The following is a 72,089-nucleotide window of genomic DNA, read 5'->3' on the forward strand; positions in this document are numbered from 1 at the left end:
TAGGACAAAAAATGTCATGCAAGTTCTTTTCCATAAGCACGTATGACTATATTCGGCATACATGCCTACATTACATTGATGAATTGGAGCTAGTTCTGTGTCACCCTCTGTTATGACTGTTACATGATGAACCACATCCGGCATAATTCTCCATCACCGATCCAATGACTACGAGCTTTCCATATATTGTTCTTTGCTTATTTACTTTTTTTGCTATTGTTACAATCACTATAAAACACCAAAAAATTACTTACTATCATATTACTTTGCTACTAAATACCTTGCTGCAGATATTAAGTTATCCAGGTGTGGTTGAATTGACAACTCAGCTGCTAATACTTGAGAATATTCTTTGGCTCCCCTTGTGTCGAATCAATAAATTTGGGTTGAATACTCTACCCTCGAAAACACTTGCGATCCCCTATACTTGTGGGTTATCAAGGACGAGCAGGAATTAAGCTTGGGGATGCTGATACGTCTCCAACGTATCTATAATTTATGAAGTATTCATGTTATAATATTATATGTTTTGGATGTTTATGGGATTTACTAAACACTTTTGTATTATTTTTGGGACTAACCTATTAACCGAAGGCCCAGCCCAAATTGTTGTTTTCTTGCCTATTTCAGTGTTTTGAAGAAAATGAATATCAAACAGAGTCCAAACGGAATGAAACCTTCGGGAGAGTTATTTTTGGAATGGAAGCAATCCAGGAAACTTGGAGTAGACGTCAGGGAAGCTTCGAGGAAGCCACGAGGCAGGGAGGCGCTGAAGGAAATATGCCCTAGAGGCAATAATAAAGTTATTATTTATTTCCTTATTTCATGATAAATGTTTATTATTCATGCTAGAATTGTATTAACCGGAAACATAATACATGTGTGAATACATAGACAAACAGAGTGTCACTAGTATGCCTCTACTTGACTACCTCATTGATCAAAGATGGTTATGTTTCCTAACCATAGACATGAGTTGTCATTTGATTAACGGGGTCACATCATTAGGAGAATGATGTGATTGACTTGACCCATTCCATTAGCTTAGCACTTGATCGTTTAGTTTGTTGCTATTGCTTTCTTCATGACTTATACATATTCCTATGACTATGAGATTATGCAACTCCCGTTTACCGGAGGAACACTTTGTGTGCCACCAAACATCACAACGTAACTGGGTGATTATAAAGGCGCTCTACAGGTGTCTCCAAAGGTACTTGTTGGGTTGGCGTATTTCAAGATTAGGATTTGTCACTCTGATTGTCGGAGAGGTATCTCTGGGCCCACTCGGTAATGCACATCACTATAAGCCTTGCAAGCATTGCAACTAATGAGTTAGTTGTGGGATGATGTATTACGGAACGAGTAAAAAGACTTGCCGGTAACGAGATTGAACTAGGTATTGAGATACCGATGATCGAATCTCGGGCAAGTAACATACTGATGATAAAAAGGGAACAATGTATGTTGTTATGCGGTCTGACCGATAAAGATCTTCGTAGAATATGTAGGAGCCAATATGGGCATCCAAGTCCCGCTATTGGTTATCGACCAGAGAGGTGTCTCGGTCATGTCTACATAGTTCTCGAACCCGTAGGGTCCGCATGCTTAATGTCCGTTGACGATATAGTACTATATGAGTTATGTATGTTGATGACCGAATGTTACTCGGAGTCCGGGATGAGATCACGGACATGACGAGGAACTCCGGAATGGTCTGGAGACAAAGTTTGATATATGGGATAGTAGTGTTTGATCTCCGGAAGGGTTCCGGAATTCACTGGAAGGGGTTCCGGATGTTTCCCGAAATGTTTGGGCACGAGAACACTTTATCTGGGCCAAAGGGGAAAGCCCACGAGGCTTTTGGAAAGTGCAAAAGGAAGTTTTGCGGAGACCAGAGGCTAGACACCAGGAACCCTGGCGTCTAGGGGGTAGACGCCGGGAACCCTGGCGTCTAGCCCTGGAGTCCGAGAAGGACTCTTGCCTTTCGGGTGAAACCGACTTTGATGAGGCTTTTACTCCAAGTTTCGACCCCAGGGCTCAACATATAAATAGAGGGGTAGGGCTAGCACCAAAGACACATCAAGAAACACCAAGCCGTGTGCCGGCAACCCCGTCCCCTCTAGTTTATCCTCCGTCATAGTTTTCATAGTGCTTAGGCGAAGCCCTGCGGAGATTGTTCTTCACCAACACAGTAACCACGCTGTCGTGCTGCCGGAACTCATCTACTACTTCGCCCCTCTTGCTGGATCGAGAAGGCGAGGACGTCACCGAGCCGAACGTGTGCAGAACTCGGAGGTGTCGTGCTTTCGGTACTTGGATCGGTCGGACGTGAAGACGTACGACTACATCAACCGCGTTGATATAACGCTTGCGCGAACGGTCTATGAGGGTATGTAGACAACACTCTCCCCTCTCGTTGCTATGCATCACCATGATCTTGCGTGTGCGTAGGAATTTTTTTGAAATTACTACGTTCCCCAACAGTGGTATTAGAGCCTAGGTTTTATGCGTTGATGTTGTGCATGAGTAGAACACAAGTGAGTTGTGGGTGATATAAGTCATACTGCTTACCAGCATGTCATACTTTGGTTCGGCGGTATTGTTGGATGAAGCGGCCCGGACCGACATTACGCGTACGCTTACGCGAGACTGGTTCTACCGACGTGCTTTGCACACAGGTGGCTGGCGGGTGTCAGTTTCTCCAACTTTAGTTGAATCGAGTGTGGCTACGCCCAGACCTTGTGAAGGTTAAAACAGCACCAACTTGACAAACTATCGTTGTGGTTTTGATGCGTAGGTAAGAACGGTTCTTGCTAAGCCCGTAGCAGCCACGTAAAACTTGCAACAACAAAGTAGAGGACGTCTAACTTGTTTTTGCAGGGCATGTTGTGATGTGATATGGTCAAGACATGATGCTAAATTTTATTGTATGAGATGACCATATTTTGTAACCGAGTTGTCGGCAACTGGCAGGAGCCATATGGTTGTCGCTTTATTGTATGCAATGCAATTGCGTAGTAATGCTTTACTTTATCACTAAGCGGTAGCGATAGTCGTGGAAGCATAATATTGGCGAGACAACAACGATGCTACGATGGAGATCAATGTGTCGCGCCGGTGAAGATGGTGATCACGACGGTGCTTCGGAGATGGAGATCACAAGCACAAGATGATGATGGCCATATCATATCACTTATATTGGTTGCATGTGATGTTTATCTTTTATGCATCTTATCTTGCTTTGATTGATGGTAGCATTATAAGATGATCTCTCACTAAATTTCAAGATAAAAGTGTTCTCCCTGAGTATGCACCGTTGCCAAAGTTCGTCGTGCCCAGACACCACGTGATGATCGGGTGTGATAAGCTCTACGTCCATCTACAACGGGTGCAAGCCAGTTTTTGCACACGCAGAATACTCAGGTTAAACTTCACGAGCCTAGCATATGCAGATATGGCCTTGGAACACTGAGACCGAAAGGTCGAGCATGAATCATATAGTAGATATGATCAACATATTGATGTTCACCATTGAAAGCTACTCCATTTCACGTGATAATCGGTTATGGTTTAGTTGATTTGGATCACGTGATCACTTAGAAGATTAGAGGGATGTCTTTCTAAGTGGGAGTTCTTAAGTAATATGATTAATTAAACTTAAATTTATCATGAACTTAGTACCTGGTGGTATTAGCATATCTATGTTGTAGATCAATAGCTCGCGATGTTGCTGCTAGTTTATTGTGTTCCTAGATAAAAATTATGTTGAAAAATGTTAGTAGCAATGATGCGGATTGGATCCGTGATCTGAGGATTATCCTCATTGCTGCACAGAAGTATTATGTCCTTGATGCACCGCTAGGTGACAGACCTATTACAGGAGCAGATGCAAATGTTCTGAACGTTTGGCTAGCTCAATATGATGACTACTTGATAGTTTAGTGCACCATGCTTAACGGCTTAGAATCGGGACTTCAAAGATGTTTTGAACGTCATGGAACATATGAGATGTTCCAGGAGTTGAAGTTAATATTTCAAGCAAATACCCGAGTTGAGAGATATGAAGTCTCCAACAAGTTACATAGCTAAAAGATGGAGGAGAATAGCTCAAGCAGTGAGTGTGTGCTCAGATTGTCTGGGTACTACAATCGCTTGTATCAAGTGGGAGCTAATCTTCCAGATAAAATAGTCATGTATCAAGTGGGTACTACATGACGAGGAACTCCGGAATGGTCCGGAGACAAAGTTTGATATATGGGATACTAGTGTTTGATCTCCGGAAGGGGTTCCGGATGTTTCCCAAAATGTTTGGGCATGAGAACACTTTATCTGGGCCAAAGGGGAAAGCTCATGAGGCTTTTGGAAAGTGCAAAAGGAAGTTTTGCGGAGACTAGAGGCTAGACGCCAGGAACCCTGGCGTTTAGGGGGTAGACGCCGGGAACCCTGGCGTCTAGCCCTGGAGTCCGAGAAGGACTCTTGCCTTTCGGGTGAAACCGACTTTGATGAGGCTTTTACTCCAAGTTTCGACACCAGGGCTCAACATATAAATAGAGGGGTAGGGCTCGCACCAAAGACACATCAAGAAACACCAAGCCGTGTGCCGGTAACCCCGTCCCATCTAGTTTATCCTCCGTCAAAGTTTTCGTAGTGCTTAGGCGAAGCCCTGCGGAGATTGTTCTTCACCAACACCGTCACCATGCCGTCGTGCTGCCGGAACTCATCTACTACTTCGCCCCTCTTGCTGGATTGAGAAGGCGAGGACGTCACCGAGCCGAACGTGTGCGGAACTCGGAGGTGTCGTGCATTCGGTACTTGGATCGGTCGGACGTGAAGACGTATGACTACATCAACCGCGTTGATATAACGCTTCCACAAACGGACTACGAGGGTACGTAGACAACACTCTCCCCTCTCGTTGCTATGCATCACCATGATCTTGCGTGTGCGTAGGAAATTTTTTGAAATTACTACGTTCCCCAACAGGCGCCCCCCCCCCACCCTCGTGGGCCCCTCGTGGCTCCCCTAACCAACTTCTTTCGCCTATATATGTCCATATACCCTAAAAACATCGGGGAGCAGAATAGATTGGGAGTTCCGCCGCCGCGAGCCTCTGTAGCCACCGAAAACCAATCTAGACCCATTCCGGCACCCTGCCGGAGGGTGGAATCCCTCTCCGGTGGCCATCTTCATCATCCCGACGCTCTCCATGATGAGGAGGGAGTAGTCCACCCTCGGGGCTGAGGGTATGTACCAATAGCTATGTGTTTGATCTCTCTCTCTCTCTCATGTTCTTGAGGTGGTACGATCTTGATGTATCGCGAGCTTTGCTATTAAAGTTGGATCTTATGATGTTTCTCCCCCTCTACTCTCTTGTAATGGATTGAGTTTTCCCTTTGAAGTTATCTTATCGGATTGAGTCTTTAAGGATTTGAGAACACTTAATGTATGTCTTGCATGTGCTTATATGTGGTGACAATGGGATATCACGTGATCAACTTGATGTATGTTTTGGTGATCAACTTGCGAGTTCCGTGAACTTATGCATAGGGGTTGGCACATATTTTCGTCTTGACTCTCCGGTAGAAACTTTGGGGCACTCTTTGAAGTTCTTTGTGTTGGTTGAGTAGATGAATCTGAGATTGTGTGATGCATATCATATAATCATACCCACGAATACTTGAGGTGATATTGAAGTATCTAGGTGACATTAGGGTTTTGGTTGATTTGTATCTTAAGGTGTTATTCTAGTACGAACTCTATGATAGATCGAACGGAAAGAATAGCTTCATGTTATTTTACTACGGACTTTTGAATAGATCGATCAGAAAAGATAACTTTGAGGTGGTTTCGTACCCTACCATAATCTCTTCGTTTGTTCTCTGCTATTAGTGACTTTGGAGTGACTCTTTGTTGCATGTTGAGGAATAGTTATATGATCCAATTGTTATTATTGTTGAGAGAACTTGCACTAGTGAAAGTATGAACCCTAGGCCTTGTTTCCACGCATTGCAGTACCGTTTTTGCTCACTTTTATCATTAGTTACCTTGCTGTTTTTATATTTTCAGATTACAAAAACCATTATCTACTATCCATATTGCACTTGTATCACCATATCTTCGCCAAACTAGTTCACCTATACAATTTACCATTGTATTGGGTGTGTTGGGGACACAAGAGACTCTTTGTTATTTGGTTGCAGGGTTGCTTGAGAGAGACCATCTTCATCCTACGCCTCCCACGGATTGATAAACCTTAGGTCATCCATTTGAGGGAAATTTGCTACTGTCCTACAAACCTCTGCACTTGGAGGCCCAATAACGTCTACAATAAGAAGGTTGTGTAGTAGACATCAATACCCATATGTTTATGTCTCCTTCTTCGGGGGTGGAGGAGATGGTGAGGATGATGACAATTGTGCCTTCTGCTTTTTCATGTTGTAATTGAGAAGAGCGATCTCCTCCTTTAAATCACCGACCTCCAAATCCAGCTTCAAAATCTTGTCACATAAATCTCCTTTGCTTTTCTACCGAAAACGAGAAGGAATAGATCGGTTGTTAGACAGTTTAGCCCTCTTGGGGAGACTAGACTTCTTGAACTTCACGTGCATATCCCCAGGTTGAGGTAGAGGGACATCCTCCTCCTCCGAACTTGAGTCATTGATCATCCTCAAGTGAGCATCCTCCTCATCATCTGTAGTTCGACCACAAGGAGATAGGTCCCCGTAGGTCTTTGGGTCAGCAATGAGATGTGCGACATAGCTCTCTCCGTTGGAGTCTTGAAAGGACATCTTAATCTTAAATCTGCAGCAGAACAGCTCGAAACAAAAACAGAGGATCTTTGCATGGTACGGTGGTCAAAACCTTCGGGAGATTATTTCATGAATTTTTACTGACCAAAAGAAGTATCGTGCAAGAAATTGGAGTCCGAGGAGCACACGAGGTGCCCACGAGGTAGGGGGCGCGCCCAGGGGGGTAGGGCGCGCCCTCCACCCTCGTGGATGCCTCGTGTCCTTTCCGGACTTCTTCTTATTTTCCTATTTTCTTAAATATTCCAAAATGGAGAAAAATTGTTATTAGAACTGTTTTGGAGCTGGTTTACTTACCGTACCACATACCTCTTCCTTTTCGGAGTCTGAAACGTTCTGGAAAGTGTCCCTTATATATTCCTCCGGGGTTATGGTTTCAATAACATTAGTTTCAACATTTACGGGATTACCTGAGATATAATGTTTGGTTCTTTGACCGTTCACCACCCTCTGATTTGTGCCTTCGTAGTTGTTGATTTTTATGGCACCGGAACGATGGACCTCCTCGATGACGTAAGGACCTTCCCATTTAGAGAGGAGTTTTCCTGCAAAAAATCTTAAACGAGAGTTGTATAACAATACATAATCACCTACATTAATCTCTCATTTTCGTATCCTTTTGTCATGCCATCTTTTAACCTTTTCTTTAAACAGTTTGGCATTCTCATAGGCATGGGTTCTCCATTCATCAAGGGAGCTAATGTCAAAAAGCCTCTTCTCACTGGCAAGTTTGAAGTCATAGTTGAGCTCTTTAATGGCCCAATATGCCTTATGTTCTAGTTCGAGAGGTAAGTGACAGGCTTTTCCATAAACCATTTTATACGGAGACATACCCATAGGATTTTTATATGCAGTTCTATAACCCATAATGCATCATCAAGTTTCTTGGACCAATTCTTTCTAGATCTGTTAACAGTCTTTTGTAGAATTAATTTAAGCTCTCTATTACTCAATTCTACTTGACCACTAGACTATGGATGATATGGAGATGCAATTCTATGATTAACATCATACTTAGCAAGCATTTTACGAAAAGCACCATAAATAAAATGTGCACCACCATCAGTCATTAAATATATAGGGACTCCAAACCTCGAAAAAATAACTTATTTAAGCATCTTAATAGAGGTGTTATGATCAGCACTACTAGTTGGAATAGCTTCTACCCACTTAGTAACGTAATCAACAGCAACTAAAATATGTGTATACCCATTAGAGGAAGGAAACGGTCCCATATAATCAAAGCCCGAAACATCAAATGGTTCAATAACAAGTGAATAATTCATAGGCATTTCTTGACGTCTACCAATATTACCAATCCTTTGACATTCATCACAAGACAAGACAAACTTACGGGCATCCTTGAAGAGAGTAGGCCAATAAAAACCCGATTGCAATACCTTATGTGCAGTTCTATCTCCAGCATGGTGTCCTCCATAAGCCTCAGAGTGACACTTGCGTAGGATCTGTTCCTGTTCATGCTCAGGTACACAACGTCTAATAACACCATCTACTCCTTCTTTATAAAGGTGTGGGTCATCCCAAAAGTAATGTCTTAAATCATAGAAGAACTTTTTATTTTGATGGTATGTGACACTAGGCGGTATAAATTTAGCAACTATGTAATTAGCATAATCAGCATACCATGGAGCAGTACGAGAAGCATTTATGACAACTAGTTATTCATCAGGAAAGCTATCAACAATAGGTAGTGGGTCATCAAGAACACTCTCTAACCTATACAAGTTGTCTGCAACGGGGTTCTCAGCTCCCTTTCTATCAATAATATGCAAATCAAATTCTTGTACCAAGAGAACCCATCTAATAAGTCTAGGTTTAGCATCTTTCTTTTCCATAAGATATTTAATAGCAGCATGACCAGTGTGAACAGTTACTTTAGAATCAACAATATAAGGTCTGAACTTATCACAAGCAAATACAACTGCTAAAAATTCCTTTTCAGTAGTAGCATAATTTCGTTGGGCACTGTCTAGAGTTTTACTAGCATATTGGATAACATTTAATTTCTTATCAACCCTTTGTTCTAAAACAACACCTACATCATAATCACTAGCATCACACATAATTTCAAAGGGTAAATTCCAATCAAGAGGCTGAACAATAGGTGCAGAAATCAGAGCTTTCTTAAGTATTTCAAATGCTTCTACACAATCATCATCAAAGACAAAAGGAACATCTTTTTGTAAGAGATTGGTCAGAGGCCTGGAAATTTTAGAAAAGTCCTTAATGAACCTCCTATAAAAACCGGCATGACCAAGGAAACTTCTTATACCTTTAATGTCCTTAGGACACGACATCTTTTCAATAGCATCAACTTTAGCTTTATCAACTTCAATACCTCTTTCAGAAATTTTATGGCCCAAGACAATACCTTCATTAACCATAAAGTGGCACTTCTCCCAATCCAAGACAAGATTAGTTTCTTCACATATCTGCAAAACTCGATCAAGGTTGCTTAAGCAATCATCAAAAGAAGTTCCATATACAGAGAAATCATCCATGAAAACCTCAACAATCTTTTCACAAAAGTCAGAGAATATAGCAGTCATACATCTTTGAAAGGTAGTAGGTGCATTGCATAAACCAAAAGGCATACGTCTATAAGAAAAGGTACCGAAAGGGCAAGTTAAAGTTGTCTTTTCTTGATCTTATTTTGACATAGGTATTTGAGAAAAACTAGAATAACCATCTAGAAAGCAAAAATGTGTATGTTTGGATAATCTTTCTAGCATTTGATCAATAAAAGGTAAAGGGTAATGATCCTTTTTAGTAGCTTTATTTAATTTGCGGAAATCAATTACCATTCTATAACATGTAACAATTCTTTGCGGGATCAATTCATCTTTATCATTAGGAACAACAATGATACCTCCCTTCTTAGGGACACAATGGACAGGACTTACCCACTGACTATCAGCAACGGGATAGATTATACCTGCTTCCAGAAGCTTTAGTATTTCTTTTCTTACCACTTCTTTCATCTTAGGATTTAACCGTCGTTGGTGATCAACAACCGGTTTCGCGTCTTTCTCCAATTTTATTTTGTGCTGGCATAGAGTGGGACTAATGCCCTTAAGATCATCGAGAGTATATCCAATAGCATCACGATGCTTCTTCAGAGTTTTCAATAATTTCTTTTCTTCATGCTCTGAAGGGTTAGCACTAATAATAACATGATATATCTTTTTCTCATCAAGATAAGCATATTTAAGAGTATCAGGTAATGGTTTAAGCTCAAACACGGGATCACCATTGGGTAGAGGAGGATCCCCTAGAATTTCAACAGGCAAGTTGTGTTTCAAAATAGGTCCCTGTTTAAAGAATACTTCATCTATTTCCCTTCTTTCATTCATAAACATATCATTTTCATGGTCAAGCAAATATTGTTCTAAAGGATCATTAGGAGACACGACAATAGAAGCAAGACCAATAATTTCATCTTTACTAGGCAATTCTTTATCATGGGGTTGTCTACGAAATTTAGCAAAATTAAACTCATGAGACATATTGAAAGGATCGAGATGGACCTAGAGGGGGGTGAATAGGTACAATTACAAATTTTAATTCTTACTTCGCAATTTTAGGCAATAATGCGGAATATGAAGGTGAGCCTAACAATTGCAAGTGGGAAGCTAAGAGCTAAGCAAGATAAACAAGTGACACAAGTATGTAAGTAAGCAAGCACAATATGATATAAGTAGGTGCTAAGAGACAAGTAACCACAAGTAGAGAGTTAGGGTTATGAATAACCGCAACTTCGGGAGACGAGGATGTATGCCGATGTTCACTTCCTTAGAGGGAAGCTACGTCACCGTTAGAGAGGTGGATGTTACCACGAAGGCACACCAACGCCACGAAGGCTCACCCTATTCTCCCTTTGAGACAACACCACGAAGGCATTTCTCAACCACTAGTGGTAGACCTTGGGGTGGTCTCCAAACCCTCACAAACTTTTCCGGGGGTAATCACAAATGTTGATTCCTCTCCGAAAGACTCCTAGCGCCTAGGAGTCTCCAACCTCCAACAGTAACAAGAACAATGGGAAAAGCTCAAGACTTGCTCAAATCATGAATTCTTTTGGTGAGAAGAAGGGGAAGGAGTGGATCTATCACTTGATTTTAGAACTTCTCTCAAATGTTCCCAAATCACTTGGGGATCTAGGATTTGGTGTAGAGGATTGAGAGAGAGAATGAAAAGTGTTCTTGGCAAGCTCAAAGTGAATGGTCAACCCCATCCCGTGGGGAGGAGAAGGCTATATATAGTGGGAGTGAAAGTAACAGTTTGAGCAACTTAAGTGCATAGGAGATGTCGGACATCCGTACAGGACCGGACGTCCGGTGGCACAGATAGGTCCGGATGTCCAACAGACATCGGTCGTCCGGATGCTGGAGAACCACAAGCCATGAACCAGCACACAGCCAACGGACGTCCGAGAAGTTTTGGTCGTCCGGTGACCGATCGTCCATAGAAGACCGGAAATCTGTAAAAAGTGTTCTGTAGATGAAGTGTCGGACCTTCAGAGGAAAACAGACATCCAGCGACCGAACATCCGGAGAAGCACGGACATCCGTGAATATCATTATGTTAAAGAAACACCGGTCGACCGTGGAGAGCCGAACATCCGGACAGCTGAGAGGGATCGCACGTCCGTAGAGTACCGGACGTCCTTAGAGTACCGGACGTCCGGTGAAAAGCTGGAGTTGGTGGGTTTTGAGCAAGTCTTTCACTAGATCCAGTGATCCCCTCTTAATAGTGTGGGATCCCTATACTCAAGAACATACCGTAAACAAAGCCAACGCTATTGTGTTGTATCTCCGATCTTGAGTAATATGCATTTGTCCCTAGTCATGATCCACACACGGCATTTGAGACATAATCCTGAGATATACTTTATAAACACGATTAGTCCCATACATGCATGTTGTCATCAACATCAAAATAAGATTAAGGGCATGATTGCACTTCCAATCTCCCCCTTTTTGGTAGTTGATGACAACATACATGTACTTCTTAAAATAAAAATTTGAGTATGGAAGGGATTTGTTGCGGAGATCCCCTTAACAATGTGCACAAAGAACAATAAGCATGAGAGGAGCTCCCCCTGAGGGTGATACCAACACATTCAAATCACAAGTTGCACATGATAACATTCAAATAGATTCATCACTCACATCATAGAACCTAAAGTAACAATGATCGTAACAAGGTTCATGGTATGATACATATCATAGTGCAATACAAGTTAATATCACATATTACAGTACTCAATGGATACTACTACCCCCCCTTGGTGGCAAGTACCCAAAAAGGGGGCCAAGAGGAGCAACCAGAACATCATCATCATCATTAGAAACCCCGCCTCATCATCATCATCATCATGAGCACCACTACCACCGGCTTCGTCAAAGAAGTCAGACCACTCAGGACCCGAAGGAAAGCCAAAGTCAGAAGGGGGCTCATCAGGAAAACGGTCATCATCACTCACATCGAACACTCCGGAGTCTCTCAGACGAGCCTTCAGAGCATTTTTGGAGGTGATAAGGCGCGTGACAACATTGTGATTTTGGGAGCAGTTAAAAGTAATAGCCTTCATCAAGGCAGAGTGGGCCTTCCCAAGAAAGTGAGCAATGCGACCAAAGGGTGCAGATCCGGAGGGAGCAGGACGAGGAGTGCTAGCAACAGTTCAGCGCGGATGAGCAGAAGAGGAAGAATCCTTGGGAACATAGTCATCGGCCATGTGTGCGGGAATGACCCATCGCTCATGCAAATGGGTGCGGACAATAGGAAACGGAGCCAGACTTTCGATAAATGCCTGAAGAAAGGGAGCATGAGGAAAGGCCCGCTTGTGCTGGGAATAAGCGAGGCGAATCTCATGCGAAAATGAGGCACATTGATCTTCCCTTTCGGAGACGCATAGAAGCGATGCATGAGATCGATGCAATAGCTACTGCAAGATCCCTTGTCATCCATCTTAGGATAAATGGTGCGAATGACACATTGATAGATAATGAAGAAAGGAGCACGCCAAATGGACACTTGGTTAAAGCCCTTATGTTTCTCCTCATCAGTCAGGTCTGCTATGGGTTTGATAAGATCAGCACATACATCAGTGCCCTTGGGTCTATGTTCGGGGTCATCATTGTGAATTTTGAACCCGGTGTCAGGAAAACCAAGGGCAGCAACAAATTGAGAATAGGAAGCCAAGAGCTTTGTGTCAGAGGTCATCCAAGTAACAGTGTTATTTGGACCGAAGAAACATGTGGCATAGAATTGATGAATGGCGGCTTGGTTAAAGTCATGTTGAAATGCAAATGGAGCAGCAAGATTGGACGACTTAATGAGCTCAATAGCCCCGGAATACTTTTCTGGATGAGTATGAATATGCTCTAAATCAATGCACAAATGCAGAGAAAGACCCTTAGGAATGATGACAGTGGTAAAAATTTCAGCTTGGACATTAGTGCGAAAACGATTGTCCTGAGAGTTACGAGCAACCGTAAATTGATCAACATCATGATGCAACTTAAGATAGGAAGCAATGGGAACCTCGTTGAACCGCTTAGCGTGGCGGTCAAGAGATAAAGGAGGTCCAAGAGAGATATGACGAGCATCACCGTGAGGTTGCACCGGAGGAGGAGGAGGCCTGAAGGTGGGACGACGAGTACCCGGCTTGGGTGCGGAGGTGCGAACAGCGACAAACTCGGGCTGCTCCAAATCATCATACATCTCATCCTCGTAGTTGGAGTCCTCCGAAGAGGAGTTGCTAGTCGAGCTGAGAGGGCGGGCGGCATGCTTCTGAGGACGAGCCCGCTCCTATGAGTCATCGGAGCCACCATGATGAGACATCCGAGATGGCCCACCGGTGACCTGCTTGCGCACGAAGTGCTTGGTCTTGGGCATCTCGACCTAGAGGAGGAGGAAGACCCAAATCAGCAACCCCCACCATAGATTGAAGCATCGATGGATGAGGGAAGAAGAGATAGGTGCTACCTCAGAGTGAAGAACGCGGAGGAAGACGACGACTGGAGAGGACAGGGGACGACCCTAGCGGTGCGGCATCGGCGACGGGCCCAGGCGGCGAGGAGCTGTGAGGCAGGGGCGGCGGCGGTGGAGAACAGAGAAGGGGAGCGAAGGGAATAGGGAAAAATGACTCGAACCGCATCCCGCACTATATATATGTGCTCGAGACAAGCCCGGACGACCAGGGTTCTACGGACGACCGAAGACTGGGCTAGGAAAAAGCTAACGGATGACCGGATAGACCGGACGTCCGGACTGAGTGTACCAGAAGGCTTTTTACGGACGACCGGGGTTTTACGGATGTCCGAAGCCTGGGCCAGGGAAAAAATTATCAGAAGACCGGATAGGCCGGACGACCGGCCGGAGGTCAACATAAGACTTTTTACGGATGACCGGAGTCCTACGGACGTCCCGTGCCTAGGCCAGGAAAATAGAATTAACGGACGACCGGATAGACCAGACGTCCGGAGTAGGGCAACAGAAGGGATTTTACGGTCGTCCGGATACCACCGGACAACCGACACACAGAAATTTGTCTGAAACAGACAGTAGGAGTATTATTGTCAATGACAAAGAGAGGAGACGATGACAATGATGATCTAACCCATGAGTAAGGGTACCAATGATGAATTTCAGTATGTAGTAAGAAGAATTAGCCTAATGTCATGAAGTGAGTCTTCTAGGTTAAAAACAACAATAACAACACTAGATCACACTGATCAAACCCATGTTTGAGTATATGTGACATGTCACTGCAAAAATTTGAACTTTGGGTGCATACTCACTACTCCATCATGTTAAAGCACCATAGTTAGAATAACATGGTAGCTTTGAGAGTGTTTGTTATTTTTATGCATTTCATAGGGTGAGAGTACTCATGAGTTGAGTGTCTCCCCCTAAATATATGCCTACATCGAGACAAGACATTATGACAATGCACGCATGGATACTAGTTTTCACATAATGTTGTCAAGCTCCAAGATATCAAGTTCACGCCTGAGTTGACAAAACCTTGCTCCATCCAATGGCTTTGTGAAAATATCTGCAAGTTGCATATATGTGCCAACATGAGCAATGTCAATATCACCCTTCTCCACATGATCTCTCAAGAAGTGATACCTAATATCAATGTGCTTGGTGCGGGTATGATCTTTGGGGTTCTCGGCAATATTGATGGCACTTTCATTATCACATAGAAGAGGCACATGTCTATAGGTGATACCGTAATCCTTCAAAGTTTGCCTCATCCATAGTAATTGAGTTGCACAACTGGCGGTTGCAATGTATTCAGCTTTGGCGGTGGAGAGGGCAACACAATTTTGTTTCTTCGAGGACCAACTTACCAAGGAGCGTCCAAGAAATTGACATGCACCGGAGGTGGACTTACGATCCACTTTGTCTCCAGCCCAATCCGCATCCGTGTACCCAATGAGATCAAACTTAGCATCCTTGTGGTACCATAGACCCAATTTTGGGGTGTGAACAAGGTATCTAAGAATATGCTTAACCGCCTTATGATGACTTTCCCTAGGGGAAGCTTGAAATCTAGCACACATGCATACACTAAACATGATGTCTGACCTAGATGCACAAAGATAAAGCAATGAACCAATCATAGAGCGGTAAAATAGATGGGTCGAAAGGAGTACCATTTGTGTCTTCACTGAGTGCAATTTTGGTTGGCATGGGTGTCTTACATGGACTAGCATCAGACATGCCAAACTTCTCTAGGATATCCTTGAGGTATTTTGCTTGGGACAAGAAGATTCCTTCTTGAAATTGTTGAATTTGAAATCCAAGGAAGAACTTCAAATCCGCATTGAGTGACATTTCAAAGTTCTTGGTCATTGAAGCCGCAAACTTCTTGCACAAATGAATGTTAGGAGAACCAAAAATGATATCATCTACATAGATTTGGCATAAGATCAAATCACCCTTGTCCCTCTTAGTAAAAAGAGTGGGATCGATCACCCCTCTCACAAAACCATCATTGAGTAAACACTTCTTAAGATGATCATACCAAGCACGAGGTGCTTGTTTGAGGCCATACAAAGCATTATGAAGTTTATACACATAGTCTTTGTGATCGGGATCAACAAACCCAGGTGGTTGTGATACATATACTTCTTCTTGTAGAGGACCGTTAAGGAAAGCACTCTTCACATCCATTTGATGTAATGTAGAACCGTTGAAAGCAGCATAAGCAAGTAAGATACAAATGAATTCAAGACGGGCAACGAGGGCAAAGGTCTCACCAAAGTCCAAACCTTCAACTTGTGAGAACCCTTGTGCCACTAACCTTGCCTTGTTACGGATGATGACACCATTCTCATCTTGCTTGTTCTTGAAAATCCATTTTGTTCCAATGACGTTGTGCTCAGTAGTTGGCCTCTTGACTAAGGACCGCACTTGGTTGCGTTCAAAACTGTTTAACTCTTCTTGCATAGCAACGAGCCAATCGTTGTCCATCAATGCATCCTGTACCTTGAGAGGCTCAACACTAGACACAAACGAGAAGTGAGCACAAAAGTTTGTCAAATGTTTACGAGTGACTCTACCTTCTGATATGCCGGTGAGAATTTTGTCAACATTAACACGCCCGGCCACTCGAGGCATGATGGAGGTAATAGTTTCACGAGGTTCAACTTCATGTCCATCATCCACATCCTCGACATATGGATCATTAATGTGTGGTGGAAGATCTTCTTCTTCATTTTGCATTTGTTGGGGTTCATCGTCAATGATTGTGCTTTCTTGATCTTGCCCTTGAGGATGATCTTGTTCTTGATGATTATTATGAAGAGGAACTTGATCATCATCTTGTACTTGGTCTATGGGCATTGGTTGAGCACTAGGAGCTTGTGGTGGTATGGGTGTTGAAGTAGTTTGATGATGCGTGAAGCTTCCATCTTCTTCTTCATCATCATGAGGTTCTTGTTCCATTGGAATAAGTGCACCAACACCCATGGTCAAGATATCTTGAGAAGAATCTTCTTCACCTACATCACTTAGATCAACTTGCTCCCCATGGGAGCCATTAAATTCATCAAACACCACATCACAAGTTTCTACAACACATCCATTTGATTTTTTGTAGACTCTATAGGCATGAGAGTTTGATCCATAGCCAACAAATATGCCCTCAATGGTTTTGGATTGAAATTTTTCTAACCGTTCTCTTTTGTTGAGGATGAAACATTTGCACCCAAATACACGAAAGTACTTTACATTCGGCTTGTTCCCAGTTAGAAGCTCATATGGAGTCTTTTCCAATATAGTGCGGAGGAAGAGCCGGTTTGATGCATGGCATGTGGTGTTGTCAGCCTCGGCCCAAAAACTATGTGGCGACTTGTATTCATCCAACATGGACCTTGCCATCTCCACAAGTGTGCGGTTCTTCCTTTCTGCTACACCATTTTGTTGGGGAGTGTATGGAGCTAAATATTGATGTTAAATCCCTTCATCACTAATAAATTCTTCCAAGGTGTAGTTCTTGAACTCAGACCCATTAACACTTCTTATTGCCAAGATTTCTTTGTCAAACTTGCATTGTGCTTGCTTGGCAAAATCAATGAAGGTGATCTTCGTCTCGTCTTTGGAATTGAGGAAGAAGACCCATGTATATCTCAAGTAATCATCAACAATGACAAGCCCATACTTTTTCCCACCAAGACTATCCCATTAAGGAGGCCCAAAAAGATCCACATGAAGGAGCTCCAAAGGCCTTGAAGTAGACACAATATTCTTGGGTGGGTGCTTTGATTGATGTTGCTTCCCGGCTATGCATGCACTACACACACGATCTTTCTCAAAAGAGACATTGGTTAGTCCAAGGATGTGATTACCCTTTAAGAGATCTTGAATATTTCTCATGCCGACATGGGCTAGCCGGCGATGCCATAGCCACCCCTTGTCAGCCTTGGCCATCAGACAAGTTGCATGTAATGTGCTCTCTTTCGAGAAATCAACCGTGTAAAGGTTGCCATCCAACTCTCCAACAAAGGCCACCTCGAGAGTATCTCTCTTAAAGACTTTCACATCCGTTAGTCCAAAGAGTGTATCATAACCAACAAAAGCCAATTGACGAACAGAAAGTAAATGGTATTTAAGGGATTGGACAAGCATGACATTTGCAAGAGACATGTCATTTGTGATAGCCACCTTGCCCAACCCGAGTACCTATCCTTTTGATCCTCCACCAAACATAATGCTCATAAATGGTTGAATAGCTTCCATGAAATCGTAGAGCAATTTGCTATCTCCGGGTCATATGATTGGTACATCCACTGTCAATCACCCATTTTAGTCCACCGGAGAAACAAACCTACACACAATTATGACTTGGTTAGAGGCACCCATTTTGCAATGGGACCTCTTAAGTTAGTCACAAGGGTCTTAGGGACCCAAATAGCATAAAACTGAAATGCATTTCGAGGACCAACAAACTTAGCATAAACTTCTCCATCCTTAGTCTTACGAAGTACATAGGATGGAGGCATGAATTATTTTGGCTTGCTGAGAGTGAGCATGCCCCTTGTGGCCTTCCCATTAACAACCTTACCTTTCTCCTTGTGCTCTTCTTGAACAAATGTTTCTTTTAGAGGAGTGGTGCACTTTTGAGAGGACACCTTCTTCTTGCTTGTGCTTGGGTCAAACCCGAATCCCTCTTTAGCAAACACCTCATTGTGTTGGCTCAATACCTCATTAAGGTTCTTTTGCCCTTAAGCACTTGTCATGAGACCTTACTCGATTTGAGCCTTAAGAAAGCGATTCTCCTCAAGAATAGATGCTAAATCACTACTAGAATTAGTAGTACAAACATCAACATTGATAATAGGAGGAGAGTAAGCCTTGGCTAGAGTTTCAAGATGAGTAAGCTTGAGAGTCTCAAAACTCTTTGTAAGAAGGGTGAGCTCTTATTCCTTAGTCTTGAGGGACATGGATAGGAGCTCACAATCCTTAGAGAGAGAAGCATTAGACTTCACAAGCTTACTTTTATCATTCATTAACTCTTCGCAAGAGTCAATAGCCTTTTTCAAGGAGGCAAAATCTTTAGTATGATCATCAATGTTTATACCAATTTTCAAGCATAGTTCATCATTTCGTGCTTCCTCATATTGGACTTTCCGCTCAAGGATTTTGTATTTTCCCTTTTCCTCGGTGACGAGGGTTTCGAGCTCCTTAATGGTGATGGTGTGCTTACTCACCATCTCCATAAGCATACGAAACATAGTGAGCTTCTTTCCTTTGAGGGGGCACATGAACTTATTTAGTTTAGCAAGCATGGGATCATCTATATCATCATCCTCATGACAATCCTCCGCATCAAGATACTCATCACCAGGAGTAGGAGGAGTGAAAAGAGGAGGATTTGATCGTGGAGTTACCTTGACCTTGTCGAGAAAGCTTTGGTCCTTTCCATCTTCTACCACGTCCTTTTCCATTAGGCACTTGTGAGTGTTGCCCTTGTAGTCCTTCATATAGTTGTAGGTGACAACATCACCACTCTTGTTGACTAGCCTCAACGTGTTTTGAGAATCTTGAGCAACTCCAGCAACACCACTAACATCATCCGGATCGGATTCTTCTTGAGCAACTATTGCTTTCCCATCTCTCTTCTTGAGCTTGGAGTTCAAAGTATTTGGCAACTTCTTCTTGGGAAAGGTCTTGCGAAACCTTGGTTTACCTTCTCTCTTCTCATAAGGACACTCGTTGGAGAAGCGATTGGTTTCTTCACAGTTATAGCATTTTCTCACTTTCTTCTTCTAGAATCTTCCTTTGAATTTACCTACACTAAACTTCTTGAAAAAAGAGCCATGTCTTCATATGAAGGGGCCTCATCAGATTCAATATCATCACCATCTTCATCATCTTCTTCTTCTTCTTCTTCTTCACTTTTCTCTTCTTCACATACATGCTTGGCCTTCAATGCAAGATTTATTTTTGATGTTGAGGTACCATGCATGGCAAGATGTTTTGTAGCATTTTCCTTTGACTCTTCAAATAGTTGGAAGGTGGATATGATGTCATCCGGAGACATTTCCTTGAATCCATGGTGTTGTCTTATGTCCCACACCATTTGATGATGATACGGAGCAAGAGTGTGAAGCAACTTATCCACGAGAAATCTCTTAGTCAAGTTGAATCCATCTTGTGTCTTGTCACATTCACATGACTCGATGTCAGCGGTGAGAGTCATGAGACGTTCAAGAAGTTGCTTGGGAGTTTCACCTTTATCCATACAAAAGTTTTGCAATTGCCCCTTGGCAATTTCATATTGAGGAAGCCGGAGAGTGGAGGTACCGGTCTTGGTTCTCACAATGGTATCCCATAATTCCTTAGCACTTGTAACGCCCTCGATGCGGTTATATCTCCCACGTGTCAAAGCACGACTTAGAGGCATAACCGCATTGAAAGCAATGTCGCAAGTGAGGTAATCTTCGCAAACAACCCATGTAATACATTAAGGGAAAAGAGATACATAGTTGGCTTACAATCGCCACGTCACACAAATACAGGAATAAAGCATTACATCAACCAGATACAATCAAGGTCCGACTACGGAACCAAAATAAAAGAAGAACCCCAAATGCGACAAAGGTCCCCGATCGACCCCAACTGGGCTCCACTACTGATCAACTAGAACGAAACAACACAAAGGACAAGATCTTCATCGAGCTCCTCCTGAGCTTGGTTGCGTCATCTGCACGGACTCATCGGCACCTGCAAGCTGGTTTTGGAAGTATCTGTGAGCCACAGGGACTCAGCAATCTCGCACCCTCGCGATCAAGACTATTTAAGCTTATGGGTAAGGTAAAGGTATGACGTGGAGCTGCAGCAAGCGACTAGCATATATGGTGACTAACATACGCAAATGAGAGCGAGAAGAGAAGGCAAAGCACGGTCGAGAAATCTATGATCAAGAAGTGATCCTATAGCAACCTACGTCAAGAATAACTCCAACACCGTGTTCACTTCCCGGACTCCGCCAAGAAGAGGCCATCACGGTAACACACGCGGTTGATGTATTTTAATTAAGTTAAGGTTCAAGTTATCTACAACCGGACATTAACAAATTCCCATCTGCCCATAACCGCGGGCACGGCTTTCGAAAGTTCAAATCCCTGCAGGGGTGTCCCAACTTAGCCCATCACAAGCTCTCACGGTCAATGAAGGAATAGACCTCCTCCCGAGACATTCCGATCAGACTCGGTATCCCGGTACAACAAGACATTTCGACAGGGTAAAACTAAACCAGCAACACTGCCCAAATGTGCCGACAAATCCCGATAGGAGCTGCACATATCTCTTTCTCAGGGCACACTCAGATTGTCCTAGGTACGGGTAAGCCAGCCCAGAGTTGCCCCTGGTGGCTACCGGCAGCTGACAGGTGGACCAACACTCAGAGGAGCACTGGCCCGAGGGGGCTAAAATAATGATGACCCTTGAGTCCGCGAAACCCAAGGGAAAAAGAGGCTAGGTGGCGAATGGTAAAACCAATGTTGGGCATTGCTGGAGGAGTTTTACTCAAGGCGAACTGTCAAGGGGTTCCCATTATAGCCCAACCGCGTAAGGAACGCAAAAATCCGGGAACATAACACCGATATGACGGAAACTAGGGCGACAAGAGTGGAACAAAACACCAGGCATAAGGCCGAGCCTTCCACCCTTTACCAAGTATATAGATGCATTAATTAAATAAGATATATTGTGATATCCCAACAAGTAAACATGTTCCAACAAGGAACAACATCTCCATGTTCCAACAAGGAACAAACTTCAATCTTCACCTGCAACTAACAACGCTATAATAGGGGTTGAACAAAGCGGTAACATAGCCAATCAACGGTTTGCTAGGACAAGGTGGGTTAGAGGCTTGGTTCAACAATATGGGAGGCATGACAAGCAAGTGGTAGGTATCGCAGCACAGGCATAGCAAAAGAGCGAGCAACTAGCAAGCAAAGATAGAAGTGATTTCGAGGGTATGGTCATCTTTCCTGAGATCCCGCAAGGAAGAAGAACGAGTCCATGAAGAAGACAAACGGGCGTAGTCGAACGGGTCCTCACAAACACGACGTTATCGGAACCAACCCGAAGAAGCAACACCGGAAAGAAGCAAACAACATAGTAAACAATCACCACATAAGCATGGCACGATGCGCAAACAAGTATGATGCATGTCCGGTTTAATGAAGCATGACATGGCAAAGTGCACAAACAATCCTACAAATTAAGTGGAGCTCAATATGCATCGAGATGCATATTGACAAAACACCACATCAATTATTTAGTTCTCTCTCGTTTATGTACCCCAACAAAATTAAATGTTGATTAACATGGCAAGAGGTGAAGCATGACGAAACTACCTACTCTAGGCAAGTTTAAATGAGGCCGGAACAACAACCAACAAGTCCGGAAACTCCTCATGTGCATATTATAAGGTTTGGTACTGTTCTGCCCTAAACACAATTTTAGAGTTGTTAAACATGCAAGAAGAAAGCACCATGTTAAACTAGGCATTTTCTACCCCATTTACATATAAAGATTATTTAAATCGGAGCTACGGTTATTTAGTTATGAATTAAAGCATTTTAACATGGCATAGGAGCAAAAATTAAACAAACATCATTTTAGACATTTCAAACATAGATGGAAGTTGGATATTATTAATCTACACAAAATTCTGAGCAAGTTTCATATATAAAACATTTTAATCCGATGCACGGTTAGTGAGTTATTAAATGCATGAACTAGGGGGACTATTCTGCAAAACTGGCAATCTCTGGATAAATGGGCAAAATCGTTCTGCAGAAAAAAAACATGAATCGGGCCGAATCTGGCTGCCCGATAGGTAAAAAAACAAGAGGGGGCGCTGGGGTGTGGGCTCACCCATGGGCTTGGCTCGGAGAGGAGGAAGTGAGGCAGGCCGGCGAGGAGGTGGGCCACCAGAGCTGGGTTGGGCCCACATGACGAAGGAGGCAGCCCGAGCGGGTGTTCGTCCTCCTCCTGCTCGAGCAGGGGAGGCGGCCATGGCAGGACGGCACCGGCACCGGCCGGAAGGGAGGCGAGGAGAAGACCAAAGCAAGGCGGGAACGGGCAGATCCGGCCGGGAACCGATGGATCCGGCCATCGGCGGCGGCGGGCGGGGTACTAGGCGACCCGAGGCTCCATGGCGGTGGTTGCCCTGCGAAGGAGAGAGACGGCATGAGAGAGAGCACGGGGAGGAAGGGAAGAAGGCCAGGCGGTGAGGGGCTCGCCTGAGAGATCACCGGCGGCGGCACAGCGGGCCCCGGCGACGAGCTGCAGCCTCGAGGGGCTCCTCCCCTCGAGCGGGAAACTGGAACGGGCGCGGTGGCGGGGATCCGGGCCTGCGCGGGCCGGCCGTGGGCTCACGGTCCCGTGCGGCTGCGGGGAAGCTGGCGAGGTGGAGCAGGACACGTGGCGCGATGCCACTGGCTTGGAGCGGCGGCTCTGCTGAGGTGGCGGCGCGCGATTGGCTGGGGTGAGGTGGAGTCTGGACGCGTCCGGCGGGCGCGGACATGTCCGGCGGCGGAGTGGGAAGAAGCTAGGGTTTGGACTGCGCGAAAAATCGGGGAGAGCCACATATTTATAGGTAGAGGGAGCTAGGAGAGTCCAAACGAGGTGTGGTTTTCGGCCATGCGATCGTGATCGAACGCTCTAAATGATGGAACAGAGTTAGGTGGGTTTTGGGCCAAATTGGAGGGGTGTTGGGCTGCAACACACACGAGGCCTTTTCGGTCCCTCGGTTAACCGTTGGAGTATCGAACGGAGTCCAAATGGTACGAAACTTGACAGGCGGTCTACCGGTAGTAAACCAAGGCCGCTTGGCAAGTCTCGGTCCAATCCGGAAGTGTTTAATCCCCACACAAGAAAGAAAGGTAGAAACGACCACCGGAGGAGAATGAAGCGCCGGAATGCAAAACGGACAACGGGAAAAATGCTCGGATGCATGAGACGAACATGTATGCAAAAGAAATGCACATGATGACATGATATGCAATGCATGACACGCAAGCAAAGACAAGGCAACAACAGCGAATAACTGAACGACACCTGGCACATCGGTCTTGGGGCGTTACAGCACTTGTGATATGTATGTATGGTCTCCTTTGCTTGTCGGCCATACCTCTTCTTATGCACATGGTTGCTGTGTCGTTGAGATTCTTGTCATACACCTCTCTTGGTGTGAGATTCTTCGGGCCAACAGCTTGGTAGACATACTCCAAGATCTCCAACATCTCATCATTTCCATATCAAAGATGGTCCTGCATAGCAACTCTCCACAAAGCAAAATTGGTAGTTTCATCAAGTAAAGGAGGTTTGCCTTGAGGATTATACTTAGGTTTCTCTATATGAGGTCTTGCATAAAGCCAAGGAACACTAGAGTGTTCATTGCTAAGAGGTTGTTGGCGAAGTGAAGGAATAGGCACAGCTGGCCTCGAGGCCGCATCATCAGAGGATGGTGCAAGCGTCAAGGTTAGTGAGGCTATCCTCATTTGGACCAAGGCCTCAAGAGAATCATCATGATCCTCCTTTTGCTTAGTGAGAGCTCGTTCTAGATCCTCTGAAGTGAAGGTCTTGGCTTCCGTGGAAGCCGCGCCCGCATTCTTCGGATCTGCAACAAGGGGGTCCCATCGGGGTTCATCTCGCTCTAGGGCGGTTAAGCCACAAGAAAAGAGCATGAGGCTCTGATACCAATTGAAAAGATCGAGATGGACCTAGAGGGGGTGAATAGGTACAATTACAAATTTTAATTATTACTTAGCAATTTTAGGTAATAATGCAGAATATGAAGGTGAGCCTAACAATTGCAAGTGTGAAGCTAAGAGCTAAGCAAGATAAACAAGTGACACAATTATGTAAGTAAGCAAGCACAATATGATATAAGTAAGTGCTAAGAGACAAGTAACCACAAGTAGAGAGTTAGGTTAGGAATAACCGCAACTTCGGGAGACGAGGATGTATGCCGATGTTCACTTCCTTGGAGGGAAGCTACGTCACCGTTAGAGAGGTGGATGTTACCACGAAGGCACACCAACGCCATGAAGCCTCACCCTATTCTCCCTTTGAGACAACACCACGAAGGCGTTTGTCAACCACTAGTGGTAGACCTTGGGGTGGTCTCCAAACCCTCACAAACTTTTCCGGGGGTAATCACAAATGTTGATTCCTCTCCGAAAGACTCCTACCGCCTAGGAGTCTCCAACCTCCAAGAGGGACAAGAACGATGGGAAAAGCTCAAGAATTTCTCAAATCACGAATTCCTTTGGTGGGAAGAAGGGGAAGGAGTGGATCTATCACTTGATTGTGGAACTTCTCTCAAATGTTCTCAAATCACTTGGGGATCTAGGATTTGGTGTAGAGGATTGAGAGAGAGAATGAAAAGTGTTCTTGGCAAGCTCAAAGTGAATGGTCAACCCCATCCCATGGGGAGGAGAAGGATATATATAGTGGGAGTGGAAAGTAACCATTTGAGCAACTTAAGTGCACAGGAGACGTCGGACATCCGGACAGGACCGAACGTCCGGTGGCACAGATAGGTCCGGACGTCCGACAGACATCGGTCGTCCGGACGCTGGAGAACCACAAGCCACGAACCACCACACATCCAATGGACGTCCAAGAAGTTTCGGTCGTCTGGTGACCGGTCGTCCGTAGAAGACCGGAAATCCGTAAAAAGTGTTCTGTAGAGGAAGTGTCGTACCTCCGGATGAAAAACGGACATCCGGCGACCGGACGTCCGGAGAAGCACATACATCTGTGAATATCGTTCTGTTGAAGAGAGCCGGACGTCTGGACAGCTGAGAGGGATCGGACGTCCATAGAGTACTGGACGTCCGGTGAAAAGCTGGAGTTTGTGGGTTTTGAGCAAGTCTTTCACTAGATCCAACGATCCCCTCTTAATAGTATGGGATCCCTATACTCAAGAACAAACCGTAAACAAAGCCAATGCTATTATCCTGTATCTCTGATCTTGAGTAATATGCATTTGTCCCTAGTCATGGTCCACACACGGCATTTGAGACATAATCCTGAGATATACTTGATAAACATGATTAGTGCCATACATGCATGTTGTCATCAACATCAAAATAAGATTAAGGGCATGATTGCACTTTCACATATCCCCCAAACAAATAGTAACAACATCCTTTTTGCAATCTATCCTAGCATTAGCAGTATTCAAGAAGGGTCTACCAAATATAATGGGACAAAAGTCATCTTGTGGGGAACCAAGAACAAGAAAATCAGCAGGTTATTTAACTTTCCCACACAAGACTTCAACATCTCTAACAATCCCAACTGGTGAAATAGTGTCTGTATTGGGAAGCTTAATTGTAACATCAATTTCCTCTATCTCAGCAGGTGCAATATCATGCATAATTTCTTTGTATAAGGAATGAGGTATTGCACTTGTGCTAGCACCCATATCACATAAGCCATGATAGCAATGATCTCCTATTTTAACAGAAATAACAGGCATGCCTACAACAGGTCTATGTTTATTTTTAGTACCAGGTCTAGCAATTCTAGCAGCTTCATCACAGAAGTAAATAACATGCCCATCAATATTATCGGCCAAGAGATCTTTAACCATAGCAATACTAGGTTCAACTTTGATTTGCTCAGGGGGTGTAGGTGTTCTAGTATTACTCTTACGAACCACAGTTGAAGCTTTAGCATGATACTTTATTATAACAGGGAAAGGTGGTTTCTCAATATAAGCAGTAGGAACAACAGGATCAACATTATAAGTGATAGTCTTTTCTTCAACTTTATAGGTGCAACTACTTTTACTTCAATGGGACGATTATATTTAAACCACTTATCCTTAGGGAAATCAACATGAGTAGCAAAGGATTCACAGAAAGTGGCTACTATCTCAGAGTCAAGTCCATATTTAGTGCTAAATTCACAAAAAGCATTGGTATCCATAAGATTTAACACAATCAAACTTGGGTGTTATACCTGACTCCTTACCTTCATCAAGATCCCAATCATTAGAGTTGCTTTTAATTCTTTCCAATAAATCCCATTTGAATTCAATAGTCTTCATCATAAAAGAACCGGTACAAGAAGTATCAAGCATGGAGCGATTATTAAGAGAAAGCCGAGCATAAAATTTTTGAATAATAATTTCTCTTGAGAGCTCATGATTGGGGCATGAATATAGCACTGACTTAAGCCTCACCCAAGATTGAGCGATGCTTTCTCCTTCGCGAGGCCAAAAATTATATATATAATTACGATCACGATGAACCAGATGCATAGGATAAAACTTCTGATGAAATTCTAATTTCAATCGGTTGTAGTTCCATGATCCCATATCATCACATAGCCTACACCATGTCAATGCCTTTCCTTTCAAAGATAAAGGAAAGACCTTCTTCTTGATAACATCCTCGGGCATACCTGCAAGCTTAAATAATCCACAAATTTCATCCACATAGATTAAGTGCAAGTCAGGATGCAATGTTCCATCTCCTTTAAAAGGATTAGCTAGCAGTTTCTCTATCATACCCAAAGGAATTTCAAAGTAAACATTTTCAGTAGGTTCAGTAGGTTGAGGAGCAACTCTTTGCTCTACTGGTGGGGGTGAAGATACCCCGAACAAGCCCCTCAAAGGATTATGTTCCATAGTAACAAGTGACAGTAAATTTCAGCACACTATATAAATTTTTCCTTACCAAAGGCGCTTCACTCCCCGGCAACGGCACCAGAAAAGAGTCTTGATGACCCACAAGTATAGGTGGTCTATCATAGTCCTTTCGATAAGTAAGAGTGTCGAACCCAACAAGGAGCACAAGGAAATGATAAGCAGTTTTCAGTTAGGTATTCTCCGCAAGCACTGAAATTATCGGTAACAGATAGTTTTGTGATAAGATAATTTGTAACGGGTAACAAGTAATAAAAGTAAATAAGGTGCAACAAGATGGCCCAATCCTTTTTGTAGCAAAGGACAAGCCTGGACAAACTCTTATATAAAGGAAAGCGCTGCCGAGGACACATGGGAATTATCGTCAAGCTAGTTTTCATCACGTTCATATGATTCACGTTCGGTACTTTAATAATTTGATATGTGGATGGACCGGTGCTTGGGTATTGCCCCTCCTTGGACAAGCATCACACTTATTATTAACCCCTCTCGCAAGCATCCACAACTACAAAAGAAGTATTAAGGTAAACCTAACCATAGCATGAAACATATGGATCCAAATCAACCCCTTACGAAGCAACTCATAAACTAAGGTTTAAGCTTCTGTCACTCTAGCAACCCATCATCTACTTATTACTTCCCAATGCCTTCCCCTCGGCCCAAACAATGGTGAAGTGTCATGTAGTCGATGTTCACATGACACCACTAGAGGTAAGACAACATACATCTAATCTAAATATCGAACGAATACCAAATTCACATGAATACTTATAGCAAGACTTCTCCCGTGTCCTCAGGAACAAACGTAACTACTCACAAATCATATTCATGTTTAAAATCAGAGGGGTATTAATATGCATAAAGGATCTGAGGTTCAACCAAGTAAACCAACTAGCATCAACTACAAGGAGTAATCAACACTACTAGCAACCCACAGGTACCAATCTGAGGTTTTGAGACAAAGATTGGATACAAAAGATGAACTAGGGTTTGAGATGAGATGGTGCTGGTGAAGATGTTGATGGAGATTGACCCCCTCCCGATGAGAGGATCGATGGTGATGACGATGGTGATGATTTCCCCCTCCCGGAGGGATGTTTCCCCGGCAGAACAGCTCCGCCGGAGCCCTAGATTGGTTCCGCCAAGGTTCCGCCTCGTGGCGGCGGAGTTTCGTCCCGTAAGCTTGCTTATGATTTTTTTCTCGGACGGAAGACCTCATATAGCAGAAGGTGGGCATCGGAGGCCTTCCAGGGGGCCCACGAGATAGGGGGTGTGCCCCCACCCTCATGGCCAGGGTGTGGGCCCCCTCTAGTAAACTCTTTCGCCAGTATTTTTTATATATTCCAAAACGTGCTCCCGTGAAGTTTCAAGACTTTTGGAGTTCTGCAGAATAGGTCTCTAATATTTGCTCCTTTTCCAGCTGTCGGCATTCTCCCTCTTCATGTAAACCTTGTAAAATAAGAGAGAATATGCATAAGTATTGTGACATAATGTGTAATAACAGCCCATAATGCAATAAATATCGATATAAAAGCATGATGCAAAATGGACGTATTAGTGCTCACAGGAAGCACACCACCGTCGCCATCTCCCTCTCGCCACCGTCGTGACCATCTCACCACAATGGCCTCTGGCTCGAGCTCGTTAGCCAAAGGAGAAGGTAGGTTCGCCAGAATCACTAGCCTACATCGATCCAGAGGATCTATCAATGGTATCAGGCCATGCTAGGCTAAGTTTTTCGGTACAAAGAATAAATAGAGAAATAAAAAAGATCCCCTCCCAAGAACCCTAATCAAATGGCAAAGGAAAAGATTACCGGTAGAGGGCCTCGTGCCTCGCCGGCAAAGTGCACCGCCACTCCGGCCGCGCCTGTTCCTCTCGATCCCCACACGCATCGGCAAGCCGATGTACGGGGATGAAGAACAACCCTTCGGGGCAAAGAGCACCACCACCAAGCCGTTCGACGATGGTGCGTTCACCCTCATGGTGCTCGCACACGCCGACAAAGGTGTCAGCGGGGGCGCTGCGTCTGATGGCGCCATACCTCTCGTGTCTCTCTCTCTATTGTGGTAGAGATGGATAAAGAAAACAAAGGTGGAAGATGGAACGGAGGGCCGCGCGCGCGGTGCGGTGGCTTCAGGTCGCCGGCGACCAGACCTAGCTCGCCGGTGGCCTCGGGCCTCGGCCACGGAGACAGATCGGAGGACGGGCCTCCTCTCTCTCTGCCATAGGAGCACGCAAAGAGGAAAAAAGTGGGGAGGGATAAGAGCTCGTGGGGGAGCGGTGACTATCAGCCCCGTCTCCGGCGGCCGGCGTGGTCACGCCACGGCGCAGTTCGGGAGACAAGGAGGCGAAGAGCAAGAGGAAGGGAGCGGCGAACGGGAGGGAAAGTTACTAGGGTTTTCCCCCGATGGCTGGAGCCCTCGATTTTGATCGGGCTAGATGCACGCTGGACCGTCAGATTGAATCCGACGGCCAAGATGCAAATCCTAGCTCAGCGCGGGCCACTGGGCCGAAAGGGAAGAGGCCGGCTCCCCGTACGCTGGGCTACTGGTGCTCGCGCACTTCTGGGCCAGCTGAGGCCAGCGGCCCAGGCCAAGGCCGCAGCCGCGGGCGCTGGGCCAAGGCTGGGCTGCACAACAGTTCTGTCCAGTTTATTTTTTCACACAAAAGTCACACAATTTATTTAATATAGTTTTTCTATGCAATTTTTTCCAACGAAAATATTGTTTAAGAAAATAGAAAAGTAAACAGAAAAAGTTTCTGAAAATGAAAATAGAAAATTTTCAGAAAAGGAAATGTTCATGAATTTTATAAAGAATCAAAGAAAAGTTTCTGTAAAGAATTAAAAAGTTCATGAATTTTATTCATGTTTTTCCGTTGCGTAAATAACTAAGAGTACTCTTTTACAAAGAACATAAAAGTTTAGATATAATTAAGGTTTTAAGAGCATGTTAAAGTGATTATTAAAATGAATATGATTACATTATTTTTTATGACCAACATTGTTAATAACATGATCATGTTTTATTATTGAAATTAAAGGTGCATTTATTTCTAATATTTTGCCCAACGGTAATATAGATTTAATTGCATAGACAATTATATGTTTAATTTGACCAACATTAGATTAATGCATATGATTGTTATACTGATCTCACTTAAATTGTGATTTGAGGAGGCTTTCACTTGATGAGTTGCCTAAAAGATGTTCCGACACTCAGAGGTGACAATTACACTAAGTGGAGGAAGAAAGTAGAACTAGCATTTGTCTGTGCTGAGCTAGACTGGGTTGTGGACACTCCACAGCCGGTCAGACATACAGAGCCAGCAAGAGCGGCCACTGATGATGATGATGTGTGGGATAAAAAGAGGGGGGATTATGCTCCTTTGGAGATGTCATACTCCATAGAAAATCAAAAGCGGGTTAATGCAAACAAAAAGTGCATGGCATTTATAAATAATACAATTGAGAGCACCATTGTGGGCTCCATTGCAGAGTGCACTTCCGTAGGGGAGTTGCTAACAAAGATAAAGAGCCAGTTCACTGGCTCTTCAAAGATATATTCCACACAGGTGTTAAAGCAACTGGTGACAGAACACTACACAGGTGGTAGTCATGGAATAAGAGAGCACATCCTTAGGATGAGCAATATGGCAGCAAAGCTCAAGCCCATGGATGAGGATCTGGAGATCAAACCAAAGCTCATTGTTCATCTGGTCATGGCTTCACTGCCAAAGGAGTTTGAAACTTTTGTTGTAAACTACAATATGTCACTTGGAACATGGGACATTGAAAAGACAATAGCAATGTGTATCCAAGAAGAGGACAGACTCAAAGCCTCACATGGTGGTCCACTCAACTATGTGAAGGATCAGAAGAAAGATAATTACAAGCAAAATAGCAAAAGTCCCCCCTCAAAGCCACATGGTAAAGCTCCCTATCAACATCAACAGAAGCCTTTCTCAGTGGACAAAGACACATGTCTCCACTGTAAGAAGACCGGGAATTACAAGATCGACTGCCCTAATTGGCTAAAGTCAATCATGGAAAAAAGAGTTAACAATATAGTTTCATTTGTAAATGAATCCCTGTACACACGGTTTTCAAAATCCACTTGGTGGATTGACTCAGGAGCAACTGTTCATGTTGCAAATTCTTTACAGGGATTCCATTCAACGCGGACTACGCAAAGAAGCGAAATACGCACTGAAGTGCCAGACGGAGTTGAAGCTGTCGGTGACATCTCCTTGGAGTTAGCTGATGGATTCGATCTTCTACTTAGAGATGTTTTATTTGTTCCATCATGTCATAGAAACTTAATTAGTGTTTCTTGTTTGGACAAAGATAATTATGAATGTTATTTTGGACATGGCAAGTGTGCCATATGGTTAAATAATGCTTATGTGCGTGATGCTTTACTACACAATGAGCTTTATTTGTTATCACTTCATGAAAAAGTTTATTCTATATGAAATGAGAAAGAACATGTTTCTGCGTCGAATAAAGAACAAAAGAAAAGAAATAGAACATTCGACTCATCGAAATTATGGCACTGTCGCTTGGGCCATATTTCCAAGGGGAGAATAGAAAGATTAGTCAAAAGTGAAATTCTTCCTCTGTTAGAATTCTCAGACTTAGAACAATGCATAGATTGCATTAAAGGAAAGTATATAAAACAAATCAAAAAGGGTGCAATCCATAGCACGGGCACACTATAGAAATCATTCACACTGATATTTGTGGACCACTTCCGATGAAAGTGTGGATGGATATGACTCGTTCATAACATTCACAGATGATTACTCTCGCTATGGTTATATTTATCCAATAAAAGAAAGATCGGAAGCGTTGGATAAATTTAAAATATTCAAAGCTGAAGTTGAAAATCAGCATGATAAAAGAATAAAGATAGCAAGGTCCGACCGTGGGGGAGAGTACTATGGTCGGCACACTCCATATGGCCAAGTCCCTGGACCTTTTGCAAAGTTCTTGCAGGAGACTGGCATAGTAGCCCAGTATTCAATGTCGGGCGAGCCTCAACAAAATGGAGTAGCTGAAAGGCGCAACCGTACACTTACAGATATGGTGCGCAGCATGATGAGTTACTCCACTTTGCCATTGGGATTATGGATGGAGGCGCTTAAAACTGCTGTTCACATTCTCAATAGAGCACCAAGCAAGTCGGTGCCCAAAACACCGTACGAGCTGTGGACAGGAAGAGTGCCCTCCCTACAACACTTCAGGGTGTGGGGGTGCCCTGCTGAGGCGAAAATGTTTAATCCAAACATTGCAAAGTTAGATCCCAAAACAGTGAGCTGCCATTTCATTGGCTATCCAAACATATCAAAGGGTTTCATTTCTACTGCCCAGACAGATATACAAAGTTTGTAGAAACAAGACATGCAATCTTCTTAGAGGACGAAATGATGAGGGGGAGCTTGGTAGCTCAGAAAATTGATCTTGAGGAGAAGAGGGTGCATGCACCAAATCCGATGATTCAGGAGCCATTTTTCTCAGTAGCAGTTGCAACTCCACCCATGACAACTATGGGGCTTGTAAGTGCATCTAGTGCCCCTTAGTGATTTTGCTGTATTGAAGACTTATAGGTTAAGGGACTAATGCGTTTGTGAGTGTAAATAGGTCTATAAGTCTATGAGGAGTTTGATATTTACATAGAAAGTCGACCCCTAAAAGTGAAGTTCTTTTACTGAAGACTTTGGATTTCTGAAGACTTTGAAAGTGAAGAAATTGGTGTGACCTTGAAGACTTGGTATTCATTCGAGGAACATGAAGCGTGAAGACTTTTGTTTTAGTAGTTTCATTTTCTCTTTCTTGAGTCATAGGAAACACCGTACTGTTAAAGGGAGTCGAGGAAATACTAAGGAAAAATTTCCATGTGATGCTCAACTCAAATCCTACACCTACCAATCCCTTCGAGTGAAGCCATAGGAAATCTCATACAGTTCAGTCATATTCTTTAGTGACAGAGACCAAGTTCTTCTGGTCTCTGAGGAATTTGTTCTGACTGAGGAGTTAGGAATTCGCTAGTGCGGATTGCCTACACAGTGAGAAACATGATAGCCCTGCGGATTTCACCACTCAAAATTCCGATCGTTGTTGTGCCATGCGCCAGTAGTCCCAAAATATCTATCCACCTAACGGTCTTATCATTGAAGGGCACTTATGTCTTATCATGTCGGGCTGCTCCCTAGGCTATAAATAGCCGCCCCCTACAACCACTAGCTGGTTGGCTGCTCCAAGAGAAACTGACACTTGTCATTTGAGAGCAACCCATCCTCCGAGGAATTTGAGCGAAAATCATCAAGTGAGGAAAACCCAAACCCAAACACCTACAAACCCCAAGTGATTGAGCATCACTGAAGAGATTGATCCTGCGTGGATCCAACACTTGTCACCTTTGAAGATTGTGCTTCTTCCAGACGGTTAGGCGTCATGGTCTAGAGCATCCAAGAGGAATTGTGGATCACCGAGTGACCAAGTTTGTGAAGGTTCGGAAGTCACCTGAAGACTTCCCACGAGTGATTGGGCGAGGTCTGCGTGACCTTAGCTCAAGGGGAATACGGTGAGGACTGAGTGTCTTGAGATGTGTGTTCAGGACTAGGTGTCCAGGACTGTGTGTCCTTAGGTTTAAATACCTAGCCGCCCTAACCAGACGTACAACTGAGACAGCAGTTGGAAATGGTCTACCAAATCATTGTCTTCACCAAGCTTACTGGTTCTATTTCCTCAACTCTTTCATTTCCTCATAACTATGTTGTGTGCTTGTTCATATCTGTGCTTGAAGACTTTGACTGAAGATTTTCTCAATTTCCTCAGTTCATTTTCTTCAGTCTGTTTGTCTTCATCCTATGCTTACGCTTTCTGTACTCTGTGCCTGTCTTCATTTCATCATGATGATTATGCTTGTGTTCTGTTATGTTTACTTTTGAGTACTTATTCCGCTGCTAGTAGTTCTTCACTAAGGAATTTCCTCACCTGCAAATTTCTTAGTGAAGAATTCATAAAAATCGCCTATTCACCCCCCCCCCCTAGTCGATATAACGCACTTTCAATTGGTACCAGAGCAAGGTACTCCCTTGTTCTGTGTGATTTTGGTTTAACCGCCTGGAGTTTTAGTTATGTCGACCGCAGGTATGATCAAGGTCTCTGCTGGGTGTCCTACCTTCGATGGGACGGATTACCCCTACTGGAAGAATAATATGTTAATGCATCTTGAGGCAATTGATAACGATCTCTGGTATGTTGTGGAAAATGGTGTTCCCTTAGTCACACCTTCTCTGAATGTTGCTGATATGAAGAGATTCAAGCAACTCGATTCTCAAGAGAATAATATCATATGTGGCCATCTGAGCAAAGGACAGTATGGAAGAGTGAGTGCTTTGGAAACTGCTAAGCTTATCTGGGATAGACTGTCCAAAGTGAATGAAGGAGTCTCAACACAGCATGACTCTCAAGTTGATGTTCTTCGTAATCTCTTCAATGCTTCAAAAGACTCGACAATGAAAATGTTCAACAAACCTTCGATCGCCTCACTGACATCTCAAATGAGCTTCAAGCACTTGGTTCCACTGACATCACCGACCATGAGGTGGTGAAGAAATTGCTGAGATCGCTTGATTCCTCATTTTACACTCTGGCATTGATTATACAAGAACTTGTTGATTACAAGTCATTTGATCCTGCTAATATTCTCGAGAGGCTAAATACTCATGAGTTCCAACTTGCTGAAAAAAGAGATCTCTATGGTTCGAGCTATGGCAGATCACATGCACTGAAGGCCAAGGCAGTATCTGAGTCCGAAGATGAAGACTTTGGTAGCAGCCTTGGTGATCCTGAAGAACTAAGCCATGAGCTAGCACTGCTCGTGAAGAAGTTCCAAAAGTTCTCAAGACGTGGTCGCTTTGGAAGACCCTCAAGGAGCAATGATTCCTCATCCAGTGACTACAAGAGGAGGCTCTGTCACAAATGCAAGAAACCTGGACATTACATTCAAGATTGTCCTCAGTGGGAAAAGGAATCGAAGAAGAAGATATACAAGGATTACAGTTCTGATGATGTGAAGAAAAAGAAGAAATCCTCAAAATCTTCATCATCAAAATCCTCAAAATCCTCATCTCACAAGAAGAGCAGCTCCAAGAAGGCTAGGGCATTCATTGGCAAGGAAATGGACTCTAAGGCTGAATCTGAAGAAAATGAGGAAGAGGAGGCATCTGAGGAGTCCGAATCCGGAGTGGCGAGCCTAGCCCTCGCTACTGCATTCGTCAGCAAGTCTATCTTCAACACTGAAGAAAATGACCTCACCAACAAGGCTGATGAAGGCAATGATGACTACGCTCCCACCTATTGCTTCATGGCAAAGGGTGCCAAGGTACTCAAATATACCTCCTCTGAATCAAGTGAGAATGAATCTGATGAAAACCTTAAGCCCAGCTATTCTAAACTTGCTAAGATTACTGTAAAACAACAAAGGGTTTTTGAAAAGGTTCAAAACATGCTAGACAAAAGTGATGATATGTTGGGTGAAGAAATGGATCGCACTAAAGCCTTGACTGAAAACCTTTAGAGACTTCAGACTAGGTTTGACAACCTTCAAGGTCATCATAACACTATCTTATCTGATCATGAGAAGCTTTCTTATGAATTTCCTCGAAGACAGCAAGACCTTGAGAAGCTAAGAGTGAGTTATGAAGATCTTCAGAAGGAGCGCGATTCATTACTTGCTCAACAAATCAGCGCTTCTCAGGAAGAATTTGTTCCTCCTTGTTTGAAATGCATTAAACGTGAATCTGATAATTCTTCACCTGAATGTTCAAATTCTTCTAATGCTACAAATTCTTCACCTGCCTCTGCTATCACTAATTCCTCATCTGAGGACACTTCTAGTATCACTGACGATGCAGGGCTGAAGGAATTGTACATGACATGCATGTACAAAAGCCTCAAAGGGCATCAAACTCTTTGTGATGTGCTGAAAAAGCAAATCCTCAACAGGAACCCTAGGAAAGAGGGTATTGCCTTTGAGAGGAAACTCAATGCTGATGGTACATATTGGAAGCCTGAGTAGTACCCCAAAACTACATGGGTTGCTGCAAAGGGACCTCCAGTTGATCCATCTAACTTATCTGGATTTGCATGTGAATCTCCTCGTTCTGATGATGAGTCATTTGACTCCAACTATAAACTGTTCAAAAATCAGAATGGTGAAGTATTTGCTAGATATGTTGGCACTAACTATAGGAATGGTTCCCCTATGAAAAAAATCTGGGTTCCCAAAAGGTGCCTTGAAAGTCTTCAGGTGAATGTCCTCAGGACACCACCTGTGAAGAATAGGAACCCCAGAGCAAATTCTTCATATGGACCAAATTCTTCATATGGATCCAAGTCCTCATATGAATATCATCGTGCTAACAACTCTGTTTCGCAGGGAAGAGCTAAGGGCTATGAATATGAGCATTATTCTTCTAATCATCATGTTCATAAGTCCTTGAAGAATTTCTCTGCTAATTCATATGCTTATCCTAACTCCTCTTATGTGAAACGAAATGGACTGGCTTCTATGCCACCTTTCTCGTATGGAGCTCGCAGAGTGATGAACTCTTTGCCACCCCTTCAGATGTGGGTGGTGAAGAAAAAGAACTAATCTCTTCTGCAGGTTCAGGTCTCCAAACGTACGTAATCGTCTGAAGAATCTGCTGGAGACCTGAGTATGCCTGAAAGGACGCAGGCTAATCATGAAGAAATGAACTTTCATTTCTCATGTCCTCATACTGATTTATTTATTCTTTTGCTTGATGAAATTGATCTGATGAATTGATGTTATATTCTTCACTGATGAAGTATATGAGTTCGTAAGTTGCACTAATTCATCTGCGGGATGATCAACCCAAAGCCACTAAGTGGGTCCTTGATAGTGGATGTACAAATGACATGACTGGTGACAAGAATCTATTGATGGATGCTCCATTATCTCTGTCGCATCTGAAGCATATCATCTTTGCCGACAAAGGCAAAAGTCGGGTATTGGGTCTAGGTAAGGTTGCGATCACAAAGGATCGACACATGGACAAAGTCATGTTTGTCGAGTCCTTAGGATACAACCTCATGTCTGTCTCAATGCTTTGCGATCTTGATATGGTTGTTGTCTTTGGCAAGTACCGTTGTGTTGTGGTTATGGAAGCTGACAATTCCAAAGTCTTCGAAGGCTTTAGGAGAGGAGACCTGTATATTGTTGATTTCTCTACACGACCACAACCAGCCGTGTGCCTACTTGCAGAAGCTTCAGAAGGCTGGCTCTGGCATCGACGACTTGGTCATGTAGGCATGAGTAATTTACACACGCTTGCAAAGAAGAAGCATGTCATTGGCATCGAGAATGTCAAATTCCTCAAGGATCACCTATGCGGAGCCTGTGAAGCTGGGAAGATGACAAAGGCTAAGCATCCAACGAAGACTATCATGACCACTACTCGTCCATTTGAATTGCTTCACATGGATCTCTTCGGTCCTAATCATTATTCTGCTGTTACAAATTATGCATCTCTATATGGCTTTGTTATTGTTGATGATTACTCTCTTTACACATGGGTACACATTGTTACTTACAAACATGAAGTGCATGAAGTCTTCAAACGATTTTCCTCGAGGGCTTCCACCAACTTTGTGTGAACATCAAGCACATCAGAAGTGACAATGGAACCGAGTTCAAGAATTCTGGTCTAGATGACTATCTTGATGAACTTGGTATTACTCATGAGTTATCTCCTCCTTATACTCCTCAGCAGAACGACATCGTGGAGCGCAAGAACAGGACTCTTGCTAAGATGGCTCGCACTATGCTTGATGAATACAAAACGCCTCATCGTTTCTGGATTGAGGTAATTGATACTGTGTGCCACATCATCAACAGAGTATATCTTCACAAATTCTTCAAGAAGACTGCCTATGAACTCCTCACTGATAAGAAACCCAATGTAAGTTATTTCAAAGTCTTCGGTGCTAAATGTTGGATTAGAGATCCTCATCACAACTCAAAATTTGCACCGAAAGCACATGAAGGTTTTATGCTTGGTTACGGAAAGGACTCGCACACCTACAGAGTCTTCAACAACGTTCTTCACAAGGTTGTTGAAACTGTAGATGTGTGGTTCAATGAAACTAATGGCTCACAAAGAGAGCACCTACCTACTGTGATAGATGAACCAGCACCTGAGGAAACTATCAAGTTCAAGGCTACTGAGGATGTCATTCCTACTGAAGAATCTGCTGAAGAATTCATTCCAGAACATGAAGAACGTCAAGCTAATGCACCTGAAGAAAATGGTGCTGAAGAGAATGCTGATCAAATTCCTCAACGACAACCAGCTCATCCTCGCATTGCAAAATAAGTGCAAGTTGAAAAGATCATCAATGACATCAAAGCGCCAGGTCCTCTCACACGCTCAAAAGCTTCACATTTATCTAACTTTTGTGGGCACTATGCTTTTGTCTCTATCATAGAGCCCACTAAGGTAGATGAAGCATTTCTGGAACCTGAGTGGATTCAGACCATGCAAGAAGAATTACATTAGTTTGAGCTCAACAATGTCTGGGAACTGGTCAAACATCCAGATCCTCGCAAGCACAATATCATTGGCACAAAGTGGATCTACCGCAACAAGCAAGATGAAAATGGCCTTGTGGTGAGGAATAAGGCACGGCTCGTAGCTCAAGGCTACACACAGGTTGAAGGAATTGATTTTGATGAAACTTTTGCACCTGTTGCTAGACTTGAGGCTATTCGCATATTACTTGCTTATGCTAACCATCATGATATCACTTTATATCAAATCGATGTGAAAAGTGCATTCCTCAATGGTAAGCTTGAGGAAGAAGTATATGTTTCTCAACCCCCAGGTTTTGAAGATCCAAAGAATCCTGACAAAGTCTTCAGACTCAACAAGGCCCTCTATAGCCTCAAGCAGGCCTCACGGGCATGGTATGATACCTTGAAGGAATTATTCATGAAGAAAGGCTTCAAACCCGGTTCACTCGACCCTACTCTTTTCACTAAATCTTATGATGGTGAATTGTTTGTGTGCCAAGTATATGTTGATGATATTATCTTTGGCTGTACTGACCAACGTTATAGTAATGAATTTGCCTACATGATGAGTGAAGAATATGAAATGTCCATGATGAGAGAATTAAAATTCTTCTTAGGTCTTCAAATTCGTCAACAACGCAATGGCATATTCATATCTCAGGAGAAATACCTCAAGGATGTACTGAGAAAATTCAGCATGCAAGATTGCAAAGGCGTCAAAATTCCTATGCCCACAAATGGCCATCTATGCACTGATGAAAATGGTATTGACTTTGATCATAAGGCATACCGCTCCATGATTGGTTCTTTATTGTACTTATGTGCATCTAGGCCAGATATAATGCTTAGTGTTTGCATGTGTGCCTGATTTCAAGATACACCGAAGGAATCACACCATAAGGCTGTGAAGCATATTCTTCGATATCTAGCTCTCACACCAACACTTGGATTATGGTACCCCAAGGGCTCTGCTTTTGATCTCATTGGATATTCTGACTCTAACTATGCTGGTGATCTTGTGCACCACAAGTCAACATCTGGTACATGTCATTTCCTCGGACAATCTTTGGTCTGTTGGTCCTCGAAGAAACAGAACTGTGTACCACTATCTACTGCTGAAGCCGAGTATATTGCCGCTGGTTCTTGTTGTGCTCAATTGCTATGGATGAAACAAACTCTCAAGGACTACGGCGTCAACATGAAGAATGTGCCTCTCTTCTATGACAATGAGAGTGCCATCAAAATTGCTCACAACTCAGTTCAGCACTCGAAGACTAAGCACATTCAGATTCGTCATCATTTTCTTCGTGATCATGTGTTGAAGGGTGACATTTCTATTGAGCATGTGAAGACTGAAGAATAGCTAGCAGATATCTTCACAAAGCCCTTAGATGAGAAGAGATTTAGCAAGTTGTGATGTGAGCTAAATATCCTAGAATCTTCGAATGTTCTTTGAAAAGGACACTCATCCTAACACTTATACAAAATTGATGACTTAGATGTGTAACACATGAAGAAAGTTTTTCTTCTATCAATGAAGAATAACACTCTAAGTGTGAAGAAATTAACGAAGAATTTGATTCTCAGAACCCTACGATAATTGTATGCGGTGTCTAAAATCATCATTCTTATACGGTGGGTCATGCCACCACCAAAAGTTGAAATTCCTCAGTTGTTCAAATTCTTCAACTTTGCATGGTCTTCACTGTTTCCGTTGTTTTTCTTTACAACCCAATATGTTCACAAATTCTTCATGTGCGTTCTATTTGAAACTCGTTCAAAATCTTCACTGTGTCCTTGTCAGCTGAAGAAATTGCGAACGGAACTTTTAACTTATCTTATCCAATTTTTTGGCGTTTCCGCTCAAACCGTTCCGCATCCCAGGACATACTTATCCACTCACCCATGATCTAACACGATCTCCACTTCTCAGTACATGGGTGACACATGTCATGCGAATGAGAAGGGCCAGGGGCACGTTCGTCCAAATTCTTCGGGCGAACGGTTTTTACCATGGCTATAAATACCCCTCTCCCCTTCCTCACTTCTTTTACTCCGCTCGACCTCTCTCCAGCTCGAGCTTCTCAAACCCTAGCGCCACCGCTACTTCATCGTCGCCGGTGAGGAAGAGCTTCACTGCCTCGACCTCGTCACCGCCGTACTCGCGCCGGCCGCGGAAATCTTCACTCCGCCGCCGCCGTAGTTGTCTTCCTCTGCCAAGTTAGGGCATGGAAGATCCGCACTGACGAAATTCACATCTCCTCACTCCAGTTCGTCGTGTTCTTCGTTCAGGGTAATTAAAAGTTACTTTTACTGCCCTCGTTGATTCAAATGATTATCTACAAAATCTTCAAAGGTGTTTTTATTCATATCTTCACACACTCAAACACCTATCATATCATTTGTTCTTGATTCATTTCTCTAAGCTGTGAATTTCTCTTCAAGATTCCTCAATTGTGCGGATTTCTGATCTGTACAACTCTGGAACCTAGGAATAAGAACGCTTAGTGAAATTCCTCAAGACTTATCTGGTCAAATTCCTCAAACTTGTTCTTCATAAAACCTTCTGAGAACGCATATGACCTCTCCAAATTCCTCGCAACTATACTCCATTCACAGGTACTCATGTCAGCTGCTGAATCACTAGGTTCTCATCAACCAACTCATTTGCAGCGTTCCTCGAAGAAAAGTTGCATACTTCTTTAGATAATTCAATTGTTCAAATTTCTCAACTGAAGAAAATGGCTGACGGTAAGAAGCCACAGAAAGGAGGAAAGAGGACTGAGGTCAACACAGCATTTGAGATCTCTGATGATATATATGCTGGGTATTGCACGCCTCCTGAGGAAGACAAAAATCAACGTAAGGTGCGCATTCAGAAGATAGAGAGGTGATGGGCTAGAGAGTGGAGGGAGTACAGATATGTCACTCCCAAATACATGAAGAAATTTGCACTCAATCCTCCAAGCCCAAGACCTCCATTGGCACCTGGCCAAATAGCTGATCCCACCAGCCTCAAGCGTGGTGAGGATTATCCTGATGAATGGGCCAAGCGCCAAGCCAAGTTGGCTAAACAAGCCAAAGAAGCTGTGAGGAAATTCAACGAAGACTCTGCTGCTGCTGCTGCCGCTGAGGCCTCTATCAAGCCTAAGAAGGCCATGTCAAAGAAGCTTGCGCACAAACCAAGTGCTTCACCTTCAGTGGTTTCAAGGCCAAGTTCCTCAGCAATGCACTCATGGCCAGAATCTTCAAAGCCCTCAAGGCCAACTTTTCATGTTGCTCCCGTTCCTCCCAAATCCTCAGTTCCTCACAAGTCCTCAGCTGCTCCGACAATGTCCTCTGCACCTATGCATCTCGCCACATGTCAAAGGACCACATGTGTCTCAATTGCCTCAGGAGCTTCAGCTAGTTCCTCAGCTGTACCAACTTCTTCAACGGGACCCTCTCTACTGAAGACAAAGGCCATTGCTGGACAAGGTCCTCGCCCTAGTCCTCAGAAGAAGCAGGTCACCTTCCAAGTCTTGTCTGAAGAAGATGAAGTTGATGATGATGAACTTGCTGAAATCATCAGAGATAGGCAAGTCAGGGCCGCTAGAGCCAAGGGAACAGATGTGCCACTACTTTTGGATCCAAAGTTGATCCTTGAATACATTGATGTTTGGCACAAGGACCCCAACACTCCCATGCCCGACTTCAAGCTGGCTCCTGGCCAAAGTCACATGCTGGCCCACTTCATACAAGAAGAAAATTGGAAATATGAGAAGGCCAGGCAGATCAAGAAAGTGCAGTACAAGAAAGAGCGCTATCTGAAGAAAAACGTTGTCTCTATGACAACTAAAGAACTTGTCATTGTTCAAACTAAGATCAAGAAACTCAGTGATGAATTTGATGCATACCGCGCTGATTGGCTTGAAGCCAAGGTGCGCTTTGTGAAACTTGCGAATAACTTCACCTCAAATGTTGCAGCACCAACGCAACAGGAAGTTCCTCAGGCTGAAGCACCTGCTCAGCCGACTGAAGAATATGCAAGCACCGCTGATGAAAATCAGGCTGCTGAAGAAAATGTGAGTTTCAGGGCTGAAGAAGTTGCCAGGGCATCCACTAGTGGTGCGCCTGAAGAATATGAAGAAATCAGGGCAACTACATCAGTTGTGCCTAAAGAAAATCAACCAGATTCCTCTGCTCCTCCTGCGCCAACACCAACTCCGATCCTTCCATCTGCATCAGATGTGAAGAAAACCAAGGCTGCAGAGTGTGCAGCAGTGAAGAAAAGGAAAGCATCAGCTACTTCAGATTCTTCAGCTCCGAAGAAGATGAAGCCTTTGACCAGCTCGTTTGAAAATCTCATTGATGATGTTCCTCTCTCTATCATGCCATCAAAGGACCTTGTTCCTTTCGATGAAGAATATGTGATCCCCAACGGATCTGATGAAGAAACTCCTTCTGCTGTTTCGTCAGAGCAGTTGGATGAAGAAATTGAAATGGATGAGATCCCTTCAACACCTGTCATTTCCTCGCCTCTGCCTTAGTTCACTGCTGAAGAGGCTGGCGTTGAAGAAATGGAAGATGAAGATGTGGACGTTGGCTGCTCCACACCAGTGATGAGTGATGAATTCTGGGAAAGTCAGCATCCAAACTCTCCAATGTTCACACCGTTGCAGCAAATACCTCAGTCCCCTGCACAAACTGTTCAAATGGGCTCTGAAGAAACTCACCCCACTTCATCTGTACGTGAAGAAATTCCAGCCACTAGTGCTGAAGAAACTGTTGCTGCTGAACATTTGAAGACGCAGACTGCCACTGAAGAGGAACCAGAAATTCCTCAGCCTGAAGAACCAGTGATTGAGATTCTTGAGGTCGTGATGCAACTCACTGACACTCCTCTACCCAAGCCAAAGGATCCATTCTCAAGGAAGCAAAAATTCAAGGCTGATGATTTCTTCGGTGAGCACGTATTCTTCACAAACTACAACCCTTATGACTCTGCTCGCATTAGTAAGAGGCGTTTCTGGACAGCCAGCCAAGTCAATTTCTATTCCTCAGTGCTGTTCAACAAAAAAAATCTTCCACCATGAGCACATTCCTCAGGTGGATATGGAATCTCTGCCGTGCTTCATGCCAGTCCTCAGTGTTCTTCACGACGTTGGACTGTTAAATTTCTGCTCTGACATCTGTGATTGGAATAAAGAACTGATTCTTCAATTTTATGCAACGATGCACATCACAGGAGACTCTGAAGATGTCAATTCATGGGTGCTGGACTGGATGTCTGAGAACACTCACTACACAGCACCAGCTACTGAATTGCTTCGTGCATTACCACTCAGTCCTCCCCTTGAAGAAGCTCGTTGCATTTACAATGAACCTGAGCTTACAAATCACTACATGCAAGTTCTGATGAAACCTTTGAAGCCAGGTTAGGCCCCACGAACCAAATTCCTCGTGAAGGAATTACTATATGTGCTCAGAACTGTCTATCGCATTCTAACGAGGACAATGAGTCCCATCAAAGGCCACGACTCATCTGATGAGGAAATTGTTGGCATCATGAAGAATTTGGTATTCAATATCGTTCATGGCATTCCTGTCAATTATCACGATTTCTTCATGAGGACTCTGGCAAATGTTGCACTTTCTCTGTCTGAGCTGAAGCCTTATGCACCTTGGATTATGAGATTCCTCAGGATAAGGTCTTCATTCAACTACAAAGCTGATTTTCAGAATCACCTCAGCTACTTGCCCCTGATTGAAGTCCTCAAGCGGACCTATTCCTCAGTTGATGAAAAGGGCAAGGCACCAGCTATTATAGATGAAGGCATTCGTCCATTGGATGGACAGTTTCGCAAAGCTGCATCTTATTCCACCAATGATGACTCTGCCACACATGACTCTGCCAATGCACCCAAGTCTACTCCTCAAGCCACTGCTCCTCGTGTGATGACTGATCGTGAGCTTCTGCTTAGTCTTCACCAGAAGGTGGATCGAAATCATAAATGGGTTAAGCGTCAGTTTGGTTCATTTCTTCACAACATGACTGCTACGCACAATGCAGTGAAGAAAAACCATTACTACCTCCATGCAGTTTTCGGTCGCACCTGGGCCATTCTATCACATCTGTATGGTGAAGAAGATCTCAAGAAAATGGGTCTCAAGGAAGATTTTGACTGGTCTGCACCTCCACTGAAGAAATTCAAGAAGGTCAAGGTTCCTTCTTTGGTGTCCAACTCATATTCTTCATCACGCGATACCGACGAGTACGAAGACTTGGACGACACTGCGGTAGGCCCTTCCACGACAAACGACCCCAACAACGTTGGTGCTCCTTCATCAACTTGATATTCTTCAGGGGCGTTAGTCCTCATATTCGATCCTTTTGGTCATTTGATGACAAAGGGGGAGAATTTTGAGTTAGTCTTCAAGCGGGTCTTTCTATATGGGTGTTTTTTTGTTAAGTTACAACTCTCGTTCTTCTGAGACTTTATTGGATCAAGTTGTAAACTTAAACCCGATGGTGCTCTGATACTTTTGATATATTTTTCCGCATGCTTATTCCTCATATATGCTAATGCACGCATGCTGAATTACATCAGTCACCATATTTCATCATGCATTTCAAATTCTTCATTGTGATATGTCAAATGCGTGTATGAATTACAAGATATAGGGGGAGATCTCCATGATTCTACTCTTCAAGTGTGCAATGCTTCAAAAGCAAATACCTCACCATGCACATATTCAGGGGGAGTTCTTCTATATCTTGCAATCAAATTCCTCAATATCGGTATTTACACTTCATATGTTTATCCTCGTTGAAAACTTAACCTATATTGTCATCAATCACCAAAAAGGGGAGATTGTAAGTGCATCTAGTGCCCCTTAATGATTTTGGTGTATTGAAGACTTATATGTTAAGGGACTAATGCGTTTGTGAGTGTACACAGGTCTATAAGTCTATGAGGAGTTTGATATTTACAGAGAAAGTCGACCCCTAAAAATGAAGTTCTTCGACTGAAGACTTTGGATTTCTGAAGACTTTGAAAGTGAAGAAATTGGTGTGACCTTGAAGGCTTGGTATTCATTCGAGGAACATGAAGCGTGAAGACTTTTGTTTTCGTAGTTTCATTTTTTCTTTCTTGAGTCATAGGAAACACCGTACTGTTAAAGGGGGTCGAGGAAATACTAAGGAAAAAATTTCCATGTGATGCTCAACTCAAATCCTACACCTACCAATCCCTTTGAGTGAAGCCATTGGAAATCTCATACAGTTCAGTCATATTCTTCAGTGACAGAGACAAAGTTCTTCTGGTCTCTGAGGAATTTGTTCTGACTAAGGAGTTAGGAATTCGCCAGTGCGGATTGCCTATACAGTGAGGAACATGATAGCCCTGAGAATTTCGCCACTCAAAATTCCGACCGTTGCTGTGCCATGCGCCAGCTGTCCCGAAATATCTATCCACCTAACGGTCTTATCATTGAAGGGCATTTATGTTCTATCATGCCGGGCTGCTCCCTAGGCCATAAATAGCCGCCCCCTACAACCACTAGCAGGTTGGCTGCTCTGAGAGAAACTGACACTTGTCATTTGAGAGCAACCCATCCTCCGAGGACTTTGAGCGAAAATCATCAAGTGAGGAAAACCCAAACCCAAACCCAAACACCTACAAACCCCAAGTGATTGAGCATCACTGAAGAGATTGATCCTGCGTGGATCCGACGCTTGTTACCTTTGAAGACTGTGCTTCTTCCAGACGGTTAGGCGTCATGGTCTAGAGCATCCAAGAGGAATTGTGGATCGCCGAGTGACCAAGTTTGTGAAGGTTCAGAAGTCACCTGAAGACTTACCACGAGTGATTAGGCGAGGTCTGTGTGACCTTAGCTCAAGGGGAATATGGTGATGACTGAGTGTCCTGAGCTGCGTGTTCAGGACTGGGTGTCCGGGACTGTGTGTCCTCAGGTTTAAATACCTAGCCGCCCTAACCAGACGCACAACTAAGACATCAGTTGGAACTGGTCTACCAAATTATTGTCTTCACCAAGCTTACTGGTTCTATTTCCTCAACTCTTTCATTTCCTCATAAGTGTGTTGTGTGCTTGTTCATATCTGTGCTTGAAGACTTTGACTGAAGATTTTCTCAATTTCCTCAGTTCATTTTCTTCAGTCTGTTTGTCTTCATCATGTGTTATCATGTGCTTACGCTTTCTGTACTCTGTACCTGTCTTCATCTCATCATGATGACTATGCTTGTGTTCTGTTATGTTTACTTTTGAGTACTTATTCCGCTGCTAGTAGTTCTTCATTAAGGAATTTCCTCACCTGCAAATTCCTCAGTGAAGAATTCATAAAAATCACCTATTCACCCCCTCTAGTCGATATAACGCATTTTCAGCGGTAGACCCGGAACCTGTCCATCAGGAGCCGACTGAACCCGTTGTTGAGCATGAAAGGGAGGTGCAACAACAAATTTTAGAAGAAGTGCCAGAAGTTGAGGCACTGAATGTGCCAGAAACTTGGGCCCTTAGAAGGTCTACAAGACACAAAAAACTCAGCTATTTCTACTGATTATAAAGTTTATAACACGGAAATAGTTCATGCAGAAAAAGATCCCACCTCATATGAAGAAGCCATGATAAGCCCTCATTCATCGAAGTGGATGAAGGCAATGGAAGACGAGATGAAATCGATGAGTTCCAAAGATGTTTGGGACTTAGAGGAAATTCCTAAAGGAGCCAAAACAGTAGGGTGCAAACGGGTCTACAAAACTAAGTATGACTCCAAAGGGAATGTAAAAAGTATAAAGCAAGACTTGTGGCAAAAGAATTTACACAAAGAGAAGGGATAGATTACAATGAGACATTTTCTCCAGTCTCATGTAAGGATTCCTGCAGAATCATAATGGCATTAGTTGCTCATTTTGATTTAGAGTTACATCAAATGGATGTAAAGACGGCATTTCTCAACGAGGATTTAAAAGAAAATGTCTACATGAAACAACCTAAGGGTTTTATCGTGGAAGGCAAGGAAAATATGGGATGCCGCCTGAAGAAATCCATTTATGGATTAAAGCAAGCCTCTAGACAGTGGTATCTAAAGTTTAATCAAACGATTAAAAGTTTTGGATTTAAAGAAAATATTAAGGATAACTGCATTTATGCAAAATTTAAAAATGGGAAATATATTTTCCTAATCTTGTATGCGGATGATATTCTGCTTGCTAGCAATGATGTTAGTCTACTACAAGAAACAAAGAAGTTTTTATCCTCAAATTTTGACATAACAGATCTTGGTGAAACATTATATGTTTTGGGCATAGAAATTCACAGAGATAGGAACAATGGAGTCTTAGGACTATCACAAAAAGCATATTTGGAAAAGGTTCTTAAAAGGTATAAATATGCATGCGAGTAAAGCCACACCTGCTCCTATAGTCAAGGGCGATAGTTTTGGGAAATTTCAATGTCCCAAGAACCAATACGAGATCGATCAAATGAAGCAGTAGCATATGCTTCGGCAGTTGGTAGCTTACAGTGTGCACTCGCTCTGACTTAGCTTTTATCACCTGGGTACTCGGTAGATATCAAGAGAATCCAGGCATAGAGCACTGGAAGATGGTAAATAAAGCATTGCGTTATGCGCAAGGCACGAAGGACTACATGCTAATATACAGGAGAAGTGATTCCTTAGAGATAAAAGGGTATTCAGACACAGATTTTGCGGGGGACAAAGATGATAGAAAATCCACGTCAGGATACGTATTCACCCTCGCCGAGGGAGCTATTTTGTGGAAAAGCTCCAAACAGTCGATAGTTGCATCATCCACGATGTATGCAGAATTTATAGTATGCTTCGAAGCCACGGGGCAGACGATATGGCTAAAGAAATTTGTACCGACTTGAAAGTGGTAGATTGTATTCACAAACCACTAAAGATGTATTGTGACAACTAGCCCGCAGTATTCTATGCTCACAACAACAAGTCGAGTGCTGACAAAACAATAGAGATAAGGTATTATGTTGTGAAAGATAAAATCCAGGATCAAGCTATAAGTCTCGAGCATATAAGGGACAAAAGATATGTTTGCGGATGCGCTAACGAAAGGCTTACCACCCAATGTGTTCAAGGAACACTTAGCCGGCATGGGTTTAAGGGAAAGCCTTATGATTCCTGAATAGGCTCAAAAGAAACATAATTTGTTTCTGAACAAAATGTATGTTGTAGCTGTATGATTCTATTAGCAATTAAGCTGTGACGATGAAACATGCTTTATGTACCAATATGTAATGAAACAAATAAACTAGAAAGTATAAGGTTAAAAGTAAAGTTGAGATCAAGGGGGAAGAATGTTAGGTTGATCTCCTTTGTGTGGGCCCAACGGCCCACCAGGCCCTTAGATTCGCGCCCTGATCGATGACGCCCAACCCTCTTCTGGTTGGTGGGCCCCTGTGACCCGCGCATACATAAACAGAGGTGGGGGCCGGGGCACGACTGACAAAGTTCATCGCTGCCACAATTCTCACTAACACTCCCTACCGATTTAAGGTTAGCGTGGTGCTTATGGGAAGCACACCACCGCCGTCATCTCTCTCTCGTCACCGTCGTGACCATCTCATCATGATGGCCTCTCGCTCGAGCTCGTCAGCCAAAGAAGAAGGTAGGTTCACCGGAATCACTAGCTTACATCTATCACTATGCAGTCATATGTATGGTTGCGTATTCTAGAGTAGGGATGCAGAGCGGCGTTCGATCCGCCTCGCTTCGTAGTCAAACTACATCAAGATATAACCCGGTTCAGCTTTAGTTTAGTTTAAACTAAATTCCTGTTTTTGCGGGCTTATGCGGGATGCCCGCTTGCATCCCTCACTAGAGTCCATAAGTCGACTATCGGTGACTGCGAGCAGTGATCGAAACTCATCGAAACACGAGTCACATTAAAAAGAATGCCATTATTGTTGATCCAAACGCGCATGGGTTTTATCTGATTTTTCTTTACGACCATGAGTCGTTGCTTGTGTGTAGTGGGACAATGACAATGGCCGCTGGCGTCTTGAGATCGATGTCTTCACCTGCTGCCTCTATCGTATTCCTCAAAATTTAATCTTACTATACCAAATTTCTCTTCTTTTATCGCTGGAATCCTGCAAGTCGTGCTTGCGTTACGCTACATCCACGTTATAAACAGAAGTCTCCCGCTATGCTATGCCATGCCATACCATTAGGGTTCACCTCCGCCATGGCAATGGCATCATCGTCCCTCACCGTCCTGCTCAGCTTCCTCTTCCTCGCCATTGCCGCCGTGGAGCCGGCCTCGGGGACAGCGCAGCACTTTCTGGGAGTCAATTACGGCAGGCTTGGCGACGACCTCCCGCCCCCGCACATCGCGCTTGAGCTCGCCCGCTCGGCCGGCGCCGCCGCGGTCAGGTTCTACGACACCAACGCCACCTTCCTGGCCGCGGCCGCGTCCTCCGGCCTCGGCTTTGTCCCGGCCGTCCCTAACGAGCTCATCGTCTCCCTGGCTGCCTCCCAGCGCGCCGCCGACGCGTGGGTCGCCTCCACGCTCCTCCCCTTCCGTCGCAACCGCCGCCTCCGCTACCTCTTCGTCGGCAACGAGGTGCTCTCCGACCCCACCACCAAGTCCCGCTGGTCCCGGCTCGTCCCCGCGATAACTAACCTCCGCCGCGCGCTCCGACGATATGGCCTCAGCCGTGTCAAGGTCAGCACCACCCTCGGGATGGACGCTCTCGTCGGCCAGAACGTGTTCCCGCCGTCCGCCGGGGTGTTCCGCCCGGACATCATCGACGTCGCCGTGTGCCCGCTCCTCGCCTTCCTCGAGCGCACGGACTCGTACCTTTTCTTTGACGCGTACACCTACTTCACCTGGTCGGCGAATCACACCGTCGTGCCGCTCACCTACGCGCTGCTCGAGCCGTCGCCGGCGCCGGGGTTCCGGTACCACGACCCCGGAACGGGGCTGTCGTACACCAACCTCCTCGACCACATGCTCGACGCCGTGGTCGCCGCCATGTGCCGCGCGGGCTACTGCGGCGTCAGGCTGGCGCTGGCCGAGACCGGCTGGCCCAACGCCGGCGACCTCAACGAGTTCGGCGCCAACGTGCGGAACGCGGCCACGTACAACCGCAACGTGGCGCGGCACCTGGCGTCCGGCGCCGGCACGCCGCGGCGGCCGGGGATGCGCATGCCGGCGCTCGTGTTCGCGCTCTTCAACGAGAACGTCAAGGGCGGCCCCGGCACAGAGCGGCACTGGGGCCTCTTCTACCCCAACGGCAGTGCGGTGTACGAGGTCGACCTGACGGGGCGCCAGCCGGTGGCGCCGTACCCTCCGCTGCCGCCGGCCACGAACGACCTGCCGTACCCTGGGAAGCTGTGGTGCGTGGCGAGGACTGACCGCCACGGGGCATTGGCCAACGAGACGGCGGTGAGGGAGCAGGTGGCGACGGCGTGCGCGGACGAGGCCGGGCTGTGCGACCCCGTGCGGCCCGGCGGCGGGTGCCACCTCCCGGACACGGTGGCCGCGCACGCGAGCTACGTGTTCAGCGCGCACTGGAACAGGTTCAGCAAGCAGTACGGCGGGTGGTGCTACTTCGCTGGCCTCGCCGTGGAGACGACCGTCGATCCCAGTGAGCCATTCTTTCGCCTTACATCCTTGTTTACATGTTGCTCCGGAAATTATTTTCAGAAGTTCACTAGAAATACACTCGAAATGTGCCAATGACATTGCATATTTGAATATACGTATGTTCTACTTATTGCCTATATGTTGTAGAAACATGATAAAACTAACTTAGGAACCGCGGCCATCCAACTATCCACCATCTAATAAGAATTCTCATATTCCTTTTTCAGGTCATGGATCGTGTAAATTTCCCAGCGTTACACCAGGCTGAAGCCTGAAGAAGTGAAGATGCTGGTGGCGTTCCCTCCGGTTTAAAACACACCAATGATTGAATAGTGAACGCTTGTACCCCGCTATATTTGTCTTGCTGCAGTCGACTTTCAGGATATCCTAGTTTGAATTGCCTCACGATTCGTATTGGAGGAAATAAAATTTGATGCTTCTTGTTGTTGGTAACCTTTGCTGGTTATACCACTATGTGGCAGCGCTATATTGTTCACCAAGTTTTAGGCCTTCTTTGGTTTAGAGGAATATTGTAGGAATTTCATAGGATAGGATTTCTCTAGGAAAAATTCCTTTAGAGTCCTTTGGTTTGTAGGAATGAAATCCTATTTCTATGGAGGAATTCTTCCTATCCTCCATATTTTATAGGAAAATAAACATTAGCCTAGACTCAATGGAAAAAATCCTATGATGTGAATTAAAGGGCATCTCTTTCCCTATTCCTACTCATAGGATTTGAGATGCATGTCATCTCACTTTCTATGACTTTTCTATTCCTACGATTTTCCTACCCTATGAATCAAAGGAGGCCTTAGAAGAAAATCTGACGACTGTCAGTAATGCACGAAGTACACTAGAAATATATGCTCTGCAGAACAGAAGCATACATATATTTCACCAAAGACTGAATATTATTGCCGGTTTCAAAGCATGACTGATGAACTACAGCTTAGCTTTCTTCGATGTTCGAGCGACTTGCATTGCAAATCATATTGAACTCGTCAAATTTCCAAAAGTAATAATTATTGATTTGGTTGGGGTGCGCCAGGCCCAGACAATAGTGCAACGTCGGGGCAACACGTTAGAGCCCCGGCAGCAAGCTACCATGGTGGACCCTCTACCATACAAAATAAATTTAATATTGTTGGAGACACATGGTCCACATATTAGATACTAAACTGATAAAAACAGATATCATACTTGATCTTAGCCAAAGTATCGAGAAAAGTATGCGTTGCATTGTTGAGCTAGGTCTCGTTTTATAGCCATCCTTCGTACTTTTTTGAGACAATCTCGCAAAGCTTTTATTTAACTCGTCATAATGTTTACATGGACGAAACTAAGATCGTCTGGATTGCCCAACCAAACATGACGGCCAACCCCAAATGATAGAGTATACTTCGTAAAATCGTGAGCCTCGATATTCGATCTCCTAAACTCATGACTAAAGAAGCAACTATCAAAGAAACTAAAATGATCTATGATTTCATTAATGACCGCGCCATAAGATGTCTGTTTGATGTCATCAATGACAATCTTGCAATCAGAAGCTACATATATTATTTCCTCATAGACTACGAGGCGTCTTTGGTGACTTCGTAAATCTTAAGATAATATGTCGGCTCAGTCTCTGAGAGGTGCTTATACTAGTAGGATGTGCGTGTCTACGTTCACAGGGATAAGTGTATGTGCCTGTATATGAGATGAGTGTATGCGCGTATATATGAGCACTTGTGTTTGTACTGATGTTCAAAAAAAATAAACAATTAAGAATTAAAAAATGTATGTGCGTATATATGAGCGTTACGTCTGTACTGTGTTAAGAAAAGCTTTTTATCTCTGTAACTACTACAACGGGAGATTCATATGTCCTGATTTTATAAATTATCAGCTTGTCTCTGACATGAATCTTGTAACAAATCCAGTAGCTATTGGTGTAGACTAGCAAACATCGGAAGCACCGGACGTCACTCCACCCGGGCGTGGCCCCACTTTGCCTACGCCTCCCTTTCACCCCTGATCCAACCACCGTCCAGGTACCCTCTGCCCCAGCACATTAATGCCTATGATGGACACCACATCCGATAAGTGTTGGACCAAATGACATAGCGAATTTCTTCAAGTTTTTTTTTGAAACACGGTCCTTTAAGGCCATATTTATTAAAAATGGTAGAATAGAGTTGCACGGTTAATCAAAGAAAATTCGGATGAAAACTGTTACAACAAGCATAATCAATGGGCACCCCGGTCGACCTGGCACCAACAAGATCGCACACACCGCTGAGAAGAGGAACCCATCGAGGTTGTCGGCCATGTCATCGTCATCGCCTCTCTCTGAGCAGGTGACTCCGACTTCGTCCGGATGAGCCCTTCGGAGTGAAGGTCCGGTCGCCAGTGAGATAGAGTAGGACATGAGATACGCATGCTCACGGAACTCGAGGCGCTGCCGTCTCCCATGCCATACCCTTCCTAGTCGGAGTCCATGGCCTACACGTCGCTGGTCGATGTGAGGTTGACGTTGGATCCGGCGTGGTCGGAGCCCGACACGATTACGGTGCCAGGGGTTGTCAGTCACCTGTAGCGGCACCGGCGAGTGTGACTCTGCCTCACCGCGTCTTCCATGAGCGCTTCTGCAGCCTCCCACGCCCTTTACCTCGCACGGCGGGTCGTCATGCCATATCAAAGCATCTCCGGCCGTCCCTCCAAGAAGCCCCCCAGGAGCACTTTTTCAGCGCCAGCGGACAAAAAAAGTCCCAGCCACGCCCCACTGAAGGAAATATGCCCTCAAGGCAATAATAAAGTTATTATTTATTTCCTTATATCATGATAAATGTTTGTTATTCATGTTAGAATTGTATTAACCGGAAACATAATACATGTGTGAATACATAGACAAACAAAGTGCCACTAGTATGCCTCTACTTGACTAGCTTGTTGATCAAAGATGGTTATGTTTCCTAACCATAGACATGAGTTGTCATTTGATTAACGGGATCACATCATTAGGAAAATGATGTGATTGACTTGACCCATTCCGTTAGCATAGCACTTGATTGTTTAGTTTGTTGCTATTGCTTTCTTCATGACTTATACATGTTCCTATGACTATGAGATTATGCAACTCCCGTTTACCGGAGGAACACTTTGTGTACTACCAAACATCACAACGTAACTGGGTGATTATAAAGGAGCTCTACAGGTGTCTCCAAAGGTACATGTTGGGTTGGCGTATTTCGAGATTAGGATTTGTCACTCCGATTGTCGGAGAGGTATCTCTGGGCCCACTCGGTAATGCACATCACTATAAGCCTTGCAAGCATTGCAACTAATGAGTTAGTTGCGGGATGATGTATTACGGAACGAGTAAAGAGACTTGCCGGTAACGAGATTGAACTAGGTATTGAGATACCGACGATCGAATCTCGGGCAAGTAACATATCGATGACAAAGGGAACAACGTATGTTGTTATGCGGTTTGACCGATAAAGATCTTCGTAGAATATGTAAGAGCCAATATGAGCATCCAGGTTCCGCTATTGGTTATTGACCGGAGACGTGTCACGGTCATATCTACATAGTTCTCGAACCCGTAGGGTCCGCACGCTTGAAGTTCGATGATGGTTATATTATGAGTTTATGTGTTTTGATGTACCGAAGGAGTTCGGAGTCCCGGATAAGATCGGGCACATGACGAGGAGTCTCAAAATGGTCGAGACGTAAAGATCGATATATTGGACGACTATATTCGAACATCGGAAAGGTTCCGAGTGATTCGGGTATTTTCGGGAGTACCGGGGAGTTACGGGAAATCGTATTGGGCCTTAATGGGCCATACGGGAAAGGAGAGAAAGGCCTCAAAGGGTGGCCGCACACGTCCCCATGGGCTGGTCCGAATTGGACTAGGGAGGGGGGACGCCCCCTTCCTTCCTTCTCCTTTTCCCTTCCCTTTCCTTCCCTCCTACTCCTACTACTTGGAAGGGTTCCTAGTTTTATTAGGAAAAGGGGAATCCTACTCCCGGTGGGAGTAGGACTCCCCTAGGGCGCGCCATAGAGAGGGTTGGCCCTCCCCCTCCTCCACTCCTTTATATACGGGGGCAGGGGGCACCCCAAAGACGAACAATTGATCTCTTGATCTCTTAGCCGTGTGCGGTGCCCCCCTCCACCATAATCTACCTCAATCATATCGTAGTGGTGCTTAGGCGAAGCCCTGCGTCGGTAAAACATCATCGTCGTCACCACGCCGTCATGCTGACGAAACTCTCCCTCAACACTCGGCTGGATCAGAGTTCGAGGGACGTCATCGAGTTGAATGTGTGCAGAACTCGGAGGTGCCGTGCGATCGGTACTTGATCGGTTGGATCATGAAGACGTACGACTACATCAACCGCGTTGTGCTAACGCTTCCGCTTTCGGTCTACGAGGGTACGTGGACAACACTCTCCCCTCTCGTTGCTATGCATCACCATGATCTTGCGTGTGCGTAGAATTTTTTTTGAAATTACTACGTTCCCCAACCGTGGCATCCGAGCCAGGTTTTATGCGTAGATGTCATATGCACGAGTAGAACACAAGTGAGTTGTGGGCGATATAAGTCATACTTCTTACCAGCATGCCATACTTTAGTTCAGCGGTATTGTTGGATGAAGCGGCCCAGACCGACATTACGCGTACGCTTACGCGAGACTGGTTCTACCGACGTGCTTTGCACACAGGTGGCTGGCGGGTGTCAGTTTCTCCAACTTTAGTTGAACCGAGTGTGGCTATGCCCGGTCCTTGCGAAGGTTAAAACAGCACCAACTTGACAAACTATCGTTGTGGTTTTGATGCGTAGGTAAGAACGGTTCTTGCTCAGCCCGTAGCAGCCACGTAAAACTTGCAACAACAAAGTAGACGACGTCTAACTTGTTTTTGCAGGGCATGTTGTGATGTGATATGGTTAAGACGTGATGAGATATAAGTTGTTGCATGAGATGATCATGTTTTGTTGAAGTTATCGGCAACTGGCAAAAGCCTTATGGTTATCTCTCTATTGCATAAGATGCAAGCGCCAAATAATTGCTTTACTTTATCGCTATGCGATAGCAATAGTTGCAAAAGCAATAGTTGGCGAGACGACCATGTGACGATACATTGATATAGATCAAGATGATGGAGATCATGGTGTCATGCCGATGACGATGGAAATCATGACAATGCTTTGGAGATGGAGATCAAAGGCACAAGATGATGATGACCATATCATGTCACATATTTTGATTGCATGTGATGTTTATCTTTTATGCATCTTATTTTGCTTAGTTCGACAGTAGCTTTATAAGATGATCTCTCAGTAAATTTCAAGATAAAAAGTGTTCTCCCTGAGTATGCACCATTGCCAAAGTTTGTCGTGCCCAGACACCACGTGATGATCGGGTGTGATAAGCTCTACGTCCATCTACAACGGGTGCAAGCCAGTTTTGCACACGCAGAATACTCAGGTTAAACTTGACGAGCCTAGCATATGCAGATATGGACTCGGAACACTGAGACCAAAAGGTCGAGCGTGAATCATATAGTAGATATGATCAACATAGTGATGTTCACCATTGAAAACTACTCCATTTCACGTGATGATCGGTTATGGTTTAGTTGATTTGGATCACGTGATCACTTAGAAGATTAGAGGGATGTCTTTCTAAGTGGAAGTTCTTAAGTAATATGATTAATTGAACTTAAATTTATCATGAACTTAGTCCTGGTAGTATTAGCATATCTATGTTGTAGATCAATAGCTCGCGTTTAGCTCCACTGTTTTATTTTAGATATGTTCCTAGAGAAAACTAAGTTGAAAGATGATAGTAGCAATGATGTGGACTGGGTCCGTGATCTGAGGTTTATCCTCATTGCTGCACAGAAGAATTATGTCCTTGATGCACCGCCAGGTGACTGACCTATTGCAGGAGCAGATGCAGACATTATGAACGTTTGGCTAACTCAATATGATGACTACTTGATAGTTTAGTGCACCATGCTTAACGGCTTAGAATCAGGGCTTCAAAGACGTTTTGAATGCCATGGAGCATATAAGATGTTCCAAGAGTTGAAATTGGTATTTCATACTCATGCCCGTGTCGAGAGGTATGAGACCTCTGACAGTACTTTGCCTACAAGATGGAGGAGAATAGCTCAACCAGTGAGCATGTGCTCAGATTGTCTGAGTACTACAATTGCTTGAATCAAGTGGGAGTTATTCTTCCAGATAAGAGAGTAATTGACAAAGTTCTCTAGTCACTATCACCGAGTTACTAGAACTTATTGATGAACTATAATATGCAAGGGATGACAAAAGTAATTCCCAAGCTCTTCGTGATTCTGAAATCGACGAAGGTAGAAATCAAGAAAAGCATCAAGTGTTGATGGTTGACAAAGACCACTAGTTTCAAAAAGGGCAAAGGGAAGAAAGGGAACTTCAAGAAGAACGACAAGCAAGTTGTTGCTCAAGTGAAGAAGCCCAAGTCTGGACCTAAGCCTGAGACTGAGTGCTTCTACTACAAAGGGACTGGTCACAAGAAGCGGAACTGCCCCAAGTATTTGGCGGATAAGAAGGATGGCAAAGTGAACAAAGGTATATTTGATATACAGATTATTGATGTGTATTTTACTAGTGTTCGTAGCAACCCCTCAGTATTTGATACTGGTTCAGTTGCTAAGAGTAGTAACTCGAAATGGGAGTTGCAGAATGAACAGAGACTAGTTAAGGGTGAAGTGACGATGTGTGTTGGAAGTGGTTCCAAGATTGATATGATCATCATCGCACACTCCCTATACATTCAGGATTAGTGTTGAACCTAAATAAGTGTTATTTGGTGTTTGCGTTGAGCATGAATATGATTTGATCATGTTTATTGCAATACGGTTATTCATTTAAGTAAGAGAATAAATTGTTGTTCTGTTTACATGAATAAAACTGTATATGGTTACACACCCAATGAAAATGGTTCACTGGATCTTGATCGTAGTGATACACATATTCATAATATTGAAACCAAAAGATGCAAAGTTAATAATGATAGTGCAACTTATTTGTGGCACTGCCATTTAGGTCATATTGGTGTAAAGCGCATGAAGAAACTCCATGCTGATGGACTTTTGGAATCACTTGATTATGAATCACTTGATGCTTGCGAAGCATGCCTCATAGGCAAGATGACTAAGACTCCGTTCTCCGGAACAATGGAGCAAGCAACCGACTTATTGGAAATAATACATACTGATGTATGCGGTCCGATGAGTGTTAAGGCTCATGGCAAGTATCATTATTTTCTGACCTTCACAGATGATTTGAGCAGATATGGGTATATCTACTTAATGAAACACAAGTCTGAAACATTTGAAAAGTTCAAAGAATTTCAGAGTGAAGTGGTGAATCATCGTAACAAGAAAATAAAAGTTTCTAAGATATGATCGCAGAGGTAAAATATTTGAGTTAAGAGTTTGACCTTCAGTTAAAACAATGTGAAATAGTTTCACTACTCACGCCACCTGGAACACCACAGTGTAATAGTGTGTCCGAATGTCATAACCGTACTTTATTAGATATGGTGCGATCTATGATGTCTCTTACCGATCTACCACTATTGTTTTGGGGTTATGCATTAGAGACAGCTGCATTCACGTTAAATAGGGCACCATCTAAATCCGTTGAGACGACACCGTATGAACTATGGTTTGGCAAGAAACCTAAGCTGTCGTTTCTTAAAGTTTGAGGTTGCAATGCTTATGTGAAAAAGTTTCAACCTGGTAAGCTCAAACCCAAATCGGAGAAGTGCATCTTCATAGGATACCCAAAAGAAAATATTGGGTACACCTTCTATCACAGATCCGAAGGCAAGATATTCGTTGCTAAGAATGGATCCTTTCTAGAGAAGGAGTTTGAGGGAGTCCTAGATTAGGGGGTGTTCGGGTAACCGGACTATACCTTCAGCCGGACTCCTGGACTATGAAGATACAAGATTGAAGACTTCGTCCCGTGTCCGGATGGGACTTTCCTTGGCATGGAAGGCAAGCTTGGCGATGCGGATATTCAAGATCTCCTACCATTGTAACCGACTCTATGTAACCCTAACCCTATCCGGTGTCTATATAAACCGGAGGGTTGTAGTCCGTAGGCAATCAACTCCATATACAACAATCATACCATAGGCTACTCTTGTACTACCCATATCATCAATATTAATCAAGCGGGACGTAGGGTTTTACCTCCATCAAGAGGGCCCGAACCTGGGTAAAACATCGTGTTCCCTGCCTCCTGTTACCATCCGGCCTAGACGCATAGTTTGGGACCCACTACCCGAGATCCGCCGGTTTTGACACCGACATTGGTGCTTTCATTGAGAGTTCCTCTATGTCGTCGCATTTAGGCCCGATGGCTCCTTTGATCATCAACAACGATACGGTCCAGGGCGAGACTTTTCTCCCCGGACAGATCTTCGTCTTCGGCGGCTTCACTCTGTGGGCCAATTCGCTCGGCCACCTAGAGCAGATTGAAAGCTACGCCCCTGGCCATCAAGTCAGGTTTGGAAGCTTAAACTACACGACTGACATCCGCGGAGACTTGATCTTCGACGGGTTCGAGCCACGGCCAAGCGCGCCGCACTATTTCGAGGGGCATGATCTAGCTCTGCCTCCGGACAGTGTCCTGGAGGCCGCACACGCATCGGTTCTGACCCCTAACTCGGAGCCTATTGCGCCAATCGAGGATGAGCAGTTGGACGTCACCTCGGGAGCTTCGATCTCAAAGGTGATCGAGCCGAATGCTAGCCCCGCACTCTGCATGATCCGTGACTCCGAGGATCCAGACTCCTTTCCGAACTCCGAACCCCCCGCGCCCCTGCCGATCGAATCCGATTGGGCGCCGATAATGGAGTTCACCGCCGCAGACATCTTTCAACATTCGCCTTTTGGCGACATCCTGAATTCCCTTAAGTCTCTCTCTTTACCAGGAGAGCCCTGGCCGGACTACGGTCAGCGAGGATGGGATGCGGACGATGAGGAAATTCAAAGCCCACCCACCACCCACTTGGTAGCCACTATCGACAATTTAAACGACGTGCTCAACTTCGACTCCGGAGACATCGACAGCATGGATGACGATGCAGGAGATACCGACGAACCAACGCCCATAGGGCATTGGACAACGACCTCATCCCACGATGTGTACATGGTGGATACCCCTAAAGGAAGCGACAACGAGGAAAAAGGGATGGGACAGGAGATCGACCCCCCGAAAAGCAATCAAAGCGTCGGCGTAAATGCCGATCCAAGCCCCGCCTCGACAAAAACCCAGCCATAGAGCAGGACGAGCGTAGACGACGAGCAGGCCTTAGAGCAACCGTCCGAACAGGGCAACACGGATAGAGAAACCGAACACCCCTCCTCATGCAAAAATGGCATTCCGGACGACCTCACGCCGGATAAACCTATGGAGCAGAAGAATCTCCATGAGAGGCTCGTTGCAACTGCACACAGCCTAAAAAAGCAGAAGCGGAAGCTAAAAACAGCAGAAGATGCACTCCGGATTAGATGGAGCAAAGTAATCAGTACCGCAGATAAATACGGCGACAGTCGCCGCACTAAAAGCTATCCGAAAAGAAAGCTACTGCCTGAATTCGACGAAGAGGCCCTAGAGCCCTCGCATTCAAAAAATGAGAAAGCCACATGGTCGGATAGACGACCCCATAAAGCGGCAAGTGGCGCCGCACCTAAATCAGCATGCGACCCACTTAAGGATTCGCATCATGGCCCAGTCAGGTCCATTTATGGGCCAAGAAAGCAAGCTCTCGTAAGCAACGCTATGAAGACATCATCAGAATCCGGCACACCCAAATACAGGGGCACCACACACCCCCTATGTTTCACCGATGAGGTCCTGGACTATGAATTTCCAGAGGGATTCAAAACCGTAAACATAGAGGCATATGATGGAACAACAGACCCTGGAGTCTGGATCGAGGATTATATCCTCCACATACACATGGCTAGAGGAGACGATCTCCACGCCATAAAATATTTACCCCTTAAGCTTAAAGGGCCAGCCCGGCATTGGCTTAAAAGCCTTCTCGAAAACACAATTGGAAGCTGGGAAGAGCTCGAGGATGCTTTCCGGGCAAACTTTCAAGGGACCTATGTCAGCCCTCCGGATGCAGACGATCTTAGTCACATAACTCAACAACCCGGAGAATCAGCTCGGCAGTTCTGTAATAGATTCCTCACTAAAAAGAATCAGATAGTCGACTGTCTGGACGCCGAAGCCTTAGCAGCTTTCAGGCATAACGTCCGAGACGAATGGCTCGCCAGACACCTCGGCCAAGAAAAGCCAAGAACAATGGCCACACTAACAAGCCTCATGACTCGCTTTTGTGCAGGGGAGGACAGCTGGTTGGCAAGGTGCAGCCCCAGCGACCCAAGTACATCCGAAACTAGGGATGGAAACGGAAAACCGCGACGCAACAAGGACCAACGCTGGACCAAGGACAAAAGTCCGAAGAGCACGACAGTCAATGCCGGATTCAAAGGCTCACGACAAAATCAAGCAAAATCGCCCCCACAGGATAACAGGGACGATGCATCCAACCTAAATAAAATCTTGGACAGGATATGTCAGATACACAGTACTCCCGGGAAACCTGCTAACCATACCCACAGAGACTGTTGGGTTTTCAAACAATCCGGCAGACTCAATGCCGAACACAAGGGGCTCGACACACCAAGCAAGACGAGGACGAACCCCAAAAGCAGAGCACCAGGAAACAAAAGAACTTCCCACAAGAAGTAAAAACAGTGAACTCACTTCACATAACGAAACGTGCAGCGCCCGTAAAGATGAACGTCGTGCGGCGCCCGTCCAGGATACGGCACAACGGAGACACAGGCGCAGACATGCAGTAGGGACCCATCCTAAAGGATTCTTTTTAGATTAAGACCCTGCGTAAATCCTTTTTACTGTCTCTTGTTGCTACACATCCCCTGGTTTTTTCTAATATAACCAAGGAGGAGGCTGGCGTCTTGGCATGTGGCCACGTCAGAATTTTTGCACGTACTTGGACACTAGGGGCTTTTTTAATAAAGAGTGTTCTTTCGCTCGCACTCATAAAGACCGAACACCTTAGGGAGTGTTCGGCGTCGCGAGTTTTGGCATTATATGCATCGGCTCCGAATCATGTCTTTGGTCAAATGTTGGGTTGCCCGGCTCCTGAGTTCGGCTACCTTATGTTCCGCTCTATCGGCTAAGGTAGCACCAGGAGAACTACTGTGATTGTGCCCCGGTTCGGCCGGGCGAGCACCTCAGTAGAGAAAGCCGAAAACTGACTGTCATGATGTAGCGTGAGACTGGTCAGCCACTCGATGACCTATCGGAATCTATCGGATTCCTCCGCTTTAACAAAGGGCCGCTTCCCGGTCAGGCACATACGCGCCCCGAACTCGGGCGAGCGCATTCGCCACCAAGGGGCTACCTAAATAGTCTCACTGTCAAGCTCCTATGGCTAAGTGAAAGTGTTAAAGCATTATAGTCCGGTTGCCTGGCCCGCTGCGCTATCACCTCCTTTGTAGGACCAAGACGTTGGGTTAAGTGTGAAAATGCGTCTTCTGCGAGCACCCCCGCACTATGTGCGTGGGGGCTGAAGCCAATGACTGCCATCTTTCAGATTTTGTATATATATATCTTAAAACGGCCGCACAGGAGGTGTTCCCAATACTTGAAGGCACAAGTATAAAAAGGCCACTACAGTTTATCAAAATATTACTTTATAATTACATATGCTATCATAACATGGCATCTTTCGAGCACTGCATCTCTATTACACGAGCGCCTTCAAGGACTTCCTGAAAATAGTGCTCGGAGGGTACTCGGCTTTTGTCTGAATCTCGGGACGCAACAATGGTGGTCTCCATCTCTGCCCAGTATGTCTTGACACGGGCAAGAGCCATCCTTGCGCCCTCTATGCATGCTGACCTCTTCATTGCATTAATACGCGGCACCGCGTCAAGGAATTGCTGCACCAAGCTGAAATAACTCTTCGGCTCCAATCTCCTCGGCCACAGATGACCCATGACGTACTTTATGGCGAGTCCGGACAACCTATTCAGTTCGGCCCATTGAGCCAAACGATCGTCCACTGCCAGCGGACACTCTGGATTGTGAAACTGCGACCAGAAAAGCTTTTCCACTTCGCGATCTTTCTGATCTCGAAAGTGTTTGGTCACATCAGCAGCACTCGCTGCCAAATCCAGATAGGTATCCTCCACACTCCACATTCGGTCCAACGGAGCAAACTTCGGATCGCAAAATTTCCTTCGCAGCATAAAGGGCTTTCCAGCTGCAATTTGCTCGGCCTGACGCAGCTCCTCCTTTGCAGCTCTCATCGCAGAGCGCGCGTCCTTGGCATTGGCAACGTCCTTCTCTAAGTCCGACTGTTTCGCCTGGTCTTCTTTCTCAAGAAGTCTGCAACGGTCTGCAACACTCTTTAACTTTTCGGCCATCTCGGCCATCTCTTCCTTGCTTCGGCAATGAGCAGCCTGTTCGGCTCTCAGCTCTTCAAGGGCTTTCTTGGCAGCCGCATCACTTTCTCTGGCTTGTTCTTTAGCTCGGGCAAGTTCTGCCCTAAGACTCTCAACGGTGGCCGCACCATCTACGTCAAGCACACACATCGTAAGACATTGGCATAAAGCTCTTCTTACCTGATGCCGCCCGAGGAATTACATACCTTGAGCCTCATCAAGCCGCTTGTTGGCAAGCGCGATGTCGGCATTTGCCACGTCCAGTTGCCGCTTTAGTTCGGCAAAATCATCAGTTCGGCTCGATTCCGGACACCCTGCCGCCTACATTCAAAGGCGACATCTTAGACCTGGGATTATGATCCTCCGCGTGCCGTCATTTCTTGACAACATGTAGAGTCTCAGGGGATACTATCTACACAGGGCGCATCTTATTCATGCGCAACTGACAAAAGTGTACATTATCTAATGTACCTCAAAACCCGTCAGTAAACTTTTGACGGCCTCATGCAATCCGCTCTCTGCGGATGAGATCCTTTCAATCACCGTGCCCATCAATGCATGGTGCTCCTCCGAGATAGAAGCTCGCCCCAGCAGAATCTTAGCTCCTCTGACCGAGCACCAGACGGTGCCGGACTTGTCCCACGACCTCTTTCGAAGGCCGGACGCGGAGAACCTCGGGGGGCCACATAGCTATCTTCTGCCCCTGCCGGATTTGGAGAAACCCTCCGCGACGACACCTCAGGGTCACCCGCCTTGCTAGGCGGCACGGCAGGGGGAGGCGTCCCGCTCTCCATCATCTCCGGAAGGAGATCCCCCGAAGACGAGCTCTGCTGAGAAGGGCTGAGGTCCGAGCTACAAGGTAAAAATTCGGTTAATCTTCTCAGATCTAAATCAAGGATTTCCCTCATCCCTCAAAAGGAAAATCTTTCTCTACTTACGGCTCACTGGAGGGTTGATCCCCTTGAGGGCGTAGTCCGGCCGAGGAACTCCCCGGCGTCGGACCCTCTGACGAGGATTTTTTTCCCTGCTTTGAGGCCATGGTTTCTGGGTCGTCAGAGGCGGCTCTCTTCTTCCCCTTAGGAGAGGAATTGTCGGTTCCTCCCTTCGGAGCAGCCTCCTTCGAGGAGGCCATAGTTTCCTTGTCCTCCCCCTTGCTTTCCTCCAAAGGCATTATCTCCAGCATCCTGACTAGCACGGGATCCGGCCTAGTTTCGAGAAGGGGAGCCGGACACCTGATCAGCTTTGCCTTCGCTACCCACTCCTGTTTAAAAGGACGGCTCTTTTAGGGGCAAGTTTATGACAATTATACGGATAGAAGGTCCGGGCACAAGGTTGCTTACTTGAGTATCCGGGCGATTGCAGCTTAGGCCTGCGTCCTCGGTTAAATCCGGACACATCTCTCGTGATCCGAAGAACAGTTTATACAACTCCACGGGCGTTGCGCCCATGAAATTCTGGAGAGCTCGTGGTCCCTCTGGATTAAACTCCCATAGGCGAAGGGAGCGACATTTGCCGGGTAATATTCGGCGAATCAGCATGACCTGTGTCACCTTGACCAGGCTGAGGTCTCCTTCCAAGAGATCCTTAATGCGGCCCTGTAACAAGGGCACGTCTTTGGGAAAACCCCAATCTAACCCTCTGTTGACCCATGATGCTAGCCGTGGTGGGGGACCCAAGCGAAAGGCAGGAAGCGCCACCCACTTGGTGCTCCGGGGAGTGGTGATATAAAACCACTCTCGTTGCCACAAGCCTAGCTCCTCTTTGAAAGAGCCCCCGGGCCATGGAGTATCAGCATTTTTGCTTATAACAGCGCTTCCGCACTCTGCGTGCCGTCCCTTGATCATCTTCGGCTCCACTTTGAAAGTCTTGAGCCATAATCTGAAGTGAGGGGTAACACGGAGGAACACTTTGCATACAACGATAAACGAGGAGATATGGAGGATGGACTCTGGAGCTAAGTCGTGAAATTCCATCCCGTAATAAAATAGTAGTCCCCTCACAAAGGGATCCATCGGGAAGCCTAACCCCCGAAGGAAGTGAGACATGAACACTACGCTCTCACCGGGCTGGGGACTGGGGATAGCCTGCCCTTGAGCAGGCAACCTGTGCAAAATTTCGGCGGTCAAGAACTTAGCCTCTCTCAACTTTAGCACGTCCTCCTCCGTGACGGAGGAGGGCATCCATCGGCCTTGAAGGTCGGAACCGGACATTGTCAAAGGTCTGAGGTTCCCGGAATCTGGAGCCTAGGGTGTTGGAACTCGAGGCGACGGGCGAACTTGTTTTGGGATTGGAGAAAAGGAGTAAGGCCCTGGTCTCTTTATAAGAGGTTGAATACCAGGAGCCCTCCCCGTAACCGTTTGGGACTCGCCTTTAATCGAGAAAACATGCTAATGGGCATGGTTGGGTTACCCACGTCCGTATTGATGAGAATCCCGTAAAAGGGGGGTACACGATCTCTGCTTTGACAAGACGTGCCAAGGAAACCGCCTCACAAAACACGCTGAGGTGGAAAAGTGAAAATGATTCGAGTGAAGGACTTGGCTATAGTGTGATGACGCACTGCAGAATACGTCAGCAGATTTGATTTGTGTTAATATTATTCTCTCTATGGCAATATGTGGAAGCTTATTTTGCAGAACTGGACACTACTCTTGGTGTTTACAATCTTCTACAAAGGACTTGGAGGAGGAACCCGCCTTGCAATGCCGAAGACAATTTGCGCGCCGGACTCGTTGCCATTGAAGCCTGGTTCAGGGGCTACTGAGGGAGTCCTGGATTAGGGGGTGTTCGGGTAACTGGACTATACCTTCAGCCGGACTCCTGGACTATGAAGATACAAGATTGAAGACTTCGTCCCGTGTCCGGATGGGACTTTCCTTGGCGTGGAAGGCAAGCTTGGCGATGCGGATATTCAAGATCTCCTACCATTGTAACCGACTCTATGTAACCCTAACCCTATCTGGTGTCTATATAAACCGGAGGGTTGTAGTCCGTAGGCAATCAACTCCATATACAACAATCATACCATAGGCTAGCTTCTAGGGTTTAGCCTCCTTGATCTCGTGGTAGATCTACTCTTGTACTACCCATATCATCAATATTAATCAAGCAGGACATAGGGTTTTACCTCCATCAAGAGGGCCCGAACCTGGGTAAAACATCGTGTTCCCTGCCTCCTGTTACCATCCGGCCTAGACGCACAGTTCGGGACCCACTACCCGAGATCCGCCGGTTTTGACACCGACAGAGTTCCTCTCGAAAGAAGTGAGTGGGAGGAAAGTAGAACTTGATGAGGTAACTGTACCTGCTCCCTTATTGGGAAGTAGTTCATCACAGAAATATGTTCCTGTGACTACTACACCAATTAGTGAGGAAGCTAATGATGATGATCATGTAACTTCAGATCAAGTTGCTACCGAACCTCGTAGGTAAACCAGAGTGAGATCCGCACCAAAATGGTACGGTAATCCTGTTCTGGAGGTCATGTTACTTGACCATGATGAGCCTACGAACTATGAGGAAGCGATGATGAGCCCAGATTCCACGAAATGGCTTGAGGCCATGAAATCTGAGATGAGATCCATGTATGAGAACAAAGTATGGACTTTGATTGACTTGCCCATTGATCGGCAAGCCATTGAGATTAAATGGATCTTCAAGAGGAAGACGGACGCTGATAGTAGTGTTACTATCTACAAAGCTAGAATTGTCGCAAAAAGGTTTTCGACAAGTTCAAGGTGTTGACTATGATGAGAGTTTCTCACTCGTTTATATGCTTAAGTCTGTCCGAATCATGTTAGCAATTGCCGCATTTTATGAAATCTGGCAAATGGATAAACAAAATGGCATTCCTTAATGGATTTATTAAAGAAGAGTTGTATATGATGCAACCAGAAGGTTTTGTCAATCCTAAAGGTACTAACAAAATATGCAAGCTCCAGCGATCCATCAATGGACTGGTGCAAGCATCTCGGAGTTGGAATATATGCTTTGATAAGTTGATCAAAGCATATAGTTTTATACAGACTTGCGGTGAAGCCTATATTTACAAGAAAGTGAGTGGGAGCACTACAGCATTTCTGATAAGTATATGTGAATGACATATTGTTGATCGAAGATAATGTAGATTTATTCTGCAAAGCATAAAGGAATGTTTGAAAGGAGTTTTTCAAAGAAAGACCTCGGTGAAGCTGCTTACATATTGAGCATCAAGATCTATAGAGATAGATGAAGACGCTTGATAAGTTTTTCAATGAGTACATAACTTGACAAGATTTTGAAGTTGTTCAAAATGGAACAGTCAAAGAAGGAGTTCTTGCCTGTGTTACAAGGTGTGAAGTTGAGTAAGACTCAAAACCCGGCCACAGCAGAAGATAGAGAGAGAATGAAAGTCATTCCCTATGCCTCAGCCATAGGTTCTATAAAGTATGCCATGCTGTGTACCAGACCTATTGTATACCCTGCCCTGAGTTTGGCAAGGGAGTACAATAGTGATCTAGGAGTAGATCACTGGACATTGGTCAAAATTATCCTTAGTGGAATAAGGATATGTTTCTCGATTATGGAGGTGACAAAAGGTTCGTCGTAAAGGGTTACATCAATGCAAGTTTTGACACTGATCCAGATGATTCAGGGTCTCAATCTGGATACATATTGAAAGTGGGAGTAATTAGCTAGAGTAGCTCCGTGCAGAGCATTGTTGACATAGAAATTTGCAAAATACATATGGATCTGAATGTAGCAGACCCGTTGACTAAACTTCCCTCACAAGCAAAACATGATCACACCTTAGTACTCTTTGGGTATTAATCACATAGCGATGTGAACTAGATTATTGACTCTAGTGCAAGTGGGAGACTGAAGGAAATATGCCCTAGAGGCAATAATAGAGTTATTATTTATTTCCTTATATCATGATAAATGTTTATTATTCATGCTAGAATTGTATTAACCGGAAACATAATACATGTGTGAATACATAGACAAACAAAGTGTCACTAGTATGCCTCTACTTGACTAGCTTGTTGATCAAAGATGGTTATGTTTCCTAGCCATAGACATGAGTTGTCATTTGATTAACGGGATCACATCATTAGGAGAATGATGTGATTGACTTGACCCATTCCGTTAGCATAGCACTTGATTGTTTAGTTTGTTGCTATTGCTTTCTTCATGACTTATACATGTTCCTATGGCTATGAGATTATGCAACTCCCGTTTACCGGAGGAACACTTTGTGTGCTACCAAACGTCACAACGTAACTGGGTGATTATAAAGGAGCTCTACAGGTGTCTCCAAAGGTACATGTTGGGTTGGCGTATTTCGAGATTAGGATTTGTCACTCCGATTGTCGGAGAGGTATCTCTGGGCCCACTCGGTAATGCACATCACTATAAGCCTTGCAAGCATTGCAACTAATGAGTTAGTTGCGGGATGATGTATTACGGAACGAGTAAAGAGACTTGTCAGTAATGAGATTGAACTAGGTATTGAGATACCGACGATCGAATCTCGGGCAAGTAACATATCGATGACAAAGGGAACAACATATGTTGTTATGCGGTTTGACCGATAAAGATCTTCGTAGAATATGTAGGATCCAATATGAGCATCCAGGTTCCGCTATTGGTTATTGACCGGAGACGTGTCACGGTCATGTCTACATAGTTCTCGAACCCGTAGGGTCCGCACGCTTAAAGTTTGATGATGGTTATATTATGAGTTTATGTGTTTTGATGTATCGAAGGAGTTCGGACTCCCGGATGATATTGGGGACATGACGCGGAGTCTTGAAATGGTCGAGACGTAAAGATTGATATATTGGACGACTATATTCGGACATTGGAAAGGTTCCGAGTGATTCGGGTATTTTCGGGAGTACCGGGGAGTTACGGGAATTCGTATTGGGCCTTAATGGGCCATACGGGAAAGGAGAGAAAGGCCTCAAAGGGTGGCCGCACCCCTCCCCATGGGCTGGTACGAATTGGACTAGGGAGGGGGGGCCCCCTTCCTTCCTTCTCCTTTTCCCTTCCCTTTCCTTCCCTCCTATTCCTACTACTTGGAAGGGTTCCTAGTTCTACTAGGAAAAGGGGAATCCTACTCCCGGTGGGAGTAGGACTCCCCTAGGGCGCGCCATAGAGAGGACCGGCCCTCCCCCTCCTCCACTCCTTTATATACGGGGGTAGGGGGCACCCCAAAGACGAACAATTGATCTCTTGATCTCTTAGCCGTGTGCGGTGCCCCTCTCCACCATAATCTACCTCAATCATATCGTAGCGGTGCTTAGGCGAAGCCCTGCGTCGGTAGAACATCATCATTGTCACCACGCCGTCGTGCTGACAAAACTGTCCCTCAACACTCGGCTGGATCGGAGTTCGAGGGACGTCATCGAGTTGAACGTGGGCAGAACTTGAAGGTGTCATGCGTTCGGTACTTGATCAGTCGGATCATGAAGACGTACGACTTCATCAACCGCGTTGTGCTAACGCTTCCGCTTTTGGTCTACGAGGGTATGTGGACAACACTCTCCCCTCTCGTTGCTATGCATCACCATGATCTTGCGTGTGTGTAGGAAATTTTTTGAAATTACTATGTTCCCCAACACCCACGACCTCACTTTTCGTCGGTTTAGTAAAAAAATACAGCCGGCGAACCCAGGCGAAACCCAAGATCCGGGGGGCAGCTGGGGGGCACTGGCGCTATTTTCTTTGCCTTTCTGGCCCACTGTCGGTGACTTTCCCACACCAGACCGGCCCCACCATGTCCTTCTCTCACCCAGCACGTCCTCTCTCTCCCATGTTCTCTCTCTCTTTTATCTCATGCCGTATTCTTCCACGGCCGCTACAATGGTGGCCGGCAGAGTCAAGGCGGCCATGGGCTTCTAGGGCAGCCCGGCCATGCCCAAGACCTCCTCCACCACCTCCTCCCAAAATTTTCGCCGACAACCCCCCAAGCGGCGAAAAAATGCCGCCTGGGGGGTGCAACGGCTGGAGATGCTCTAAGTTGCGAACCTAAGAACATCTCTAGCAGATCCCGCATCTTGCCGACCCGCAAAACGCGTTTGCAGTTTGCGAAAAAAGGGCTTTGCGGGCCGGCGCGGAGGCAGACCCCCCAAACGGACCCGTATAAAAGGATATTCGCGGAATATACTTTTTTACGGGTTGCTTTGCGGGGTCTGCTCTTGCGCCGCTGCATCCTGCATCACACCGGCCCGAAAATATCAAATCCACAACACAAACATAAAACAAACATCCACACTATAAAATAATTATTCAAATCACAGAAGCAAACTAAATAATTATTCAATACCAACATAATACAACAATCACCCACATTACAAATAATTATTCAAATCACCGAAGCAAACCAGATAATGCAATACAAAACTTGTCCCGAATACAAATACAAATGAATAGAAAAATGAGTTTGTTATTGTCGAGCCCTTTGCCAATTGAGGGAGTCCTGGATTAGGGGGTCTCCGGACATCCGGACTATATCCTTTGGTCGGACAGTTGGACTATGAAGATACGAGATTGAAGACTTCATCCCGTGTCCGGATGGGACTGTACTTGGCATGGAAGGCAAGCTAGGCAATACGGATATGTATATCTCCTCCTTTGTAACCGACCTTGTGTAACCCTAGCCCCTTCCGGTGTCTATATAAACCGGAGGGTTTTAGTCCGTAGGACAACATACAATCATACCATAGGCTAGCTTCTAGGGTTTAGCCTCTCCGATCTCGTGGTAGATCAACTCTTGTACTACTCATATTATCAAGAATAATCA

General features: G+C 44.9%; 1 protein-coding gene and 1 non-coding gene across 2 annotated transcripts; one reads left to right on the forward strand and one right to left on the reverse strand.

Annotated features, from left to right (window-relative positions):
* The first annotated feature begins 50,350 nt into the window (after positions 1 to 50,350).
* LOC123107838 (probable glucan endo-1,3-beta-glucosidase A6) lies at positions 50,351 to 52,340 on the forward strand. The gene is made up of 2 exons (XM_044529745.1): positions 50,351 to 51,767; positions 51,994 to 52,340. Exons 1-2 carry the CDS (start codon positions 50,363 to 50,365, stop codon positions 52,032 to 52,034), a joined length of 1,446 nt encoding a protein of 481 aa, XP_044385680.1. The 5' UTR covers positions 50,351 to 50,362; the 3' UTR covers positions 52,035 to 52,340.
* A 460-nt stretch (positions 52,341 to 52,800) lies between these two features.
* LOC123109112 (U2 spliceosomal RNA) lies at positions 52,801 to 52,997 on the reverse strand. Its single transcript, XR_006452406.1, has one exon. It is a non-coding gene; the product is annotated as a U2 spliceosomal RNA (small nuclear RNA).
* Between the last annotated feature and the right edge of the window lie 19,092 nt (positions 52,998 to 72,089).

Source organism: Triticum aestivum, chromosome 5A, assembly GCF_018294505.1.
Source record: "Triticum aestivum cultivar Chinese Spring chromosome 5A, IWGSC CS RefSeq v2.1, whole genome shotgun sequence".
NCBI classification, from domain to species: Eukaryota; Viridiplantae; Streptophyta; class Magnoliopsida; order Poales; family Poaceae; genus Triticum; species Triticum aestivum.

Coding starts and splice junctions, on each gene's coding strand:
- LOC123107838 (XM_044529745.1), top strand. CDS start 50,363: ATGGCAATGGCATCATCGTCCCTCACCGTCCTGCTCAGCTTCCTCTTC. Junction 51,768..51,993: donor GGAGACGACCGTCGATCCCA/GTGAGCCATTCT, acceptor TTCCTTTTTCAG/GTCATGGATCGTGTAAATTT.